General features: G+C 41.7%; 2 protein-coding genes, 1 long non-coding RNA gene and 1 other non-coding gene across 10 annotated transcripts in view; 1 reads left to right on the top strand and 3 right to left on the bottom strand.

The window, feature by feature from the left end:
- Nucleotides 1-34,782: 34,782 nt before the first annotated feature.
- sc5d (sterol-C5-desaturase) lies at nucleotides 34,783-44,083 on the bottom strand. 5 transcript variants are annotated; one of them, XM_035782000.2, is made up of 6 exons: nucleotides 43,971-43,989; nucleotides 43,191-43,283; nucleotides 39,380-39,597; nucleotides 37,238-37,388; nucleotides 37,045-37,145; nucleotides 34,783-36,571 (listed from the first exon to the last, which is right to left on the bottom strand). In XM_035782000.2, the coding sequence occupies exons 3-6, from the start codon at nucleotides 39,587-39,589 to the stop codon at nucleotides 36,104-36,106; spliced, it is 930 nt and encodes a 309-aa protein (XP_035637893.1). In that variant the 5' UTR covers nucleotides 39,590-39,597; nucleotides 43,191-43,283; nucleotides 43,971-43,989; the 3' UTR covers nucleotides 34,783-36,103. The 5 variants fall into 5 exon arrangements, with proteins under 5 accessions (XP_035637893.1, XP_035637889.1, XP_035637890.2 ...); XM_035781996.1 differs by lacking the exon at nucleotides 43,191-43,283 and having other exon boundaries at nucleotides 43,971-44,083; XM_035781997.2 differs by lacking the exon at nucleotides 43,191-43,283 and having other exon boundaries at nucleotides 37,238-37,370; nucleotides 43,971-43,998.
- LOC118391822 (small nucleolar RNA SNORA57) lies at nucleotides 36,678-36,815 on the bottom strand. The gene has a single exon (XR_004827218.1). It is a non-coding gene; the product is annotated as a small nucleolar RNA SNORA57 (small nucleolar RNA).
- A 15,839-nt stretch (nucleotides 44,084-59,922) lies between the features above and the next one.
- Nucleotides 59,923-71,921, bottom strand: LOC127906289 (uncharacterized). The gene is made up of 3 exons (XR_008060741.1): nucleotides 71,878-71,921; nucleotides 65,716-65,812; nucleotides 59,923-60,483 (listed from the first exon to the last, which is right to left on the bottom strand). It is a non-coding gene; the product is annotated as an uncharacterized LOC127906289 (long non-coding RNA).
- The window catches only part of anapc13 (anaphase promoting complex subunit 13), a 2,594-nt gene continuing 1,203 nt past the window's right edge, over nucleotides 70,699-72,089 (top strand). Inside the window, exons 1-2 of one of the 3 annotated variants that reach the window (XM_035781994.2) lie at nucleotides 70,699-70,828; nucleotides 70,981-71,105. In XM_035781994.2, coding sequence (XP_035637887.2) covers nucleotides 70,759-70,828; nucleotides 70,981-71,105 — 195 coding nt within the window. In that variant the 5' untranslated portion in view covers nucleotides 70,699-70,758. The other 2 variants (XM_035781995.2, XM_052457766.1) reach the window with 2 other exon arrangements.

Genomic DNA, 72,089 nt, shown 5'->3' with positions numbered 1-72,089 from the left:
TCAGACCACAAATCTCCCATCCTTAAGGATACACTTCACCGATAGCACCAAGCTCATGACAATAGCAATAGTCATAATAAAAGGCAGATTATTTACATTTTAGCCACAGAATCCGTCTAAACATAGCAATGTATCTAGTGGGATGGCTGCAAATATTGGGCTACTCACTAAGGCAGTAGATTAATCAAAGGTTTTTAGATGAAGTGCATGTTATGAAATGTAAATGTTGCCATCACAAGAATCCAAGTCCTTTGTATCTTTAATGCAAGCAGAAATAAAAGCAACTAGGTTAGAATGTGACGATGCAATCTAAAGGCTCTCTTTTTGAAGGTACAAAATCAATGATACGATGAATATTTGTTCACGGTAAAAGTGTTTTGCCACATTTACATTGAACTGTTATACGTGTCTGAGTGTCTGTGCGTACAAGACGGCAATGTGTATGGTAAATATGTGTTTGAAGATAGTAGACGCAGTTGAAAAGAAAAGTAGATCATCTTATTCACAGTCACCTAATTGCTATTCATCCTAGCTGCCAGTCAGTATGACAAAGCAATTGGAGAGAGAAAAAATATCTGGCTTTTTTTTTGTAGATGGCTGAACAGAATTATTTTGAACTGACAACTTCAAAAGAGATCAAAGTGTATTCATTTTGGAGAGGCTTGAAAACAGAGGCAACTTCCCGGTTGAAGCACATGATAATTGGAACAGTCACAAAAGATAGATGGGACTAATGTATAATAATGTATGTTTTTAATTTATTGATTTGTGTTTTATTATAGAAACATTTATTGTTGTCACAGTATTGTGATTAATGTTTCATGAATTCCTGTTTCAAAGAGTGGCAATCTAAAGTAATTAAGAGATTAATAGATTGCAATGATTGGAGGAATAGATGCATACGACAACGCCGAGTGACTTAGCAGGTGTGCTACAACTGTCTACGCCTACTGCTAAGTAAAATGTAACATATTTTGTATTAGTGATGATAAGATGCTTTTCACAACAACCTCAACTGAGTTGTACGTTTTGAAATGGGCATATACACTTACTATTATCATAACAAGTAGGCTAAGTAAAGAATCACCAGTCCCCACTGCTCTCCATTTTCAGATGACATATGAAAAGCATCTTATGTTCACGTTTTGAAATTAGGATACTTACTGTTACCATAAGAGAATGGTAAGGAATGAAAGCTCTGGCCTCTTTCCAGAAACTGAATATTGATCTTCAAAAACCTGAACATGAAAACGCAGAATATTCTGTTGCTGGGGTAGGCTGTTTTTTTAATCCATCCATTTATGAAATGCATTCGGAACATATTGGCAATACTGGCAACATTTCCGCCACATCAAAGGACATCTCTTTTTGGGGACCAAATTACAGTGGGGCCCCACTTTTGTCTCGACTCCGCATTTGGAGGAGGGACTGTGATCATTCGGATAAACGCATTCGGAGAAAGAGAGAAAGAAGAAGTAAAAAGAGAAAGAAACAACGCTCACAAAGGAGCTATTAACATCACTGCAGATTTCCTCAGAAAAGATGTAAGCTAGACCACTACTTGTTTAATGTCAAGTGAAGGAGAGCCAGGTACATGGATGATTGAATTCCTGCTATTACCACGTTGTCATGCTTGATTTCAAATAACGTCAGCAGGTGCCTCAATAACAGGCAAAATATATATGCCGTTTTCCTACTGTCAGTGGAATGAGGCGGAAACAGGGATGGGGGCTAAATAAAGGGGGGGCTGTCAAGACACCAAGCACTCCTCGGATGGACCACTTACACATGACAGGCCCCAATTGTGGTGGGATAAGGAAAACAACTTGTAGTATTTGGGAGAATGACATTACTTGGCACTGGAATAGACTGATGCTTGTTTTTGTTTTTGTTTCGGAAAGAGAACATTTGACTTTAATCAGTTAGTGTGTGTTGATAGCAAACACTGCAGGTTTAAACACCATCATTATGTTCTGGAAATGAAAATAGAAGGATTCTCTCTATTGAATTCAATCAATGAAGTTGTGGAGTACTGAAACAATACCTTCTACTGAACATCTACACCAGCATTACACTACACTACTGTCTACACTATCGTTTTTAGACACTAGGGGCATTTTGGTCATGTAGTTTGTTTTCAAGTAATACCGTGTCCCTAATCATCCACTCTTTGTACTTTATCATCCTAAATTCATTATTTAGCAAAAATCTCTTTTTTTTATTACTATGTCCAGAAAGTTGCTGCCACACTCATCAACTCATTCACCGTTTCACAAACTTAGTGAGGAAAGATGTACATAAAAATAATGTTTCATCAATGTCTCTTGGAAGTCAAATCAGTTAATTGGTGGTTTTCATGAATCATCTAATCTTTTAATGATGAAAGCAAGGTGTGCAGTACCGCTGAGCATCACCCCGGAGAGGTTCGATGTGGCCAGCTAAGAGGACAGCTGTCTTCTGGACATGGCAACATTCATTTGATATTTCAGAGAGCTGACCTCCGTTTCCATGAAAGTAAACTTCAGGTCTTCCCCGCTTGGCTAGCTCGGGGAAAGTCAGCCACACTAAGCCTTTTGATAGATGAAAGGAAGATCGTTTTCTTAGCTTGTTAGCTAGAGTTGAGGTGTGCACCACTTTTCTCAGTAACTTTCTGTAGAGTTATTGGAGAGCAACATATCAGGGACAACTAGTCATATGAAATAGGTCAAGTAGTTTAGACCACACACTACAGTTCACTTCCACATTCCATTCCCCCTAGGGGCAGCAGCAACCATGTCCAGATATGCTGAGCCTGGTTGATAAGAAGACAGGTGCTGCCAATTAAGTGATCGCCAATCAGTTTGTCAGCTTGCAATCCCTGAGGCCGATTGTGTTGTTTGGTGGCCATGAGGCCTTTTGTTTGTTTTTTTGAGTCTTTAGTTTGGGCATGCCTTTGGTACACATTTATCTGAACAAATAATAATGCGCTTAGACTGACTGACCAAAAGAGTTGGCCCTGGGCCAAGGTAAGGTCGCTGTCTCCCTGGGCATATGCACATTCAACATCTAAGACCTCTAGACATCACGAGTGCAAAACAAAATCAGCAGGCTAGGTATTGATTTCGTAACACAAGAAAGAGGTGTCCCTGTCTTTTCAGAGGATTCTACTGAGACTATGATGGTGCAACATAGAGAAAGCACAACACAATGGTCTAGAAATACCATTCTAACATCAGAGCCAGGTCACACTTAACATATGAACTGCGTTGAGGCAGGTTTTTCACCTGCTATACAGGACAACATTTTGCAAGCATGAGTGTGAGAGACTTTATCCTGTTCTCAAGTGTGAACTGCGTGTCAAAATCCTGAAACGGCCAGTATGTTGCCTGTATAAGGCTAACAGGGTTGTGGAGTAACTGATTACGCATAATCAATTACATGTAATCTGATTACAAAAAACAAACTAATCAATTACCTTACCAGCTAAAATATTGTAATCAGATTACAGATACTTTGAAAAACTAGACACTTACTTCTCGGATTACTTTTAAATTCAGAAAGAATGTTTGCGGGAAAAAAGTACACTATGACACCTTTTCTTTTTTCTCAATGACATTGAAAAAAGGTGCAAGTTTAAGTTTGTTCCACCTGAGCTAATCTGACCACAAGTCACAGACCACTATGATGACACACCAAATGCATTTGATGAACTCTTTCAGTCGTCTTCTAATGCCGCTTAATTAAGGGGAAAGTCATCCAAAACTAACCAAAAGTAATCAGATTACATTACTTTGGGTAATCCAAAAGTTATTTTACTGATTACATTTTTGCACAGGTAACTATACTGTAAATGTACCAGATTACATTTAGAAAGTAACCTACCCAACCCTTACGCTACATCATGAAATACTCCTATTCCAGACAATCTTCAGCTAACACCTTTTTAGTGACTGATACATTCATATTTTGTGGAGAAATCGAACAGTGATTCTAGGACCTAAATAGCCCTGCTTTCAATAGTATACATTTTAGGATACTGGAGGGGCAATATTCAAACATGACAATAGAATCACATAAAGGTTCATTTGAGATTGAGGACTACTGAAATAATTCATTCAGAAATTAAATGCATTCAGATGGGAATTAAAGATCCTCAAAAATACGTCCCATTTCACTTTCACATTGTGCGACTATGCCATGTGGGACAGTTTTGATCTTGGAGCGCTATCTAAATGCACCACCTGTGGTTGGGTGAAAAGACACAGCCGTCTTAGAGCCAATTAAGGAGGTGCAGGGTATTCTAAGAGAAGTCGAGACTCCCAGTCTAGTGTAGCCTCAGTTCGCTGCCGTTGAGACACCCTGTGTAACACACTCTTTCACCACTTCGGCCAGTCCTCCGACCCCTCCTGGCTGTCTGTATTTCATGTCTGGTAATCTGGCTGTCTGCAGCGTGGCCCGTTTGAAGAGACTGAGTGACGGCCTTCTTTCCTCCTCGAGGACTGACAGAGTGGTGGCGTCTTGAAAGCTTTTCAGCAGGATAAATGCAAATCTAGCCGGATGCCTGCCTGCCTGTTTGTCTGCCTGTCTGTCTGCCATTGGAATTTTCACAATTTTTCTGGGGAGAAGTGGTTGCCTGGTTCCCTGGTTGTATCAAGTATAAATAGCGACTGAGATCATCTTTGTCTATTCATTCTGACACAAAGGAAGAGCTTGCACCAATTTGGATTATTTGAGTCCTTGTTCATTTAGCTCTACCTGGATACCCATTATGGGATTTGAATGTTTGAAGTCTTCGGTTTGTTTATAAGCCGCAACCAAAATAGTGTATAATTTACATCGCCGAAATAACAAGTTAGACAAGCGCTTGGAAGCTGTTAATAATAGGATGTCTTGTTAATATAGAAATGTTATTATTTCTCCTCAAAATAGCAAACTCGTTAGATAGGTATGAACACTAAGGCCCAAGAGAACCAAGTGTGACAGGAGTTGGTGCTGGTATTGCATCATCAAAACACTGCCAATGTCACTGTCAGAGAAGCAGATGGCTTTAACTCTCTACAAAATCAAAACACTTGACATAATGTTTTTTCCCCCTAAGACAGCTCTTGCATGTCCCCCATAGCTACTGCACTTTTTGAAAATAATATACGTAGGGCCATTTCCTGACATCTCCTTGTTCCTAATCCAACAAGGCATATCTTCCCTGTCAGAGAAGCACGGCAGGGCAATTGAAGCAAGGATTCCCAGGAGTACGAGCCAAACAAAAAAAAAGGTTGAATCAGTGAGAAGGCTCTTTGGAATTCTGAGTTCCCCGTTTGGAATTCTGAGTTCCCCGTTTGGAATTCTGAGTTCCCCGTTTGGAATTCTGAGTTCTCTGTCATGGTTTGGTTTAAGCAGCTGCAATTTCCCAGCCATCAATTATGTGTCTCATCCCTCAAAGCACCTGGAACTTGAATCCTTTTACTTTAAATGCACTAAATATCCCTCCTCACCTTCTCATGCTGTGTTGAACCCCCAAAGCTTCTTCTGAAACAGCCTAGGACATATACCTGTAATAGTGTTCTGGTTGAGTAGCATCTATTCTAAAATGTCGCAAGGCAACAAATAGCAACGCTCTCAAATCCCTCTCCACAGTATTACCAAGTCTACTAGGGGGGCTGTGCTTTCCAAAGCAGACTTCTTCCCTTTTCATGTTGTCTATAAAAAAAAGGATTTCTATTTAAGGGAAGCGATCCGCAGTCGGTACCTTGCTTTTGAATACATGTTGCTGTGCACTGTCCCAGGGCTAGGCCTTGCATCTGCACTGCTGCTGCTGAATCATTACTGCGCACGGGTCGCTGAGCTTTCAGATGTGCAGGATGAAATTCTCTTGCCTGAATCACCTTCTCTTGCCTTGTCAGTAGCTGTTAATTTGAGATGATAGTCTTCTCTTGCATATTCAATTCTGTGAGGATGATCTCCAAATGAGTATGTATGCGGGGCATCTGCAATCGGCGTTAAATACTGGTACCATCAAAACTGTGTTGCTCACAAAACTGCTGCACACTGTACAGATTGTTTTCAACAGATACACTACAGATTAAGGAGAGTGATCTCTAGTTGAGAAAGACTGCGCATTATAATCTAAATGTATTATTATTGTATTATTAAGACTGAGCGAGATGACAACCCATGCAGTTGGTTTGAAGTGGAAATGTGGAAAGCATTTGTCTTGTTAATGTGTCTCTGACGTAATGCTCGTACTGTCCTGCATATCCCTGTTGGCACCAACAACTACACCATGAATAACCTCTAGATCTATCTACTGTACTACCTGGCACAGCCAGTCATTTGGTCATCTCATTATATAAATCTGCTAACTCCGGAGAAGGCGACAGGAAAACTTAAACACAAAACAGAATTCAACATATTCAAGCTTTATATTTTAAAGCCTGTTAAATGGGAATATAAAGTCATACGTACAAATGCCATCATCAAAACAATTGTATGGTAGTAAATTGTATTCAGTCGATTCACAAAAAAGATAACATATTGGAAATGTGCTGTTTCTTCCAAAGAACAGTTATGTCATCTATTTTAAACCAATATGCAGAAACAGTTTGGGATAAATTGAAAACACAAAACATAAAATGTGCTATAGACACAAACATCTACCACAATAATCATATTACTTGTATTTTTTTTCAACAAGCACCTTGTAAACTGCACAAGCACCAAAACGCTGTTGTTTTGACAAGTAGCAATAAATCACTGATATAGATTAGGGGGGGGGGGTAGTACAGTAGATAGATCTAGAGGTTATTCATTGTGAAGTTTTTGGTACCAACAGGGATATGCCCTATGAGTCATCATCTTCCATAATTTTCAGCTGATCACTATCATTGTACTGCAGTACCCCAGTCGGTAGCCAGCTATATAAGTAGTTAATGTACAGAGTAAATTGTGACTCCTATACTTGTGGAATGACTACAAGAATGGGATTTCAATAGCTTGATGTATTCAGTTGTGCGGCGAGTGGTGCTTGCATATCATCGGGAACATCCTGCCTTGTAGACCTACTTTCTATGTTCGCATGCCATAGTCATGTTGTTTATTACGTCTTAGGTGGTAATCAATAAATCATCCACTGTACAGTCTGCACACAAAGATAAACCATCCTTATCCCATTTACTATTGTTTTTCGCGGTCTGCACAGGCTCAGTTTCACATCAAATCAAATGTTATTAGTCACATGTGCGCGAATACGACAGTTCACCTTACAGTGAAATGCTTACCTACAAGCCCCTAACCAACAATGCAGTTTAACAACAACAAAAATAGATAAAAATACGAATAAGAAATAAAAGTACCAGTAATTAAAGAGCAGCAGTAAAATAACAATAGCGAGACTAAATGCAGGGGGGTTACCGGTATAGAGTCAATGTGCGGCGGCACCGGCTAGTCGAGGTAATTGAGTTAATATGTACATGTAAGTAGAGTTATTAAAGTGACTATGCATAGATGATAACAACAGAGTGACAGCGGTGTGGCGGGGGTGTAACGCAAATAGTCTGGGGAGCCATTTGATTAGATGTTCAGGAGTCTTATGGCTTTGGAGTAGAAGCTATTAAGGAGCCTCTTGAACCTCAACTTGGCGCTCCAGTACCACGCTCCGGTACCACTTGCCGGAGTCTATGACTAGGGTCTAGTCTATGACTTCCTCGGCCTGGTATAGAGGTTCTGGATGGCAGGAAGCTTTGCCCCATTGATGTACTGGGCCGTACGCTCTACCCTCTGTACTGCCAAGCGGTCGGAGGCCAAGCAGAACCTTTTGAGGATCTGAGGACCCATGCCAAATCTTTTCATTCTCCTGAGGGGGAATAGGTTTAGGTATGTCCTGCCCTCTTCACGACTGTCTTGGTGTGCTTGGACCATGTTAGTTTGTTGGTGATGTGGACACCAAGGAACTTGAAGCGCTCAATCTGCTCCACCATAGCCCCGTCGATGAGAATGGGGCTGTGGTGAAACAATCATCTCCTTTGTCTTGATCACGTTGAGGGAGAGGTTGTTGTCCTGGCACCACATGGCCAGGTTTCTGACTTCCTCCCTATAGGCTGTCTTGTCATTGTCGGTGATCAGGCCTACCACAGTTGTGTCATCGACAAATTTGATGATGGTGTTGGAGTCGTGCCTTGCCGTGCAGTCATGAGTGAACAGGGATTACAGGAGGGGACTGAGCACGCACCCCTGAGGGGCCCATGTGTTGAGGATCATACGTGGCGGATGTGTTGTTACCTACCCTTACCACCTGGGGGCGGCCCGTCAGGAAGTCCAGGATCCAGTTGCAGAGGGAGGTGTTTAGTCCCAGGGTCCTTAGCTTAGTGATGAGCTTTGAGGGCACTATGGTGTTGAACAATGAGCTGTAGTCAATGAATAGCATTCTCACGTAAGTGTTAGATAGATATTGCATCATCTGTGAATCTGTTTGAGTGGTATGCAAATTGGAGTGGGTCTAGGGTTTCTGAGATAATGGGGTTGATGTGAGCCATGACCTTGGTGTTCTTGGGCACAGGGACTATGGTGGTTGGCTTGAAACATGTTGGTATTACAGATTCATACATGGAGAGGTTGAATATGTCAGTGAAGACACTTGCCAGTTGGTCAGCACATGCTCGTGGTACACGTCCTGGTAATCCGTCTAGCCCTGCGGCCTTGTGAATGTTGACCTGTTTAAAGGTCTTACTCACATCTGCTGTGGAGAACGTGATCACACACGTTCTCACACACGTGATCTTCCGGAACAGCTTTTGCGCTCAAGCATGTGTCAGTGTTATTTGCCTCTAAGAGAGCATAGAAGTAGTTTAGCTCATCTGGTAGGCTCGTGTCACTGGGCAGCTGTCTGCTGTGCTTCCTTTTGTAGTCTGTAATGGTTTGCAAGCCCTGCTTTCTTATAAGCTTCCGGGTTAGAGTCCTGCTCCTTGAAAGCGGCAGCTCTAGCCTTTTTAGCTCAGTGTGGATTTTACCTGTAATCCATGGCTTCTGATTGGGGTATGTACATACGGTCACTGTGGGGGTGACGTCATCGATACACTTATTGAGGAAGCCAAAGACCAATGTGGTGTACTCCTCAATGCCATTGGAGGAATCCTGGAATATATTCCAGTCTGTGCTGGCAAAACAGTCCTGTAGCTTAGCATCTGATTCTCATCTGCATCTGACCACTTTTTTATTGATCGAGTCACTGGTGCTTCCTGCTTTCATTTTTGCTTATAAGCAGGAATCAGGAGCATAGAATTATGGTCATATTTGCCAAATGGAGGGCGAGGGAGAGCTTTGTATGCGTCTCTGTGTGTGGAGTAAAAGGTGGTCTAGAATGTTTTCCCCTCTGGTTGCACATTTAACATGCTGATAAAAATTTGGTGAGACTGATTTAAGTTTCCCTGCATTAAAGTCCCCAGCCACAAGGAGCGCCGCCTCTGGTTGAGCGTTTTCCTGTTTGCTTCTGGCGGAATAGAGCTCATTGAGTGTGGTCTTGGTGCTATCCTCAGTCTGTGGTGGTATGTAGACAGCTATGGAAAAATACAGCTGAAAACTCTCTAGGTAGATAGTGTGGTCTACAGCTTATCATGAGACTCTACCTCAGTTGAGCAAAACCTCGAGACTTCCTTAGATATCGTGCACCAGCTGTTATTTACAAATATACATAGACCGCCACCCCTTGTCTTACCAGACGCCGCTGTTTTATCCTGCCGATACCAGCCAGCTGTATGTTGATAATGGCGTCGTTCAGCCACAATTCCGTGAAGCATAAGATATTACAGTTTTGAATGTCCTTTTGGCATTTTAATCTTCCGCATTGGTCATCAAGTTTATTTTCCAAAGATTTCACGTTTGCTAGCAGAATGGAAGGCAGTGGGTGTTTATTCGATCGCCTACGAAGTCTCAGCAGGAAGCCCGCCCTCTGGCCCCTTTTTCTCCGCCTTCTCGTCACAAAATGACGGGGATCTGGGCCTGTTCCCGGGAAAGCAGTATGTCATTCACATCAGACTCGTTAAAGGAAAAATAAGATTCTGCCAAAACGTGGTGAGTAATCGCAGGTCTGATGTCCAGAAGTTATTTTTGTTCATAAGAGACAGTAGCAGCAACAGTATGTACAAAACAAGTTTGAAAAATACGTTACAAACAACGCAAAGAAACAAACAAAAAAACACAATTGGATAGGAACACGTAAAACGTCAGCAACATAGTATCACATTTGAAGTTCAGATGGGAAGCAGAAATGATAGAGAACTTTACAGATGTCAATTATTGTTGATTATGCATTAATTCTATTGATTTATTACATTCTGGTGGGTAAGGCTTTACTTTGTAGTCTAAAGCATTAAGTAATGACAGAAGAGAAGCTGCATGTATCTAATTATAGACAAGATGCCTAACATATAGCCTACCTAATGTCAGAAATTATAAGCAGAATAATATTTAAATGAGGCTTAACTTTTTATTTTCGCAAGTTCCTGCCCCAAAAAATATTCCACCGTCCCTGGGTAAGCTAGGAATATTCTGTTTATTCATGGATACAGGGATACTCGTGAGTGGGATATCAAAGTTGCATGTAAACAGTTTATCCTGAGTAAGACCTTAACCGGAATATGAGCTATTATCCTGAATACTGTGCATGTATAAACGTGGTCAATAAGACCCTCCTATAAACTCTGGGCTTCATTAGTGCACGGCTCATAGCAAGGCTGAAGGGCGATAAACAAGCCAAAGGAGACATGTTCTGTAGCGGTCACTCACACAAACACAAACAACAGAGAAAGAAACAAGGGAATGGAGAGATGGGTGCAGACAAAGTGGAATTGAGAAAGAAACAAAAATCACAAAAGGAAAGAAACCGTGTGGGAGAGAGGGGGTGGTGTAGAAAGAGAGCAGTCTAGTGCAGTAGATTCTAGGTGAATCTTAGTAGGCACAACATGCTCAGTGAGATACTGTATGTATCCTATTTTGTCTCTCTTTCTCTCTCCCTTCCACTCCCTCACTGTATATCACTGACACGCTCCCATAGGTGACAGCAGCACTACAGAGCAAGCCTGGGTACACTTGTGCTAACAAAGGCAGACTTCTACTCTTGATCACAACTTAATGCAATACCAAAACAAGACATTCTGGTTATCATTATAGTGAATATAACAGCAGTGAGTCAAAGTTTTTATAGGCAGCAGGTGATGGTTTGGAGCCTGGTGCAACAGGGCATCTAAACCAAAACTAGCCTGTGTAGGAGGGATGGAGAGCAGGCGTAAAATCTGTTGCATGGAAAAGAGGGAGAAGTCTGGCTGAGAGGTTCCAGGGAGGATGGATATGCTTGAAGGGGCCAGATAGAAAAATATCAAATGAGGCATCAGAGGAATTGTGGCCAACATATTCTGATTCCAGTGTGTGTGTGTGTGTGTGTGTGTGATGGCCTGCCAACTCTTGGCAAACCTCATCATCTGCAGGGAGAAGAGGATTCCAGGCAACACATTTACTGAAATCATCTTGGCCATCGAGCAAAGGGGGCTTTGATGGGAGGAAGACACTGGTGAAAGCATGACATGGCTCCTAGTGGTACCATAGGCCAGGTCAGGGGCCGAGCAAGCACAATGGCCTCAGGGCCAATGGACAATGTCACCCACATGTCTCAGAGTGGATGTGTGACTACATTAGTTTCTAAGGTAACTATACATATTGTAAGTATAATAGATTAAACAGCCAAAACAATTATTCCACTTAACAATGCATAGGTCTTCAGAAAGCATCACTGATTAGTTATCGTTTCCTTCTTTCTTCCTGAATAAAAACGCCAAATACTCTTGTCATGTATTGTTAAGTAGCTGTCAGTGAAAAACTCATTATTGAAGAAATCTGAATTATACATTTACCACAGTATATTCATTTGTCCAATCTAACACAGAACATTTAATGATGAACAATTTAATTGGTTCACTCAAGTATATTGAAAGTTGCAAAACCGCAATCTGTGACCATGTTTCACTGTCAAAGGAACAGGTTCATCTGTTGGCTTTTTTAATGCAATCAATCATTCATTGAAGCAACAGAGAATCAGTTATACTGATAGCTTCAGCCACTCACGACTGCCACCATGATACTAAACACAAGCCCTCAAAGGCAGCAATTTCTACTAGTTTTCCCTTTTTTGCCATAAGTTTTGAGCTGTGAGAGTCAATGATTTTATGGTCAGGCCAATCAATGGCTAAATGATCAATGAAGTGTTACAGAAAAGACAAAGCAGCCACCATTTCTGCCCTCAAGGACGAGATTAGTGCACCACTGATCTTTATGTATGGCACATAGGATTATGGGTTTCGCTTTAAATTACATTCGGCTCATAAAGGCTTCATAAAGGCTTCATAATGCCTTCATAAGAACTACATACATGTGTTACAAAGCATCTCTAACCGTATTTCCTGCTTTATAAAGGGTTCATAAATGTGGCATAACTGTGTGACATAATCACCAAGGTCAAATGTGACATAACCCACTATGTCAAGTATGATGTAAACATGTGCTTTATGAAGATAGACATGTAGTGCTGAATGATGACATAAGCTCTAAAGTGATGTCATGTCAGTCACTTTACACCTAATCTTGTTCCTAGACACTTCCGCCCAAATGCAAGGAAGGTATGGTGGATCAATGCATCAAACTTAGCCTTCATTAGTTAGGGTTAGGTTTAAAATAAAGTTTTATGAAGTTAAATTGTGGTAATGGGCAGGGTTTAGCAATAATTATGACTTTTGACTGTGTTAAGTAGTGACGATGACCAATACATTACCTATAGAATTGTATTATCACTCCCACTAAGGCCAACTTTGGAATGGTTGATAGCACATACAAGCCTGGGATGTGTGCAATAGCCTAGGGACGACGTTACACCAAGATGAAAGCACCAACCTAAAGAAATGTAAAGCGTCTTTCTTCTTGAACCAAGTTACATGATCCTCAGTACACAAACATGCACATAACAAAAATAAGCCATACTGTGTGGTCTTTGACACACTCACCCACTCTCTCGCTGAAAAATCTGCCACAAAATGGTTAGCCCCATTGTAGCAGGTTATAATCAAGCCCTGGCCTGCAGCATGGGAACAGAAGAGGAATACCTGGTGCGGTAGTCTCAGGTTGGACTACTCCAAATCATCTTGGTTCTGACACACACACACAAACGCAAGCTTTGCAGGTCCATCAACCAATTTAAATACCTCACACACCCTACAGTAAACTGTGGATCATGAGAGAGCATTGTTTAATCATCTTAAGTTAAACAGCAGTTACCTTGCCAGCTACATCACACAACTAAAGAGTAACCAGTTTCTGTTCCTTTTGCAACTCAGTGAAAGAGCGCAACACGTACACTGAACTATGCTCAACTCTCCCTTGCTGGTCCAGCCAGCCTTCCAGAATATTTGCCTTCACACAGCCTGTCAGCCCACTCTGTGGTGTCCACGTGGTCCTAAATCCAGTCGGTTAAATACTCCAAACAGTCTACACAACAGCTTGGAGGCCTCCGCATGGTCCTAAAGCACACCGTTGCCTTGTTTTGTGTCACCTTCCAATGCTAAAACTGCGGGGGACAAAAACGCAATTTCAGAATGTGGGGGGGACACATGTCCATCCCCAGTGAAAGTTGCACAGGTTTTATTGAACAATTACCATAATGTAGTATAACATGTACTGGCTACAGCATTATGTTCTAGCACAGTGGTCGATGGGTAGGCATAGGGAACTCAGTCCGGCTTTAAACTTATTCTTGAAAGTTGTAATAGTAGACTGTACAAGATTCAAATTGGTTAATGGTCCTGACAAGATGTGCCATTCATGCAGTGACACTTCTTGAAAGTGGAGGATGCATATTACCCTGAAGGAACTTAGAAATCTATATATACACTGAACAAAAAATGTAATGTGTTGGTCCCATGTTTCATGAGCTGAAATAAAAGATCACAGAAATTCTCTCTACTCTTATTTCTCAAATTTTGCACAAATTTGTTAACATCTCTGTTAGTGAGTATTTCTCCTTTGCCAAAATAATCCATTCACCTGACAGGTGTGGCATATCAAGAAGCTAATTAAACAGAATGATAATTACACAGGTGTACCTTGTGCTGGGCACAATAAAAGGCCACTTTTAAATGTGCCGTTTTGTCACATAACACAATACCACAGATATCTCCATTTTGAGGGAGCATGCAATTGGCATTCTGACTGCAGGAATGTCCATCAGCGCTGTTTCCAGAGAATTGAACATTAATTTCTCTACCAGAAGCCACCTCAGCGTCATTTAGAGAATTTGGCAGTATGTCCAACCGGCCTCACAACCGCAGACCACGTGTAACCACGCCAGCCCAGTATCTCAACATCTGGCTTCTTCACCTGCGGGATCATCTGAGACCAGCCACCTGGACAGCTGATGAATAAGAAGTATTTATGTCTGTAATAAAGTCCTTTTGGGGGGAGAAACTCATTTGGATAGGGCCTAATGAATGTATTTCAATTGACTGATATTCTTATATGAACTGTAACTCAGTACAATTGTTGAAATTGTTGCATGTTGAGCTTATATTTTTGTTCAGTATATATTCAGAAAGAAGTCAGCTTTATGATGAAATTGTGTCATAAAGTCCCTTGACATTCAGCTTTTCTTCTGCTAGGACAATACATGACTAGCTCTGTGGAGACGGCTTTTGATGTTTGAAGTGCAAGGACGGGAATGGAGTTAGGCAGAGCAATCAAGCAAAGCACCAATTAAATTAGACAATTGTTCAAAACGAGAACACAGGTCACCAAGGCAACACTCCTTTGAATCAAACTGCTCCTGCGGCAAGTAACTGATCAAGCAATCATCTATCAGTAGGTTTGTACAGTGGGGTAAATGTATTTCTATTTTTCTCACTGGTCGTGTGTTTAAAGACTTCTCCTTGACCCTAAAGTCGATCTGCTTAGAGTCATCGCCGCCTCACACAGTGATTGACCTAGCCCCACTTGCTATTAACATACCGCTGTGCTACATTGGTTAAAATAATTTATTAAACCCGGCTGGGAAGACACTTTTTGCTATGGCAATCATTTTCTCTCAAAGTCTTTCGAAAAACATACATGGCTCCGGGCGAAAGGGCTACTGATGTGACCACAGTACACAGATGTCCCTTTATCATTTTCCTACTGCGCTGCAACCAAGTCTGTTTCCTAACAGCGACTTATCTGGGCCCCCAAGAGAGCTACATCTACCGCTTCAGGCTTTTAAGGCTACAGGGAGGAGATTGGGCAGATAGTTTAACCTTGTTCCAAACAACCACTGTTGAAGCTTATAACAAGGGTTCTAAAATGGTTATTCTACAGGAACAAGGGTTCTACATGGTTCTAAGAGGGTTCTCTGGTGGGTGAAAGGTTCTACAGGGAACCGAAAAGAGGTACACGGGCAACGCAAAGAACGGTCTCTTAATGATTCTTGGAAGAATCGCTTTAAATTGTTTATAGTGGTTTTACTGCAAGGTCCACATGCACAATGATTAGCACATTATCCTTGGCTATAGACACATAACCATCACCCAACGGAGGACAAATGTATGCCCAATCATCTTGGGTGAACCTGTAGAACATACACAAGAACAATAGCAGTCGCTGCAAATCTGTTTGCAATTGGGTCATAATGAAGACACTCGTCTCTCGTAGTGCAAACACTGCTGACATTTCCTTCTCGTTGTAAATACCATGACATTTTACCAGCCTGTAAGAAAGACACCAATGAGAAGTAACAATTAGCTATCATCACATACTAAACATGTGTTCCTATTCACAAGCCATATGTATACACTGGTTTGTATGGCTATCTATTATTCATAAAATTATAGCACCCAGAGATAGCACTCTAAAGTATGTATACTACATGACAAAAAGTATGTGGACACCTGCTCGTCGAAAATCTAATTCCAAAATCATGGGCATTAATATGGAGTTGGTCCCCCCTATAATAGCCTCCACTCTTCTGGGAAGGCTTTCCACTAGATGTTGGAACGTTGCTGCGGGGACTTGCTTCCATTCAGCCACAAGAGCATTAGTGAGGTCGGGCACTGATGTAGGGTGATTAGGCCTGGCTCGAAGTCAGCGTTCCAATTCATTCCAAAGGTATTCGATGGGGTTGAAGTCAGGGCTCTGTGCAGGCCAGTCAAGTTCTTCTACACCGATCTCTACAAACCATTTCTGTATGGATCTCGCTTTGTGCACGGGGGCATTGTCATGCTGAAACAGGAAAGGGCCTTCCCTAAACTATTGCCAGAAAGTTGGAAGCACAGAATAGTCTTGAACATCATTGTATGCTGTAGCATTAAGATTTCCCTTCACTGGAACTAAGGGGCCAGATGGTGAAGCGTGATTCATCACTCCAGAGAACGCGTTTCCACTGCTCCAAAGTCCAAAGGCAGCCAGCTTTACACCACTCCAGCCGACACTTGGTATTGCGCATGGTGATCTTAGGCTTGTGTGCGGCTGCTCTGGCATGGAGGCATATTTCATGAAGCTCCCAACAAACAGTTCTTGTGCTGACGTTGCTTTCAAAGGCAGTTTGGAACTCGGGAGTGAGTGTTGCAACCGAGGAAAGACGATTTTTACACGCTTCAGCACTCGACGGTCCCGTTCTGTGATCTTATGTGGCCTACCACTTCGCGTCTGAGACATTGTTGCTACTAGAGGTTTCCACTTAACACAATAGTAGCACTTACAAATGACCAGGGCAGCTCTAGCAGGGCAGAAATTTGACAAACTGACTTGTTGGAAATGTGGCAGCCTATGATGGTGCCACGTTGAGTCACTGAGCTCTTCAGTAAGGCCATTCTCCTGCCAATGTTTGTCTATGGAGATTGCATTGCTGTGTGCTTGATTTTGTACACCTGTCAGCAATGGGTGTGGCTGAAATAGCCAGATACACTCATTTGAACGGGTGTCCACATACTTTTGTATACATAGTGTATGTATCAAGGTGACATCTAGATGGTTATCAATATGAGTTATTTATTGTGTAGGCTGTTATCTAACTTAGCCACATTAGCTACCGCCAGCAACACGACCATTAACCTGCTGCCTAGTAGGAAGCACCTCAGGTCAGCAGGCAACACCGGTGTACTGGTCGCAGGTTATCAACAGCCCAATCAGCCAACCAAAACGGTCGAGTGGCAACAAATCTGCCCAATTCGCTTATTCGCTTTCCATACACCCACTCATTTCAACACACCCACTCGCCCATACTCCTGTCAACCATATTAGGCTGCAGCTACCCATACTTAGAGCTACAGCGGTGTTTGTCAGACCAGGAAAAATAAATGGAAGTGAATAGGCATTTCTATGTCAAGGTTTTTTTTTAACCTTTATTTGTACTAGTCATTCCACAGTAAACATTAACAATTTTTTTGCTTTCTTACATATAGGAGAGATACTTCAAAACATTTTTTGTTTTACCACGTATGGGGCGGCAGGGTAGCAAGTACAAATCCTCGAGCTGACAAGGTACAAATCTGTCGTTCTGCCCCTGAACAGGAAGTTAACCCACTGTTCCTAGGCCGTCATTGAAAATACGAATTTGTTCTTAACTGACTTGTCTAGTTAAATAAAGGTTACATTTTTTAAATTAATGTGTTCTTTTCAATGTGTTGCTTTAGGTTAATAGCAGTAAGGCCAAATTCAATGGTTCATCAAATCAATGTATTTATTTATATACCTACAGAGGTCCTAAAACTGTATATCCAACAGCTAAATGATCCATGGTACAGTTTGACCATCTTAAAACAATTCCATATGTTAGTTTTGTACAGCACCTCCTTTTCCCTGCAAAGGATTAGACTCGAGGCGGGGGACAGTGTAGCTATGGCTCCCATTGAAACAAAAAAAAAAAAGACTCCATGACTGGGAAAGACCTAAAGGAAAAAGTGTCTGAGACCAAGCATCTCTGCCTGCCGTGGGTTGCAGACAGACAGGGATAGTAAGGAACTATTTGATGTGTGCAGGGGCAAAAAAGAGTAACACTGAACAAGCTGCAATGTAACTTAGCAGCATGAAACTTTTTAAAATTTTTAAATAGCCTCTCTGGTACAAGCATTATTCAAAGCGTACAGACATTCATTTTTCTTATTACAGGGCATTCCAAAGCCATAGTGCCACAGTGCTGGTGTAGCAGTGATTCGTAATCTTGTGTAGGGACGCTACTTTCCCAGACCTGTCACGAAGTGGAATTGTGACACGTTCTTAGGATCTGGGTTGAGCAGGCAGACTACAAATGACCAGTTTCAAACATTTATATAAGGCATGGTTTTTCCACAGCTGAACTCAAGACCATTCTTCATTCATATTTTCGAATTATTCCTGAGGGGTATACTACAATTGACGCTAGATATACTCAGAGTTTTCTAAAGTTAGACAGCTTCAGCTAGCTTCACATTCCAGCTCGTATTCATCCGTACCACAATGGTGGATATTGTTTGTCCACCTGCCCCTAACTCTTGCAGGATTGTAACTGCGCGTGTATGTCGTACGTGGTTAGTTGAACGCCGAACTCTTCAGGCTTGTTAAAGTACCATCTTATTTTATTGCTTATTGTTAATGCCGTATTTGGTGTGCTTTAATGTACTTATCAATGCACTAGCACCTATTTCCCCACTCCTATCATAAAATAATTTGTGTTAAGGCATACACAAATTGTACTGTGCGTGAAGTTTAAAGTTTAAAATGCATTCTGTTATTACTAAATGTGTAATGTGATAGGTATTTTAACAAAAAAAATTAACACAAAATATTTGATTAACAATATTTAAAGGTCCAATGCAGCCGTTTTATCTCAATATCAAATCATTCCTGGGTAAACAATAGAGTAATACCTTACTGCGAGAACAATCAAATAAAATGGTCAACAACAAAAAATAAATAAATAGGTTCTTAGCAAAGAGCCATTTCTCAAGCAATAATTTTGCTTGGACTGTCTGGGAGTGATATGATTAGGGAGGGAATAACTAAAAACTAGCTATCATTGGCAGAGAGGTTTGGAACTATCTTTCTTGTTGGTCTATTAACAAATGTATCACCTGGCGATTTCACCAGGCAGGCCAAAACTCCATCCCACCAGAACAAGCTGAAATTTCAGGTGGTGTATTCCAACAGTTTTTACACTAAAGGGGCATTATCATAATTTTCACAGTATTATTTCAACTTTGACTGCACTGGGCCTTTAGTCAGTCTTCCTCAAATAAAGGAGATGATGATGCAAGAAGAGGAAGGGAATTGGATTTAATTGGTCCTCAACTCACGGCACAGACATTTCATTTAGGACATGGAGTTAGTTAGCCTGCACAGGAGCAGGTTAGTTCTAAAGGATTTTTTGCCATAGATATTTACCTGGCTGAAAGGTGAGGCACTTTCGTGGTACCGGTTATCCTGAGTTGAACTCTGAGTTGACCAAAGTTACCTGACTATTGTAACTCCTCAAACCACCTACGTAGTATAGGGCTCAGGAGGCAGGCGTCCATAAAAAAAAAAAAACAGTCCATCTCACAACCTTTAGTAGCCATGTGCTCTCATCAAACGCTTGCCACACGCTCTCTGCAACAGGGCTCCACCATGCCTCTGGACTGCATCACTTCCTGTGGGCTTCGCACCTCAAACAGAAAGATATACAAGTCATGTGAACATACAATTACTAAATGAACCAATGAAATGTCTGGAGAGTTAATGAGGCAATCAATCACATATGGGAAAGACCCACAAAGTGAGCTGTCACCCATTTGGGTGGCTAGGTAGGCAATAAAGTTTAGTTGTTAGAACTGCTGATCTAATCAAGGATCAAGTTGAAACACATTACAAAAGGGTATTTATTTTTCATACACAGTGCCAGCATTCAACAACACTGAGAGTTATGAATGCACACACATTCCGAATTCACCTAACATGAACGTTTCATTACATTCACCTTTATATAAGCATCTTGGAGTGTCAGGCATAGTTTGAGTATGGTAAATGAACCAGAGAAGATGCTCAACATTAAGTTATTGGTATAACATTTAACAACAAAAAACGTGACCTCACTCCAAGTCATGTTCTCCAACGTGCAGTAATGACCAGAGTCTCTTGTTCTCTTCTCAGATCACATGTTTCTGACTGGGTAGAATTCCAGATTCCCTTCAGAAAACGAATTTGTCTCTTTTATGTCAAAGTACAAATTGTCAAAATAACATATTCTCTTTTGCTGCAACAAAAAATAAATAAATTAGCTTCACATCTATACTTTACACGAGCTGTTCTGAAAGAATTGCTCAATTAAATAGCATTTTTAATTACTCCACAGATCATCAAAGCTAGATGGCATCTCTCTCTGTCATCAGCAATCTGCATTTTAGATACATTCAAGCGAAACAGTTTCTCATGCGTCCTAAGTTGTGGTGGCGAGGCAAACTGTAAATGCACACTATGCACACTACTTTATGTATTTGCCTGTTACACGTTTCAAATGGTTAATAAAGATAGGAGGACACAAGGTGTTTTTGAGAGAAACTAATAACCACTATAAAACATGATTCAATATCGCCAAAGTAACCGTCAGTAAAGGTCTTTTATCGCTTCTCATAAGACAAAACAAATGCAAAGACAGTTGGATTTCCATGTTAAGGATCTAGAATAGAACTCAATAGACAAACTTTATTGTTCATCCCTTGTTCTTTGGCGTCACCTTCCATTAAAAGGATCACATACGCATACATACATTCTCACATCATACACATTTATACCAGTCAGTTCATTATGTTGCATACACTAAAAACATGTATACATTCAATCACAATCGACCGCTGTCCCAACTGCACTGCGTAGAGAATTACATACAGTATACTGATACAATTTACTTTGCATTTAGTAGTTCAACAGCACAAGGAACTAATGAATGTTTGATCACGTTCTACTTGGCCATGGGCATTCTGAGGCGCCGGCTAGAGGGAAGCCTCTAGAGGGTGGGAGGGGTCGCCAACGACAGCCAGTGCCTTCTGTTTGGTTACCTTGTGGAACAGACTGCTCAAATGTGCCTGTGGTCGACATATTACTTTACTATTCTGGACAGTTTACTTTTGCTCCTCACGCTCAGATTACCATACCAGACTGTCATATTGAACGTCAGGATGCTCTCCACCAAGCTGCTGTACACCCTCTCCGGAACATCCTGGCTGACCCCAAACTCCTTCATTTTCCTGATTAAAAACAGGCGCTGACTTGCTTTAAAAAAAATACAGTCTGTATTCTCTGTAAAACTCAGCTTGTTATCAATTTACCAATTGAAATCATGAGAAATCTATACCGTAAGCTGTACATAATCAATAACCTATTTCGTCCATATATCCCTGTGGACATTCACTGTCATTTAGACAAAGGTAAGGTCAGAATGTTTATAATTTAATAGACTACTGGCTCAATGGAGCAAGGCCAATCCATTGGGGTTTCTAATATCACATTTGTAATAGTGAATTGTGCATGTCCAGCCCAGTAACCCATGGCAAGGAGAGGTTGCGCTATGACAATTATTCACTCCTACACATGGCACAGGCTGGGTTCATATGCATCCAATTATGCAGTCTGAATGCAATCCATCAATTATCGACAATGAATGGCTGGGGACAAGCATTTTATGCTCAACAAAAGCAAAGCCCATCCCTCCCTTGCTCTTATACACATACCTCCCCTTCCCCATTCATTTGTAAAATAATGAATTTTAATTATATAGTAGCATCCCATCTCCTGTGAAGCACACACACACACACACACACACACACACACACACACACACACACACACACACACACACACACACACACACACACACACACACACACACACACACACACACACACACACAGTCCGAGTACTGACCATGCAGAAGCTGAGCTTCAGCAGAAAGCCAGCACAGGCATGCAGGGAGATTGACTGACTGCTAAAACCTTCCCTGCGGTAGAATACCCAAATTCTGACCTTGGGTTAAGGTGATTTATTCTCTGCACCCAAATGCTGCTCTGAGGGTAAAAATGAACCAAAATTCGGAATAATGTATCGTGGGCCTATCGTGGGCCTATCTAAAAGCTTTGAGGATGTCATAACATACTACATAAATGCCGACCCATCCAGAATGCTCTAATAGATAGGATCAAACAGTAGATTGCCGCTCCTGGGGGAGCCATAATAAATTGACAGGATACATTCATCCACTGTCGCCAGGCAAGGTAATTGTTTTTGCTCGCCTGCTAAGCCAGCCGTAAATGGATGAAATAAAGGGACTCTAAATCCATCAGAAGCATCTTTAGGCAAAACAGCCATAAGTAACACTTCTCTAGTAGGAGAGGAGAGATTGGAGGAGAAATTACAGCTGGCAACCCACATGAGCAAAACTAACACTCAACCTAACAGGACAAACACATATTCATGCCATTTCGGTGTTAGCAAAATCAGTCTTCAAAGTGCTTTTTCAGTCAGCGAAAGCACTTAGTTCGGAGACTGGTATTTCTTGCCTGAGTGCATTTTGTTGTGATCCCTTTATTTACTTATGGAGTGCAAATGATTGTGTAGAAACTGCGTGTCTCTCTCCTGACTTGCCTGATTCAAATCAGTGGCTGATTCAAAAGTCCAGCTGCCAACCTTCCCGTCTTGGGTTCAAATCAAGGGTTGGGACCGGTTCAGAGAACAGAACTGAAAACCAGAAAATAACAAAATTATTTGAGGAAGAGAACCCGAACCGAAAACGAATGTGATCTATACTGTTCCGGAACAGAACCGCTATGTTAAAAGAATGGGAACCTTTTAATAATGTTTTACATTCTGGGCATTTTGTCTTCTTCAGTCCCACAAAGATGTCAACAAAGCGCCTATGCAAAGCAATCACTATTTGCCAGTAGGTGTGCATGTATGTGTAGACTACCTGCCCCTCCATTCTGAAGCATAGGTTACTGTAGCCTACTGACTACGTTACAAGCGTAATCCAGAAATTAGGGAGAGATGTTTAATTAAAGAAGAATGGATATACTTTTTCAATGCTAGTTAAGGATACTAAATGTATCACGTTCCACATTGGATTAATTAACAACAAAAAGTTAAGAGATTTTTTTTTATTCTAGCGCTGTTCTGCACGCACAAGTTTGTTAACTAGTTAACCCACGTTAGCTAAACCACCCAAGTTTTTCAAGGCAAGCATGTTCCATCCTCACTCGCTCTCTATTCACCCTCAAAATGTAATTGCGTCTCGATCCCTACACTGTGACTGGCAGCACAGTGTGTGTGTTTGTCTTTCATTGTGATTAAACCATGGTGTTACTGCAAAATACAATGTTCTTTTAATGACTTTCCAATACAGATTAAATCGCTTATTAGCCACAACAACCTGCTCTATCCGCACTGATTGGTGAAGTAATTTAATGTTTAAAAAAGTATGCCTATATTTCAAAGGTTTAAAAAGGAACAGAAAGGAGCGATATAAACCAGTGATTTTGGGGGGTTCAAACCGGTCCAGAACTTTATTTTGCTGGTCAGAAACAGTGGAACGGAACAATTTTTTTGCGGGTTCTGTTCAGAACTAAACAATTGGAAAATTATTTTGGTTCCAACACCTGGTTAAAATACTATTTCAAATCTTTCATATACTTTTAGATTACTTTAGCCTGCCTAGAGTGCCAGATAGGCAGGGATTGCACTTTTGCAATTATTCAATTTGTTCCATTGTGCCAGTCAAACTCAATCAAACCCAGCTTTGAGTATTTTAAATTAGTTGACATAGTATTTAAACCCAGGTCTGCAACCTTGAGACACTGTTGGGAAGCGTTGCCTCTTTGCCACCACTGCCACAGTGCAGGGGGAAAACAGCTGTTAGATGCATAATGAGATCATTTAGACGGCACACTGTGACATTTTGTCTCAATCACGAACACTGGGTCAGGGCATGGATGTCTTCCAAGAGGAAATATAGTCCCAAACAGACATTCAATCTCCCCTTGTGCCAAACGTGGCATCCTATCGTCCCATTTCATTAATCAACGCAGATCTAAACACTGGGCCAAGTGAGATCTAGATTCTTGAGGAAATATTTGGTATGGAGGGTAAAACTCCAGTCTCCTATGAAGATATATAACCAATAAGCAGTCTGTGCTCTCTTGAGTATGATAGAAAATACATACAAATGAGGCTACACAAAGTCTGACCTGTAGAGTTCCCCTTTACGCAAGGATTATGATGGCACTACGGTAGGCAGATACATGCTGACAGATTGGTCCACTACCGTGGACCATTATCAGTTCTCTTTAAGGTGTCCTCATGGCGATGATCATAATGGGGGAGGGAAGTGCTGTAGCATGGCTGTCCACAATGTGGCCATCACCTCTGCACGGCATCTCCCAGAGTATTTCTAACCCAGTAAGTGAACTTTTAAATGATGTGTTCCTTCACCTTCACGAGTTGCCAGGATACAAATGAGTCACACAGCATCCCACACGCTCATGCGGTATAATAAACGGTATAATAAACCCATTTCACCCAGCAGGAAATAAAATATCATTTTCAAGTTCAGTGATTGGGTTCATGAACACTCTCTCTCTCTCTCTCTCTCTCTGGGTTTCAAACAAACACACAGACACACACTTGAATTTAAAATGGATTCAATTGACATTTTGTGTCATTGGCCTACACACAATATCCCATAACGTCAAAGTGGAATGATGTTTTTAGAAATGTTTACAAATTAATTAAAAATCAAAAGCTGAAATGCCTTAAGTCAATGAGTATTCAACCCCTTTGTTATGGCAAGCCTAAATAAGTTCAGGAGTACACATTAGCTTAAGTCATATAATAAGTTGCATGGAGTCTGTGTGCAATAATAGTGTTTAACGTGTTTTTTTTAATGACTACCTCATCTTTGTACCCCACACATACTATCTGTAAGGTCACTCAGTCGAGCAGTGAATTTTAAACACCTATTTAACCATAAAGTCCAGGGAGGTTTTCTAATGTCTGGCAAAGAATGCACCAATTGGTAAAAAAGCAGACATTTAATATCCCTTTGAGCATGGTGAAGTTATTAATTACACTTTGGATGGTGTATCAATACACCCAGTCACTACAAAGATACAGGCACCCTTCCTAACGCAGTTGCCTGAGAGGAAGGAAACCGCTCAGGGATGTCACTATGAGGTCAATGGTAACTTTAACACAGTTTATTGGCCATGATAGGAGAACACTGAGGATGGCTCACCGACATTGTTGTAACTCCACAATACAAACCTAAATGAAAGAGTGAAAAGAAGGAAGCTTGTACAGAATAAAAATATTCCAAAATATGCATCCTGTTTGCAACAAGGCACGAGAGTAAAACTGTAAAAATTGTGGTAAAGAAATGAACTTTATATCCTGAATACAAAATGTTATGTTTGGGGCAAATCCAACACAACACATCACTAAGTACCACTCAAGGACGGTGGTAGTGGCATCATGTTATGGGTATGCTTGTCATCGGCAAGGAATATGGAGTTTTTTAGGATAAAAATAAACGGAATACAGTTAAGCACAGGCAAAATCCTAGAGAAAACCTTGGTTCAGTCTGCTTTCCAACAGACACTGGAAGACAAATTCAATTTTCAGCAGGACAATAAACTAAAGCACAAGCCCAAATATACAATGGAGTTGCTTACCAAGACGACATTGAATGTTCCTGAGTGGCCTAGTTACAGGTTTGACTTAAATCAGCTGGAAAATCTATTGCAAGACTTGAACATGGCTGTCTAGCAATAATCAACAACCAATTTGACAGAGCTTGAATAACTTTTAAAATAATAATGTGCAAATATTCTACAACCAAGTGCACAAAGCTCTTAAAGACTTACCCAGAAAGACTCACAGCTGTAATCACTGTCAAAGGTGATTCTAACATGTGAGAATCAAGGTGATTCTAACTCAGTGGTGTGACTACTTATGCAAATGAGACATTTCTGTATTTATTTTCAATTAATGTGCAGAAATGTCAAAAAACATATTTTCACTTTGTCATTATGGGTATTGTGTTCAGATGAGAGGGTAAAAAAAATATTTAATCCATTTTGAATTCAGGATGTAACACAACAAAATGTGGAATAAGTCAAGGGGTAAGAATACTTTCAGAAGGCACTGTATATACAGTGCATTTGGAAAGAATTCAGACCTCTTGACTTTTTGAAAATGTTGTTACGTTACAGCCTTATTCAAAAGTTGATTAAATTAAAACAAATTCTCATCAATTTACACACAATACCGCATAAAAACGAGGCAAAAACAGGATTTAATATTTTTTTTGCAAATGTATTAAAAATTAAAAATAAACAGAAATACCTTATTTACATAAGTATTTAGACCCTTTGCTATGAAACTTGAAATTGAGCTCAGGTGCATCCTGTTTTCATTGACCATCCTTGAGATTCTACAACTTCATTGGAGTCACCTGTGGTAAATGTAATTGTTTGGACATGAAAAAGGCACACACCTATCAATATAAGGTCCCACAGTTGACAGTGCATGTCAGAGCAAAAATCCAGCCATGAGGTCAAAGGAATTGTCCGTAAAGCTCAGAGACAGGACGAGGCACAGATCTGGGGAAGGGTACCAAAAAATGTTCTCGAAGAACACAGTGGCCTCCATCATTCTTAAATGGAAGAGTTTGGAACCACCAAGACTCTCCCTTGTGCTGACCACCCGGCCAAACTGAGCAATCGAGGGAGAAGGGCCTTGCTCAGGGAGGTGACCAAGAACCTGATGGTCCTCCTGACAGAGCTCCAGAGTTCCTCTGTGGAGATGGGAGAACCTTCCAGAAGGACAACCATCTCTGCAGCACTCCACCAATCAGGCCTTTATCGTGGAGTGGCCAGAAGGAGGCCACTCCTCTGTAAAATGCACATGACAGCCCACTTGGAGATTTCCAAAAAGGCACCTAAAGGACTCTCAGACCATGAGAAACAAGATACGGTGGTATGATGAAACCAAGATTGAAGTCTTTGGCCTGAATGCTAAGTGTCACATCTGGAGAAAACCTGGCACCATCCCTATGGTGAAGCATGGTGGTGGCAGCATCATGCTGTTGGGATATTTTTCAGTGGCAGGGACTGGGAAACTTGTCAGGATCGAGGGAAAGATGAACGGAGCAAAGTACAAATCAAATCAAATTCTATTGGTCACATACAGTTGAAATCGGAAGTTTACATACACTTAGGTTAGAGTCATTAAAACTAGTTTTTCAACCACTCCACACATTTCTTGTTGACAAACTATAGTTTTGGCAAGTCGGTTAGGACATCTACTTGCATGACACTATTGTTTACAGACTTACAGACAGATTATTTCACTTATATTTCACTGTATCACAATTCCAGTGGGTCAGAAGTTTACATACACTAAGTTGACTGTGCCTTTAAACAGCATTCCAGAAAATTATGTCATGGATTTAGAGACTTTGATAGGCTAATTGACATCATTTGAGTCAATTAGAGGTGTACTTGTGGATGTATTCCAAGTCTTACCTTCAAACTCAGTGCCTCTTTGCTTGACATCATGGGAAAATCAAAAGAAATCAGCCAAGACATCAGAAAACAAATGTAGACTGGTTCATCCTTGGGAGCAATTTCCAAATGCCTGAAGGTACCACGTTCATCTGTACAAACAATAGTACGCAAGTATAAACACCATGGGACCACGCAGCCGTCATACTGCTCAGGAAGGAGACGCGTTCAGTCTCCTAGAGATGAACGTACTTTGGTGCGAAAAGTGCAAATCAATCCCAGAACAACAGCAAAGGACCTTGTGAAGATGCTGGAGGAAACGGGTACAAAAATATTGATATCCACAGTAAAATGAGTCCTATATAACCTGAAGGGTCACTCAGCAAGGAAGAATCCACTGCTCTAAAACCACCATAAAAAAAGCCAGACTACGGTTTGCAACTGCACATGGCGACAAAGATCGTATTTTGTGGAAAAATGTCCTCTAGTCTAATGAAACAAAAATAGAACTGTTTGGCCATAATGACCATCGTTATGTTTGAAGGGAAAATGGGGAGGCTTGCAAGCCGAAGAACACCATCCCAACTGTGAAGCACGGGGGCGGCAGCATCATGTTGTGTGGGTGCTTTGCAGGAGGCACTGGTGCACTTCACAAAATAGATGGCATCATGAGGCAGGACAATTATGTGGATATATTGAAGCAACATCTCAAGACATCAGTCAGGAAGTTAAAGTTAAGGCTTGGTCGCAAATGGGTCTTCCAAATGGACAATGACCCCAAGCATACTTCCAAAGTTGTGGCAAAATGGCTTAAGGATAACAACGACAAGGTATTGGATTGGCCATCACAAAGCCCTGATCTCAATCCTATAGAACATTTGTGGGCAGAACTGAAAAAACATGTGCGAACAAGGAGGCCTACAAACCTGACTCAGTTACACCAGCTCTGTCAGGAGGAATGGGCCAAAATTCACCCAACTTATTGTGGGAATCTTGTGGAAGGCTACCTGGGAATGTGATGAAAGAAATAAAAGCTGAAATAAATCATTCTCTCTACTAATTATTCTGACATTTCACATTCTTAAAAGAAAGTGGTGATCCTAACTGACCTAAAACAGGGAATTTTACGAGGATTAAATGTCAGGAATTGTGAAAAACTGAGTTTAAATGTATTTGGCTAAGGTGTATGTAAACTTCCAACTTCAACTGTACATAAGGTTAGCAGATGTTATTACGAGTGTACCGAAATTATTGTGCTTCTAGTTCCGAGATCCGCAAGTAATCTAACAATTCTACAACAACTACCTAATACACACAAATCTAAGTAAACGGATGGAATAAGAATATGTGCTGTACATATAAATATATGGATGAGCAATGATTGAGCGACATAGGCAAGATGCAATAGATAGTATAAAATACAGTATATACATATGGATGAGTAATGCAGGATATGTAAACATCATTATTAAAGTGGCATTAATAAAGTGACTAGTGATCCATTTGTTAGAGTAGCCAATGATTTTAAGTCTTTATGTAGGCAGCAGCCTCTTGTGTTAGTGATGGCTGTTTAACAGTGTAATGGCCTTGAGATAGAAGCTATTTTTCAGTCTCTTGGTCCCAGCTTTGATGCCGCTGTACTGACCACGCCATCTGGATAGTAGAGGGGTGAACAGGCAGTGGCTCGGGTGGTTGTTGTCCTTGATGATTTTTTTGGCCTTCCTGTGACATCGAGTACTGTAGGTGTCCTGCAGGACAGGTCGTTTGCCTCCAGTGATGCGTTGTGCAGACAGCACCACCCTCTGGAGAGTCCTGCAGTTGTGGGCGGTGCAGTTGCCGTACCAGGCGGTGATACAGCCCGACAGGATGCTCTCAATTGTGCATCTGTAAAAGTTTGTGAGGGTTTTAGTTGACAAGCCAAATTTCTATAGCCGACTGAGGTTGAAGAGGCGCTGTTACAGAGAGATCCTTGATGAAAACCTGCTCCAGAGCACTCAGACTGGGCGAAGGTTCACAGTCCATCAGGACAACGACCCTAAGCACACAACCAAGACAACGCAGGAGTGGCTCCAGGAGGAGTCTCTGAATGTCCTTAAGTGGCCCAGACAGAGCCCGGCCTGGAACACAATCAAACATCTCTGGAGAGACCTGGAAATTGCTGTGCAGCAACGCTCCCCATCCAACCTGACAGAGCTTGAGAGGATCTGCAGAGAAGAATGAGAGAACCTCCCCAAATACAGGTGTGCCAAGCTTGTAGCGTCATACCCAAGAAGACTCAATGCTGTAATCACTGCCAAAGGTTCTTCAACAAAGTACTGAGTAAAGGCTCTGAATACTTACGTAAATGTGATATTTCAGTTGATTTAACATTTTACATTTGCAAACATTTCTAAAATCTTGTTTTTGCTTTGTCTTTATGGCGTAGTGTGTGTTGATTGATGAGGGGGGAAAACAATTTATTCCATTTTGGAATAAGCCTGTAAAGTAACAAAATGTGGGAAAAAGTAAAGGGGTTTGTATACTTTCCAAATGCACTGTACTGCACTTAATATGTAGAGCCAGTTTCCAGACACAGATAAATCCTAGTCCTGGGGCCTCATTTATTAAAATGTTCTTAGATTTACACTTGAACTTAGTCGTAAGATCATTTCCGATGGTGTGCTTACGTTCGATTCATAAAAGATACTGAACATAAAAACCTTGCTTACGCAGGTTCTAAGAAACCCATTTGTAACTTACGCACCTGTGATCTATAAATCTCAAATTAACTTAAAATTGACGCCACCTGAACGTACCTTACAATCAGCGATTTCCCCTTATAGAATGCTTGCACAAATGAGGGTTTAGTCAGGAATAGCCATGGAACAAAAGAGAAAAGCAAACTTTTTGGAAGATGAGATCACGGCGATGGTAGAGGAGATTGAAGACAGGCAACACGTATTATTTGGTGGACTAAATAGTGAGTTGACAAACAAAGCCAAACAGGTAGCTTGGGAGTGTGTCGCTGCTGCAGTGAACGAGGTGGGGCAGCAAGACAGAACTTTGGCTGAAGTGAAAAAGACATGGACCGACCTTAAACTGCAAGGGGAAAAAAAGAATAGCCATACATAACCAGCAGGTAAATCACTTATGTCGAGTCTAGACTTTGCGTAGCAATAAGACAATTTCCACATCAAAGTAAGGTTTAATAAATAACTACTTATATGTGGTTTTCTACGTAAGTCATACTTAAGATCAAAATTGATCCTAAGTCTGTTTTATAAATGAGGCCCCAGGACTAGGCTTCATCGGGGTCGGGGGAAAAGGCTGTAATGTTTAAGTATTTGGTACAATGCACTGCACAAGGTGGCTTTGAAACTGATCATGCTAGAAATCTAAAAGGTCTGGAACTGAAAGGCTCAGCACTGGCAAAACTAGGGACTGGAGAGATAAATTCCACTTGAACCCGAATCGCTCCCATCCATCAGTGTATGATCTTCAAGAATCTTCCCAGTCTGTCATTTGTCCAAGCTCAAAAGGCAAGACTGATCAAGGACTGAGGACAATAAAGTTGAAGCACTGACTGCCGTCTCAACACGAAGGGCACTCGAGTAACAAAGATGTTTTATCTCCAGCGCCGGGCATGAAATGGAAGAGCGCAGGATGAAAGGAAAGAGTGAAGGAGGAGACCTCTATGGCCATGTGTCAAAAGCAAATACTGTATGGAGACATCCACTTTTAAATCCTTTCAAAGGTGTTTTTTTTTACAGAAAGATAAAGAAGGAGCAAGACATAGTTAGGTCCATAATTATTGGCACCCTTGATAAAGATGAGCAAAAAATAATGTATAAAATACATAATACAAATACTGAGCTATATTGTATGCTACATTAAAATTTTTGTAAAAACATTTTTGGTATTTTACCCCCTTTTTCAATCTTGTCTCATCGCTGAAACTCCCCAACGGGATCGCGAGGTGGAGGTCAAGTCACATGTCCTCCGAAACATGACCTGTCAAACCGTTCTTCTTAACACCCGCCCACTTATCCCAGAAGCCAGCCGCACCAATGTGTTGGAGGAAACACAGTTCAACTGACGACCATTGTCAGCCTGCAGGCACCTGGCCCACCACAAGGAGTCACTAGAGCAGGATGAGCCAAGTAAAGACCCACAGGCCAAATACTCCCCTAACCCGGACGGTGCTGTGCCAATTGTGCGCTGCCCTATAGGACTCCCGATCATGACCAGTTGTAACACAGCCTGGGAACGAACCGTGCCTCAAGTGACACCTCTACCACTGTGATGCTGTGGCTTAGACCGCTGCACCACCCAGGAGGCCCCCTGCTACATTTTTTTAACATTATTATATTTTATACTAATACAATTGCTCAGAGAAAGAGATTTTGTTTAACAAGTAATACAAAAAAACACAAGAAGGTAGTTTTCAATACTTTAGCACCTTCCCCTTGCAAGAGTAACAACACTGAACCTTTTTCTAAATTGTTTTATAAGATTGGAGAACACGTTAGGAGGGATCTTAGACCATTCCTCCATACAGAATCTTTCCAGATCTTTCAGATCATTTGTCTGCTCTTACCACAGATTTTCAATGGGGTTCATGTCTGGAGACTGAGATGGCCATTGCAAAATGTTGATTTTGTGGTCAATTACCATTTTTGGGGGGATTTTGACAAGTGCTTAGGGTTATTGTCTTGCTGGAAGATCCACTTGCAGCCAAGTGTCAACCTCCTTGCAAAGGCAACCAGGTTTTTTGCTAAAATGGTACTTGGTAAAGTTCATGATACCGTTGACCTTAACAGGGGCCACGGGACCATGGAAGCATAATAGCCCCATAGCTTAAAATATCACCATATTTGACTGTAGGTATGAGTTACTTTTCTGCCTATGCTTCTGTAGTTTTTATTACACCAAACCCACCACTGGTGTGTGGCCAAAGAGCTCTATTTTCATGTCATCTGACCATCTGACCAGCACTTTTATATACCATTTTTAAAATCAAGGGTGCTAATAATTATGGACATAACTGTATATAGTACAATTAAGCCATTTACAGTATTTACGACCTAGCCAAAGAAGCAGTACAACCAAGTGATTGAAGCAAGACAAATTATTAGGGGCACTTGAGTGGCACAGTGGTCTAAGGCACTATATCTCAGTGCTAGAGTTGTCACTATAGACCCTGGTTCAATTCCAGGCTGTATCACAACCAGCTGTGATTGGGAGTCCCATAGGGTGATGCACAATTGGCCCAGTGTCATCCGGGTTAGCATTTGGCTGGAGAAGGCTTTCATTGTATTTAAGAATTTATTCTTAACTGACTTGCCTATTTAAATAAAACATTTACAATTTCATGCCAATAATTAAGTTTATTTGCTGAATGATTTTGATGGTAGATCAAGAGTGTTTGTAAAATGAGGACATTTTTATTCCCCAAAACACTCTTCCAGCCAAGACAGCAATGTTCATCTCCTATTCTTTTATATTGCTCACTTGGTTTGTTTGGTTCATAACTCAATTAAACTGTTGATGAACTGTGAGAGTACACTACAATTTCAAATTGATTTAATGCCAGAGACTCTCACAGTAGAAGGTGAGATTGATAAATCTTTTTTTTTTAAATGGGTGCCTGCAACATCACTTCCTGGAGTAGCTCAAGATGTGCATATTATGGTTGAGCTCCTCTTGCTCAGACTTTGCATGCATCAACCAATGGTTGCGTGCCACGTCAACGATTGTGTCATTGACTGACAGATTTTAGCTGATACTTAAAATGCTTATCCAGGAGTTACAATATCTGGCAGGCGTCAGCAACACCTGGGCAGAGGAACGCGCCCATCGTCTTCATGAGACGCCATCTTAATCGACTTAATTTGGCTTCAATGCGCTTTTGAGTCTTCACATAGGAATGAAGGGTGTCACGTGATCGATGGCTTTGTCCATTAATTTATACAGTCATTGAATTATGTTAATGTAAATACAGCCAATTGTGTTTGTCTCCTCGCATCTCAGCTCAAGAGGTTTCCAGTTCTATTTGTTATATATCTGTACAGAGCTTATTATTGAGGTTATTGTCCACACAGGCTATTAATTTAGGAATTTTTGGGCTACATGTTTTGAGTCTTTGTTGTACCAATTGATTTTATAGAAAGGGATCCTAATGAAAACACAATAAAGTGTTATTTTGCTGTGTGTTCACCTGATGTTTTTATTCATAAGTTGAAAATATAAGACACTGAAAATAACCTTGTCATCTACATACTTTGGGTAATGCAATAGCTCCCTCTGCTGTACTTTGTCTGAAATAACACTTCAAGAGTGCTGAGTCATGCAAGCAAACGTCTTAGGAACATTCCATCCGTATTGCTAAGTATCGGTGGGTCCCCTGCGGGACGGTTGAGCTAACGTAGGCTAATGCGATTAGCATGAGGTTGTAAGTAACAAGATCATTTCCCAGGACATAGATATATCTGATATTGGCAGAAAGCTTAAATTCTTGTTAATCTAACTGCACTGTCCAATTTACAGTAGCTATTAGTGAAAGAATACCATGCTATTGTTTGAGAGTGCACAATTTTGAACTTGAAAAGTTATTAACAAATTAGGCACATTTGGGCAGTCTTGATACAACATTGTGAACAGAAATGCAATGGTTCATTGGATCAATCTAAAACGTTGCACATACACTGCCACCATCTAGTGGCCGAAATCTAAATTGCACCTGGGCTGGAATAATACATTATGGCCTTTCTCTTACATTTCAAAGATGATGGCACATCATTCTCTGTATTATCTTTTACCAGATCTATTGTGTTATATTCTCCTACATTTCTTTCACATTTCCACAAACCTCAAAGTGTTTCCCTTCAAATGGTACCAAGAATATGCATATCCTTGCTTCAGGGCCTGAGCTACAGGCAGTTAGATTTGGGCATGTCATTTTATGCGAAAATTGGGGAAAAATGGGTCAGATCCTTAAGAGGTTTGAGACAACACAAAGAATAATTTATGAAATCAAACTGTTTGGATTAACAGATATCGCTTCTCAGATATTGTGATATAATTGTGGCCTTTCTAGCAATTTCAAATGGGAGATTCCACAGCACTTTGATAAGATTTCAAGTTCTAAATTCAAACTCTGCTTACGTCACTGGAGATTCAAAAGACGAGTTTAAAGGTGGCCTTTGTCAGACACTGATAGAACTACTCGTTTTTCTGCCACCTGCAGACTCTAAATAAAAGGACAGAGACGTTTTCATATTAGTTTACATGTTTATTGAGAAAATAGGATAGAACCAAGTCACACTACTGTTATATTGAAAACAACCAATATATTTTCCCGGGTATCCATGGTGGCAGGTAGCTTAGTGCTTAAGAGCATTGGGCCAATCCCTGAGCAGACTAGGTGAAAAAAATCGGTCTGCGCCCCTTGAGCAAGGCACTCAACTTGAGTTGCTCTGGATATGAGCATCTGCTAAATGACTAAATTGTAAAATATCCATGAAAACTTTTCCCTTCCATTTATAGACAAATTATTTACAACTAGATTGTGACTATGTGCATTACTGTACACATTGCCTCATTCCATCTGTGAGTGTTGTAGCCAACTTCTATCATACATGGTAATGCAATAAAAATAAAAAAGAGTTGGCTGCAGCACATACAGTAAGTAGCCGATGGGATAAGGTTAGTGTACATGGACATGTGTCCACATACAATAAGATTCACTTTGCTCAACTTCCAAATGGCCACATTTTTTGTATTTTATTTCATTCCCCAGATATGTCTGCTTTAAAATGCAAAACATTCAGGTAAACACACTTCCATTCGTCATAGACGTTTTACTTTTATCTTGTTGGAGAAAAGTCCCAGAGGGTTAACTACTGGATATGAGCATGACCAAATCTGACGAGTCACGGTGTGTAGAATCCCAGTTCCTGCCATTAACCACTACAACCTTAATATCTTATAGTACATAGGGGTTGTAGGAAGTCATGCATTTTCATTTTCTTGCATTAATCAGCACTCGACATCCTATTTCATTGTCACCTCCCCTCAGATACCCCCAAAAAATCCATACAACACATAACACCTCCAAACAGGCACAATCAATCAGCATGCACTCAATGAACTTCATTAAAATAAGCAATTATTTCTCAAGTCAATGATGACAATCCAAGAAATGGCCTGCTAGGTTTCTATAGCTTTTGACTATGAGAATAGCTTGGTGCTTTTGTCTAAATTCTCATTAAGTATTTGTGTGGCAAATGCAGAAACTGAAATTAAGTTCCAAACAATTATATCACCCACATGTTCAGTATATCAGTGCTTTTCAGCAAAATGTCAAGACATTATTGCCTCCTCCATTTCCCTAGCATTGAAACAATGAGGAAAATTAATAAAGGGACAGTTTAAGAAAGATAAGCAACTGTAGCTTGATTATTTATAATGGGATAATGAATGAAAACAATCCATGTGTGAAGCAGTATGTGAGCTATTCCTTATCAATGACACCTAGCTTAGCTTTATCAAATAAGAACTCATTCATCATGACACTATACCACATGTACCAACTACTCCTCCTTACTCTTTGTACCGCTTACGTTAGCATGCCCATTCGTGTGCCCATTGGCATTAGCCCCATTAGCGCTCATCTTCCCCTCGGCAGTCAGTCTACGAATGCAGTCGAGGGGGCCCTTCCCTTCGAGTACTGAGGGGTTGCGGTAAGACCCACCAATGCGGTCCCACAGGGTGAAGTACTGGCCATAGTTGACGTCGAAGAAGAGGTGGTGGTCCGTGTGGTGGGCCGCCCCGTTGACCACTTCCTGCAGTGGTCCGGGCACGCGGTAGTCGCCGTCATGAATAGACACAGTCCAGATATTGACGAAGATGTAGAGGGCCAGGTAGAGCACCTTGTGCAGAGGGAAGAGGAAGGGGTAGATGTGGTAGGGCAGACCCTGCAGGAAGCCATCCAGCGGGTGGAAGGCGTGGCTGGCAAACGGGGTGGGGATCTTCCACACATGGTGTGGCTTGTGGAAGTGCTGAGGGGAGGGAACATGCCACCATATTGAAAAGGAACTGTATGTAGAACATATTTGCTGAGGAACAGATAGCATATGAAACATATGGCCCCGTTGGATCACTTTCAAGTGTGCCAGCGATTGAAGATAGGACCAGCAGACGATAACACACACTGGTACTGAAGACATAGCACTGGCTTTGTTCTAGCTCTGTACATTACATACACAAGTTCTTAGCAAATACATGTATGCCAAAAAATAGAGGGGAAAAACTGCACATTTGTTAATCAACATTATGACAATGTCAACTACCGTAATCTCATTAAGAAAAATGAGCAGAATGATATGACTTAATGTACAGGATTTGTCTGTCATTGTGGACTGATCTGTAACTGTAGATCACATCTAGAGTAACAATCCAAATTCAATTGACAGTGAAGGGACCTACCCAGTAGCACACTTCCCCATTGGTAACAAGACTTTGTAATGCTCACCTTGTAAATACTCTTGTGGTGAAGAAACCGATGAATCCAATAAATGCACCCGTCCGTGAATAACAAGAAGGAAATCATGCTGAGAAGCACAAACGGCCAGCCTGAAAAAACAAACCACAAAGTTGCATAACAAAATGAACAGTATAAACATTACATTACAGTCCCAGCGTCGGTGAACGCAGCATTATCTTACCCATGGGAGACTCTTCGACGTGGTCATAGAGCTTGCTGTATCCTCTGACCTCGAAGAAAAATAACGCCACAGTGGGTATACTGATTATGGGTAGCGAGGTCATGGCGTATTTGATCTCCCGCCGCACCTGGTTCTGAGGAGCAACAATGATCTGAGATCAGGGATCAATTCCAATAAATAAATAAATAAAACACATACAATATATATATTATATAGATATATATATATATTGATATTGATATATATATATATTTAAAAATATATATATATAAAAAATATATATAAATACATTTTTTATATATATATAAATACATTATATATATATATATATATATATATAAAAAATATATATAAATACATTTTTTATATATATATAAATACATTATATATAAATACATTATATATATATATATATATATATACTGCTCAAAAAAATTAAGGGAACACTAAAATAACACATCCTAGATCTGAATGAATGAAATATTCTTATTAAATATATATATTTTTTACATAGTTGAATGTGCTGACAACAAAATCACGCAGAAATTATCAATGGAAATCAAATTTATCAACCCATGGAGGTCTGGATTTGGAGTCACACTCAAAATTAAAGTGGAAAACCACACTACAGGCTGATCCAACTTTGATGTAATGTCCTTAAAACAAGTCAAAATGAGGCTCAGTCGTGTGTGTGGCCTGCAACTGCCTGTATGACCTCCCTACAATGCCTGGGCATGCTCCTGATGAGGTGGCGGATGGTCTCCTGAGGGATCTCCTCCCAGACCTGGACTAAAGCATCCGCCAACTCCTGGACAGTCTGTGGTGCAACGTGGCGTTGGTGGATGGAGCGAGACATGATGTCCCAGATGTGCTCAATTGGATTCAGGTCTGGGGAACGGGCGGGCCAGTCCATAGCATCAATGCCTTCCTCTTGAAGGAACTGCTAACACACTCCAGCCACATGAGGTCTAGCATTGTCTTGCATTAGGAGGAGCCCAGGGCCAACCGCACCAGCATATGGTCTCACAAGGGGTCTGAGGATCTCATCTCGGTACCTAATGGCAGTCAGGCTACCTCTGGCGAGCACATGGAGGGCTGTGCAGCCCCCCCAAAGAAATGCCACCCCACACCATGACTGACCCACCGCCAAACCGGTCATGCTGGATGTTGCAGGCACTAGAACGGTCCAGACTCTGTCACGTCCGTCATATGTGCTCAGTGTGAACATGCTTTCATCTGTGAAGAGCACAGGGCACCAGTGGCGAATTTGCCAAACTTGGTATTCTCTGGCAAATGCCAAACGTCCTGCACGGTGTTGGGCTGTAAGCACAACCCCCACCTGTGGACGTCGGGCCCTCATACCACCCTCATGGAGTCTGTTTCTGACCGTTTGAGCAGACACATGCACATTTGTGGCCTGCTGGAGGTCATTTTGCAGGGCTCTGGCAGTGCTCCTCCTGCTCCTCCTTGCACAAAGGCGAAAGGTAGCGGTCCTGCTGCTGGGTTGTTGCCCTCCTACGGCCTCCTCCACGTCTCCTGATGTACTGGCCTGTCTCCTGGTAGCGCCTCCATGCTCTGGACACTACGCTGACAGACACAGCAAACCTTCTTGCCACAGCTCGCATTGACGTACCATCCTAGATGAGCTGCACTACCTGAGCCACTTGTGTGGATTGTAGACTCCGTCTCATGCTACCACTAGAGTGAAAGCACCGCCAGCATTCAAAAGCGACCAAAACATCAGCCAGGAAGCATAGGAACTGAGAAGTGGTCTGTGGTCACCACCTGCAGAACCACTCCTTTATTGGGGGTGTCTTGCTAATTGCCTATAATTTCCACCTGTTGTCTATTCCATTTGCACAACAGCATGTGAAATGTATTGTCAATCAGTGTTGCTTCCTAAGTGGACAGTTTGATTTCACAGAAGTGTGATTGACTTGGAGTTACATTGTGTTGTTTAAGTGTTCCCTTTATTTTTTTTGAGCAGTGTATATAGTTTGTCGCAGTTCAACTGCATACAACTATATTGTGGCCTGGTCCCAGATCTTTTTGTGTTCTCTTGTCAAGTCCTACAGGCGTTGTGACGTTTAACAAGATCTGGGACCAGGCTACAAGTATTGAGTAATATAAAGAAGGACATACCTTTAAAAACTGTGGATGTTTCATGAGGTTGTGGTCAAAGATGAAGTGGTAGCTCAGCCACCCCAGGCCCAGGTAGAGGACTGCGGCTCCCAGGTTGGTGACTACCAACAGGCTGATGATCTGGCGCAGCGCCCCGTCTTCAGGCCACGACGACGGGTACACGTAGGGGGTGAGGACATAGTGGTCGGCGACATTCAGCACAAGATCCATGTCTGAATCTGCCAAGTTGATAAGTAATGGCTTTGAGCATAACCTTGTAGACTCCTCCTCTCAAGTAGCCTATCCTACCCACATATCACAAGTGACAAATAATTTCTCACTTCTCAAAACCACAGAAAAGGCTCAGGCACAGAGAAGGCTCAGACACAGAGAAGGCTTAGACACAGAGTCGGCTCAGACACAGAGTAGGCTCAGACACAGAGTAGGCTCAGACACAGACACAGGCTCAGACACAGTAGTCCCACCCCGTCACTCAAGGAGCGCATTTGTTGTTGCTTGACCACGAGACACTTTCGTTCAGTCTGCATAGTCAATGCAGCACATGCAACAATGTTGATGACAACAATGTTTCCAATTTGATCTTAATATATATCCACTAGCGTTCTATAATTACAATATTACATCTGTAAACAGCTAGTTTGTATTTTCTTAGCTAGTTAAGCTAAATCGTCTTAACCAATAATACTAATCACTAGTTAGCTGGCTAGCTAATAAAAGTACAGAGTCAGAGCAAACGTAGCTAGCTGGTGGAGGCCTTAATCAGCATGTCGTTTGTGCAACTATATCTTCTAAATCAGAGGAATAGGCGAAGCATGAATATGTAGGCTATATGAATAAAGATTTACACGGAACATCACTTTGGTTCCTACCCCGTCACAATAACTCATCCATGGAATTTTCATTAGTTGTCACGTCAAACAACGATAATGATAATAAATTATAATAAACATTCTATTTCCATGATTCCAAAAGTTCACCCAAGTGGTTTGATCTAAATTGCAATTGCAAAATTTGGTTAAAAATATGGGCTAGTATTTTTGCCCATAACGTTGCAGTGTGGAAAGGATCTCAAATGAGTGCAGGAAATGCAGATTGAAGTTGAATTGAACAGTATTTTATTTTACCTTCATTTAACTAGGCAAGTCAGTTAAGAACAAATTCTTATTCACAGTGACGGCCTACCGGGGAACAATGGGTTAACTGCCTTGTTCAGGGGCAGAACGACAGATTTTTACCTTGTCAGTTCAGGGATTCGATCGAGCAACTTTTCGGTTACAGGCCCAATGCAGTGGGTTAACCACTAGGCTACCTGCCACCCCAAGTATAAAACAATCCGAATGGAATAATTTAGAATATATGTGTTGCCACCCTAGGGTCATGCACTACTCATAAAGAAAATTTGGAACTTTCATTAATCAAAAACATAAAATACTATCAAATATGTCACACCGTCAAAAATGTGAAAAATACCAAACATGATATGATATTTTGGCCATATCGCCCAGCCCTATGTGTTACTAGAACTCAGATAACGTACAGTAAATAACAGTATGATAAATGGGAGGCGGGCCTAGTACTGTAGGTGTATTTGGGGGAATGCTACTGATAGTGCTTTTTAAAGCAGTGACATTTGAGAATACCTTGGGGTAAACTACTGTAGTGTTTCACTAGGCAATCTTTTCAGTGTCCCGGCACTACCAAAGGTTTTACAGGAATGGGAATTCTTATTTGGGTACAAGCTAGTCATTTTTTATTTTTTATTTCACCATTATTTAACCAGGTAGGCCAGTTGAGAACAAGTTCTCATTTACAAATGCGACCTGGCCAAGAAAAAGCAAAGCATTGCAACACAAGCAACAACACAGAGTTACACATGGAACAACAAACATACAGTCAATAATACAACAGAAAAAAATATATATACAGTGTGTGCAAATGAAGTAAGATTAGGGAGGTAGGGCAAAAAATAGGCCGTAGTGGCGAAATAATTACAATTTAGCAAATAAACACTGGAGTGATAGATGTGCAGAAGATGAATGTGCAAGTAAAGATACTGGGGTGCAAAGGAGCAAACAAATAAATAAATAATATGGGGATCAGGTAGTTGGATGGGCTATTTACAGATGGGCTATGTACAGGTGCAATGATTTGTACGCTGCTCTGGTAGCTGATGCTTAAAGTTAGTGAGGGAGATATGAGTCTCCAGCTTCAGTGATTTTTGCAATTCGTTCCAGTCATTGGCAGCAGAGAACTGGAAGGAAAGGGGGCCAAAGGAGGAATTGACTTTGGGGATGACCAGTGAAATATACCTGCTGGAGCGTGTGCTACGGGTGGGTGCTGCTATGGTGACCAGTGAGCTGAGATAAGGCGAGACTTTACCTAGCAAAGACTTGTAGATGACCTGGAGCCAGTGGTTTTAGCGACAAATATGAAGCGAGGGCCAGCCAACGAGAGCATACAGGTCGCAGTTCCATTAGTATATGGGGCTTTGGTAAAGAAACGAATGGCACTGCGATAGACTGCATCCAATTTGCTGAGTAGAGTGTTGGAGGCTATTTTGTAAATTACATCTCCGAAGTCAAGGATCGGTAGGATAGTCAGTTTTACGAGGGTATGTTTGGCAGCATAAGTGAAGGATGCTTTGTTGCGATATAGGAAGCTGATTCTAGATTGAATTTTGGAGTCTGGAAGGAGAGTTTACTATATAACCAGACACCTAGGTATTTGTAGTTGTCCACATATTCTAAGTCAGGATCGTCCAGAACAGTGATGCTAGGCTGGCGGGCAGGTGTGGGCAGCGATCGGTTAAAGAGCATGCATTTAGTTTCACTTGCATTTAAGAGCAGTTAGAGGCCACGGAAGGAGAGTTGTATGGAATTGAAGCTCGTCTGGAGGTTAGTTAACACAGTGTCCAAAGAAGGGCCAAAAGTATACAGAATGGTGTTGTCATTGTTGATCATTGGTATTTAAGAAAGATGATAGCATGCATATCCCATATGTTGGGTCAGAAGATACATGCCATCACCTTGCATTTTTTGGAGTACCAAGGATCTAATTTGGTTCAAACAGGTGCCATTAATACAGGTAACGAGTGGAGGACAGAGGAGCCTCTTAAGAAGAAGTTACAGGTCTGTGAGAGCCAGAAATCATGCTTGTTTGTAGGTGACCAAATACTTATTTTCCACCATAATTTGCAAATAAATTCATTAAAAATCCTACAATGTGATCGAATTTTGTCTGTCATAGTTGAAGTGTACCTATGATGAAAATTACAGGCCTCTCTCATCCTTTTAAGTGGGAGAACTTGCACAGTTGGTGGCTGACTAAATATGTTTTTGCCCCACTGTATGTGGAAGCCAGGATATGCTAAATGTGTTTATGTTAATTAACGCTCAATTACCGTGCGACCAGCAGTTATTTGCTTGACAATCACCGTTTGACAAAATGTCATGACCACCACAGCCCTACTCAAGACCGCTCATGCTGTAAACACAGTCCATTTAAAAGTGAATGGCACAGATTCATATATCGCAATTTGCATATAGGCCTACTGCAGCTCTGATTGGTTATGCCGCACCAGTCTGTGTAGAGTATGGGCTGAGTCGTGCATTTCAGTGCAATAGAATCCTACTCGAATGGGTTCTGCCTACAACAAAATCTCTTGCACAGTTCATTTTGTTTTTCAGTATGTTGCATTGAAAGTGGCTATTATGATGTTGATTTTATCACAATTCCCACAGTAAAGGGAAATGTTGATAGTGTTAACTAAGAAGGCAAACTCTAGTAAGTTGAGTAAAGTTCAATTACATGCCTCTCTGTGTGGGCTGATATTTCTTCTGCGGCAGTCCTGGGGGAGTCTGTTGTCACTGAAAATTACTGTCGGCTGCATCTGTGATAAAGCCGGCTAAAACAGTGTACAGTAAGTGTATATTTTGCATTTGTGAAAGTATTTTGATGTGGTATGAAAGTAAAGGGCTTTATGTTCCTAAAAATGTATTCCAATTGAGAATCGATTCACGTTTTGATGGAATATTAGGCTGTGTTGGCTGCCAGAGCCAGTCTACCACTGAAAATAACAAAAGGTCCTTGGACCTTTAAGGAGTAACAGTAGGCTCTTTAAGAGTACATATTGGGCTATGTAGGATCTAGGAAACCTACTACAAATTACAAATACATTTCCAAGTAGGTTTGACATCTCAATCCAATAGAATGCATTAGTGTTAATTAATTACTCTACCTAATTTTACAAGTGTATCAAATAAAGGCCCCATGTACCCATTTTGCACAATACCATATTTGGCCTAAAAAAAAAAGAAAAGCGAATTACATTGTGTGCATTACTTTATAGATAGACAATCAATTCAAAACATATCACCTCATAATACGTGAACATGTTTCAGATAAATTAGATTCGTGTAATATGTGCTCACACATTTGAAGCTATATCTACCAAAAAATAAATAATGACTTAACTGCCATTAATCCCCATTCTACATCATGCATGTGCGCCCATGGCATATCCCAATGTAATGTCCCACAACGTATATAAACGCACAACTATATCGCTGATTTGTAAATGTTCGTTACATACCTGACGCAGTTGTCCACTTTACCAAGCCACTTGATAAGGCGAACAATGTCATCAAACTATAGGTATTCGGGTAACCAATCTGCAACTCCCTGTTTAAAGAAACAATTACGTAATTGCACACATATCCAATGGAAAGATACTTCCTCGTCACGAAAGGGCTGCATCTTTCGTTTGATTGGACAACTGCCTGATGTGATCATGGCGCGACAAATTTTTAGAGGTGAATTTAAAGAGACATGACTATATACACAGTTATGAAACATCGGCATTACTAAATGAATTAACGTCGGCGCCAAACTATCAAAACAGCTGTTTCATATAGCGTGGCATAAAGTATGCATAAAGTAATAAAGTAATAGTATGCATAAAGTAATAGTCCACATATTACTCTCACCCTCTGAGACAAGCTAAGAAAGACGCAATATGCAACATTTGGGTGTATTCCCTCTACAAAATTCCTATATGATTATTAGTGATTCGTTTTTCCCAATAGGATAAGTTTTTTCCTATTGGATTTTTTTATTTAAGTAATCATACTGGATCCTATGGGGTTCTCGAAGTTCTATAGGTCGGCGCACAATTGGCCCAGCATTGACCGGGTTTGGCCGGTGTAGGTCATCATTGTAAATGATGGGGCGGCAGGTAGCCTAGTGGTTCGAGCGTTGGGCCAGTAACCGTAAAAGGTTGCTAGATAGAATCCCCGAGGTGACAAAGTAAAAATATGTAGTTCTGCCGCTGAACAAGGCAGTTAACCCATTGCTCCCTGGTAGGCCGTCATTGTAAATAAGAATTTCTTCTTAATTAACTGACTTGAATAGTTAAATAAAGGTTAAAATAAAACATTTAAATATTTTTTTCTTCTTTCTTTTTTCTTATATATATATATATAGGCTTTTGTGTAACCTGTATCAGAATTCTATTGGACAACTTTTTTCCTATTGGGAATCAAAAGTTATCCTATTGGACTCTATATGATTCTCGCAATCCAACAGGATTTTGTATCACCACATTCAGAATCCTAAAAGTAATCCGATTGGATCCTATAGATTTTTGATAAATACTGTAGGATTTTGTCACCCCAATCTTGAACCCATTAAATTATAGTTTGTTGTCATTAGTTACAGCACAATACAACAACATGAATTACAACATTTTCAACAACAGTTCTATACTGAAAAAAATATATAAATGCAACATGTAAAGTGTTTCATGAGCTGTTTAGAAAAAATCCCAGGAATGTTTCATACGCACAAAAGCTTATTTCTCTCAAATTTTGTGCACAAATTTGTTTACATCACTGTTAGTGAGAATTTCTCCTTTGCCAAGATAACCCATCCACCTGTTTAAACAACTGATTAAACAGCATGATCGTTACACAGGTGCACCTTGTGCCGGGGACAATAAAAGACCACTCTAAAATGCAACCGGTCTCACAACTGCAGATCTGTGTAACCACGCCAGCCCAGGACCTCCTTCTTCACCTGCGGGATCGTCTGAGACCAGCCACCCAGACAGCTGATGAAACTAACTGAGTCTGTAATAAAGCCCTTTTGTGAGGAAAAACTCATTCTGATTGGCTGGGCCTGACTCCTCAGTGGGTGGGCATATACTCGCCCAGGCCCACCAATGGCTGCGCCCCTGCCCCGTCATGTGAAATACATAGATTAGGGCCTAATTAATTTATTTCAGTTGACATATTTCCTTATACGAACTGTAACTCAGTTGCATGTTGCGTTTTTATTTTTGTTCAGTATATATTAATTTCTGTTTTATTCACCTGTAAGAAAGCCTTTCCCTTTAAGAGTGACTGATGACTTCACATCTAGCATGAGCTGGCAGTATTTATTAGCCTAACCAGAGAGGAAGGCGAAGAGAGAGGCACAACTCAGTGGAAAATCTGTCTCCCTCCAGCAGGTGGCGTGTTTTAACGTTTTTCTGCCCACCAAGCAAGCCATTTTTGAATGGAGGTCAATGAGTGTTGAATTTGTTCAACAAAACAGTAAATGGTTTATTTGGTGAGGTTTATTTGATTGAATCAAAGTGTTGTAATGCTTAGGTTGCTACGAGTGTACTGATATAAGTAGGACATGTGACATCACCGCAACTTTGAGAAATCAAACTATATTGGAGTTGTCTCGAGATGGCTATGCATATTCATGGAATGAGGCGAGTAGCATAGTGTCTCTCTCCATTGAATACAGGCCATTGATGTCAACGACCCTAATTGAATATTCAAAAAAGTATTAAAATAATGAGATGTATCCACCAATCCAAAGCAAGGATAGGCGGGTGCTAGACAGCCTGCCATGCCGCTTTGTGGACAATGACTCCCATTGTTAGGGCGAAGAGAAAAGTATCTTGTCGGTTATATCCATAATCTTCGGCCTAATGCCCAAGTTCATTAGTAGTGGAAAGACATAGGAAGAAGAGAGATCATGATACTGAAAGCAGTTGAGTCTAGTAAAGAAAGCATAAAGAGGGCCAAGGTAGGAAGAAAGAGTAATAATGTGTCCGAGTGGAAAGGGGTGATGGTGATTGATGAGACCTCATTTACACCCTATCCAGACTAACCAATGCTGTAGAGAAAGAGATAGGTGAAGTCAAACAAGCCTGGTATGTTGGAAAATGTAGATTGCTGGTAGACAGGATCAGCAAGGGAAGATTCTGCAAATGGAAAAGCTTAAATGGGAATAAGATTAAAAGCCATGACCCTGGTGGTTATGCTAGGTTGAGGGGAGTTATCACTGGGGACCCAATATCTTTATCCATAGATTATATATATTTTTTAATGTGAAGGGAGGCGGAGTTATTGAGGCCAAAAGATTGATCAGTAGAAAAGAGGGTCAAAGGAGTGAAAGCTATCAGTGCTGCTGAGGTTTGAGAAGGTTTTGCTTGGAAAAGTACAGATAGGGTTCCTTAGTTTCAATGTCAGAAAAATGTGTCCCCTCCCCATTATGTTTTGAAGGTCAAATAATGGGACATGTAGCTGATCAGTGTAAAGGACAGAAAACATGTGCCAAGTGTGGAGGGGGAACATGATTCTGGTGAATGTGGGAGCAATGTGAAGGTTAGGTATTGTAATTGTGGGGGGAAACATTTGGTGGATGCCAGGTGCAGAGAGAAACGAGAGAAGCTCAGAAATATAGAATCAGTCATGATGTATCATATGCAGAGGCTGCTCCTTCTCCCCCCCCCAAAAAAAATATTTAGATGCAAGTGGCTGTTCCACTGGATGTCATAAGGTGTATGCACCAATTTGTAAGTCGCTCTGGATAAGAGCGTCTGCTAAATGACTTAAATGTAAATGTAAAACAGATTGGTGGAACTAGAGTGCGGACTGATGGAGCTACCATGGCTGTTCTTGTTCAAAGTGGATCTACTGTCAGGGCTGGTGCATCTGTTGGTCCTGGCATGGTTTTGAGACCTGTTCAGAAATGTTGCGATCATGAATGTGCTGTGTCAAAGGACACATCTGTTGGTTTGATAGTGAATGAGGTTAACTTCATAGCATTCATTGGTAATGTTATCAACACGACTCGGGTTGTGGAAAGCAGAAATGCCAGATTGAAGGTTATAGTGGATAAGGCAAAATAGTTATTGGTGGCAACAGATGTTACTGTCGAAATGGTTGTTGACATGCTGAATAATCCTAAAGGTGGATTGTTTCAGCATGGTATTGATAACGTTTAATGGATTGCACTTTAAAAATGTGTTTGTGGACCACCATGATATCATAAAATAACTCCTAAATTCAGCTCACCACATGTGGCTGTGCTGAGAATCTCACTTTTTCGAATATTATTAAACTATTTTATCCCTCACTGTGCATGAATGCAATAACTGTGAGTACAGTATTTGTTTCCTTGTGTTTCCTGATGAAGTTGTCAATGTTTTTGTCATATTTTTCATCATTGTACAGCATTTTATGCACTTGGTTTTATGTTAACTGAGCAAATACTGTCAGCCACATTTTGCCTGTTAGCTGACTAGCTAGCTTATGTACCAGTTTATTCACTTACATGTCAATATCTGACTGGGGTTAAAATAACAATAATAACATTGATAAAAACATGACAACATACAGTATGTGCAAGTACCTGCAACAATGATCAAAGGACAGCACATAAGATGTGCATAGCTCAATGATGTTGATGTCTGTTGATTCTATCATGGAAACTGTGCATTAGCAGGGAGCTAATGCTACCATTACATTTAGAACATGCTGGCTAACTTGCTCATACAGCAATAAGATACAGTGCCTTCAGAAAGTATTCATACCCTTTGACTTATTCCACATTTTGTTGTGTTACAACCTGAATTCAAAATTGATTAAATTCCTTTTTCTTCTCTCTTCCATCTACACACAATACCCCATGACGACAAAGCGAAAACATGTTTTTATAGAAGTGTTAACCGTAATAATTACGGCTGTGAGTCTTTCTGGGTAAAGGTGTCAGCATGCTACGTTTTGGCTGGCGCCAAGCCGAACTCAGCTAGCCAAATGGAATGAGTGTGCTCACACACACCCTTAAAAGACCTGCGCTTGAAAAACAATAAAAAAAAGTGCCAATAGTACTGTTTGTCCATTTTGAGACACCATAGCCAGTATACACTTCCTCAAAATAGTCAGAATGAATCTAAGCTAACTCAAGAAATCTGTCATTATTACTTTTTTTCCGAAGAGCTCTTAGTCACGCAATTTTATATCGAAGATGTTTGGTGCAGTATATTTCAATTAAAAAATGTGTATGAAAATGAGTCAGCCGTCCCTCATTGATTGACAACAAAAACCTTATTGAAGAATCCCTACTGTTGACCAATCATCAACAAAGGGGCGTAGACTTTGGCTCCGAACTTCGGCTTGCCTCCAGAAAAAATGTAATGTGCCTGAACAGACATAAAAAGTTACCGAAGTCCAAAACGATCAAGAACATCACAAAATGCCATCATAATATACTGTACAGTATGCACAAACTCTACCGTACTGTATCAGCTGGGAAGCATGCGGACGACTTAAGTCTCAAAGACCTTAACACACCTGGATTGTGCAGCATTTGCCCATTACTCTTTTCAAAATTCTTCATGCTCTGTCAAATTGGTTGTTGATCATTGCTAAAACACAATTTTCAGGTCTTGCCATATATTTTCAAGTAGATTTAAGTCTAAACTGTAACTCTGTCATTCACTGTCTTCTTGGTAAGCAACTCCAGTGTAGATTTGGCCTTGTGTTTTAGGTTATTCTCCGACTGAAAGGTGAATTCAACTCCCAGTGTCTGGTGAAAAGCAGACTGAACCAGGTCTTCCTCTAGGATTTTGCCTGTTCTTAGCTCCATTCCAATTATTTTGTATCCTGAAAAACTCTCCAGTCCGTAATGATTACAAGCATACACATAACATGATGGAGCCACCACTATGCTTGAAAATATGGAGAGTGGTGTTCAGTTTGTCATGCGGTAGTAGAGAGAACAGTCTATGACTGTGGTGGCTGGGGTCTTTGACAATATTTAGGGCCTTCCTCTGACACCGCCTGGTGTAGAGTTCCTGGATGGCAGGCAGCTTTGCCCCAGTGATGTACTGGGCTGTACGCACTACCCTCTGAAGTGCCTTGCGGTCGGAGGCCGAGCAATTACCGTACCAGGCAGTGATGCAACCGGTCAGGATGCTCTCGATGTTGCAGCTGTAGAACCTTTTGAGGATCTCAGGACCCATGCCAAATCTTTTTAGTTTTCTGAAGGGGAATAGGCTTTGTCGTGCCCTATTCACAACTGTCTTGGTATGTTTGGACCAATCTAATTTCTTTTTTGATGTGGACACCAAGGAATTTGAAGCTCTCAACCTGCTCCACTACAGCCCCATCAATGAGAATGGGGGTGTGCTCGGGGCTCCTGTTCTAGTAGTCCACAATCATCTCCTTCGTCTTGGTTACATTGAGGGATAGGTTGTTATTCTGGCACCACCCTGGCCAGGTCTCTGACCTCCTCCCTATAGACTGTCTCGCCGTTGTCGGTGATCAGGCCTATCACTGTTGTGTCGTCAGCAAACTTAATGATGGTGTTGGAGTCGTGCCTGGCCATGCAGTCGTGGGTGAACAGGGAGTAGAGGAGGGGACTGAGCACGCACCCCTGGGGAGCTCCAGTGTTGAGGATCAGCGTGGCAGATGTGTTGCTACCTACCCTCACCACTTGGGGGGAGCCTGACATGAAGTCCAGGATCCAGTTTCAGAGGGAGGTGTTTAGTCCCAGGATCCTTAGCTTGGTGCTGAGCTTTGAGGGTACTATGGTGTTGAACGCTGAGCTCTAGTCAATGAACAGCATTCTCACATAGGTGTTCCTTTTGTCCAGGTGGGAAAGGGCAGTGTGGAGTGCAATAGAGATTGCATCATCTGTGGATCTGTTTGGGCGGTATGCAATTGAAGTGGGTCTAGGGTTTCTGGGATAATGGTGTTGATGTGAGCCATTACCAGCCTTTCAAAGCACTTCATGGCTACAGGCGTGAGTGCTACGGGTCTGTAGTCATTTAGGCAGGTTGCCTTTGTGTTCTTGGGCACAGGGACTATGGTGGTCTGCTTGAAGCATGTTGGTATTACAGACTCAATCAGGGACATGTTGAACATGTCAGTGAAGACACCTGCCAGTTGGTCAGCACAGCACATGTCCTGGTAATCTGTCTGGCCCCGCAGCCTTGTGTATGTTGACCTGTTTAAAGGTCTTTCTCACGTCGGCTACGGAGAGCGTGATCACACAGTCGTCCGGAACAGCTGATGTTCTCATGCATGCCTCAATGTTTCTTGCCTCGAAGCGAGCATAGAAGTGATTTAGCTTGTCTGGTAGGTTCGTGTCACTGGGCATCTCGCAGTTGTGCTTCCCTTTGTAGTCTGTAATAGTTTGCAAGCCTTGCCATGTCTTCTGGTTGGGGTATGTACGTACAGTCACTGTGGGGATGACGTCCTCAATGCAGTTCAGCCACTAGGAGCGCTGCCTCTGGGTGAGTGGTTTCCTGTTTGCTTATTTCCTTATACAGCTGACAGAGTGCGGTCTTAGTGCCAGCATCTGTCTGTGGTGGTAAATAAACAGCCACGAAAAGTATAGCTGGTGATCAATATAGGCCGATAGTTTCTTACATTTTCTGGGTCAAGGTTTGGCTTTTTCAAGAGATGCTATATTACTGCCACTTTTAGTGAGTTTGGTACCCATCTGGTGGATAGGGAGCAGTTTATTACATTCAACATAGGAAGGCCAAGCACAGGAAGCAGCTCCTTCAGTAGTTTGCAGCTTGAAGGTGTAGAGGTCATGACTATTTCCATGAATGGGTCAAAAAATAGAGTATTCAAAAACTCCATTGATACAAGGTCCTGGCAGTGTTGTTCACACTCAGGGCAACTGAGCTTTGGAGAAATTTGCAGATTCAAACAGGAGTCCGTAATTTGCTTTCTAATGATCCTGATCTTTCGTTTAAGAAGATTAGGAATTCATCACTGCTGAAGTGAAAGCCATCCTATCTTGGGAAATTCTGCTTTTTGGTTAGTTTAGCAACAGTATCAAAAAATAAATGTTGGATTATTCTTAATTTCCTCAATTAGGTCTAAAAATAGGATATTCGATATAGCAGGTACTCTCTTTCCAAGCTAGTCGGAAGACTTCTAGTTTGTTGGAACGCCATTTCCGTTCCAATTTTCTGGAAGCTTGCTTAAGAGCTCGGGTATTTTCTGTATACCAGGGTGCTAGTTTCTTGTGACAAATATTTTTTGTTTTTAGGGGTGTGAATAGGGCTGTGGAGGTCACGAAATTTCATCAGCCAGTGATTGTCAAATAAATAACTGTGGGTCTCAAGGTAATTGACTGTTAATTAACATAAACACATGTAGCATCTCCTGTCTTCCACATATAGCCTACGAGCCACTGATGCAGACCTTTGGAACATCTACATTTTATAAAGTCTAATAAATACATGTAATATAGCCTACAACTTCACAATAAATACATGTAATATAGCATACAGCTTCACAATAAATCCATTATTTATTTTAGACAGGTCTAATGAAGAAAATGTTGTCTATTTTAGAAGAAAAGAATAGCATACTCTGAGTTGTCCTTATGTTAGGTCCCGATGTGGCTATGCCAAATGGATGTGGGCTACACTCGTTCATTTAGCAGTCGAAATTTGCTAGTATGAAGAATACAATTGAACAAAATATAAATATTTTCTCCAAATGATTTGAGGCAGTGCGAACATGCGGCTATTCTGTGTTGAGCGGTTAATGAAGAAATAGGTACTCCTATATGCTTAATTTAGAGGTATTCATATAATTGTTTTACAAACGTAAGGCTATACGTTTTGATTTTTAATACATTGTAAGGCTGCATGATGCAACTCTAATGATGATTTGGAGAAAAGTTGCTTGAAAAGGCATGAGCTCTGCTTTTTGTTTTTTTGTGCATGCTGTACACCAGGGGTGTCAAACTCAAATACCCAGTGGGCCAAAATGTAAAACCTGAACAAAGTCACGGGCCAACATTGAACAAATTAACCTTTTAATATGGACCCAAACAAGTTTTGCTTTAACATTGAATATGGAACAAGCATCGCTTATTACCATACAATATATAATTTAATAGTGGAGACATGCAAAATCGAATTTCAAATGAAAAAACACATCAATGGCATTCATTTATTAAATAAATCAAATTTAAATAAAAATTGTATGCCTCTTTTCTATTTGCAGCCTTCTGATTTAAATACCAAAATCAACTTTTTCCACTGGCTAATAATTTTACAAATAAAATTATAATAAATCAATCAACCATTCAAGCCCATGCCTTGTAGCAAGAAAAAGGGAATAAAGAAAACGTTAATTAATTATATTAATTATCATCTCTTCTTGGATGCTAGTTCATCAATGTCTGGGCTCAAGCTCTGAGCTGAAGAAATCCTCAGTATCGAGCGAAGATGTTCATCAGTCAGACGTCTCCTGTGAGTTGATTTGGTCATCTTCATCGAGGAGAAAAGTTGCTCGCATAGATAAGTGCTGCCGAACATGGAGAGCATCTGAGCAGCTTGGGTGCGGAGCTGAGGCATTGTGTCAGGGATGAACCGTGGAAACTGTGCGGCGCCCACAGCATCATACTTTGACTTCAGCGTGTCGTTGCACTGGAGTTCAATCAGCTCCATTTGGATGTTGGTTGGTGCATTTTCCACATCAACTGCGAAGGGATTACTAAGCAGTTCAAACTTGCATTTCTGGGCATCGAAGTCGGCAAATCGCCAGCTAAACTCAGCGGCGAGAACACTGAGTTTTTCAGCAAACTGTGCGCATGGGAACACGGCGGTAGAGATCTGCGCTTTTATGGATTGGCAGCAGGGAAAATGGCAAGGGTTTCCTTGCAGCATCTGATTCTCCCACAGGCACAGTTTAGTTTTGAAGGCCCTCACTGCAGCGTACATGTCTGTGATGATGCGCCCCGCCCCTGAAGCTGCAGGTTCAGCGCATCGAGATGGCTCGAGATGTCACAGAGAAAGGCCAGCTCACACAGGAACTTTTGCTCCCGGAGCTCTGCTGTATCCTTCCCTTTGGTTTCCAGGAATTGACATATTTCCTCACGCAGCTCGAAACATCTGTTCAGTACTTTTCCTCTGCTTAGCCATCTCACCTCTGTGTGATACGGCACGTCTGCGTATTCCGAACCACACTCCTCCAGAAAAGATTTAAACTGGCGGTGATTTAGACCTTTGGCTCTTATAAAGTTAACTACCTGTGTTACTGTGGTCATAACATGTTCCATCTTTAGGGCTTTGGCACACAGTGCTTCCTGATGTATGATGCAGTGGTAAACAGTTAGCTCACCTGCACAGTTCTCTTCCCGCATCTTCTCCCGAACCATGCCCACCAATCCACTCTTTTTACCGCACATCGCTGGCGCACCATCTGTCGTTAATCCAACGAGTTTATCCCACGGCAGCTTTATTTCAGTTACACATTTGGAAACCTCGTCAAAGATTTCCTTTCCTGTGGTTGTGCCATGCATTGATTTGAATCCTAATAGCTCCTCCGTAACACACCGATTTGAGTCCACTCCACGGATGAAGACTGACAGCTGAGCAGTATCAGATGCGTCGCAGCTCTCATCCACAGCGAGGGAGAACGCAACAAAATCTTTTCCCTTTTCCATCAGCTGGTCATACAGATTGGTGGCAAGATCACATGTGCGATCAGCTACTGTGTTCCTGCTCAGGCTCACGTTTGAAAATGCTTGTTTTTTCTCTGGGCATACGAGGTCACAAACCTTCATCATGCACTTTTTCATGAACTCTCCCTCATTAAAGGGCCGGGCTGATTTTGCGATCTCTGCTGCCACTATATAACTAGCCTTTACAGCAGCCTCGCTTTGTGATGTGGCTTTTTTAAACATATTCTGTTGTGAAACCAAACTTCTTTTCATCTCCTCTACTTTCTGGCTCCTTTGAGTCATGTCCAGGTCCTTGTATTTGTCATGGTGTTTCGTTTCATAGTGTCGTCTAATGTTGTACTCCTTACTTACAGCCACGTTGACTCCACAAACAAGACAAACAGGTTTGTCTTTTACATATGTAAACAGATATTCTGCCTCCCACTTGTCCAGAAAGCTCCTGTTTTCTGCCTTTCTTTCGCCATTTTTGGGAAGGGTTAGCTCGCTGACAGTTGTAGCGTCTATGTTGCTATGACTACTGTCACAGAGGAGAGAGCGTTTCTGGGTCCTGTCCTGATTGGCGCGCGAAAACAGCAGAGCATTATGGGATTCGTAGTATTAGTGGTGAATGCGCTGTATAATACCGGCGGGCCAGCTCTAGTAGTAATTTGGTATTGTCTCTCGGGCCAAATATAATTACCCCGCGGGCCAAATTTGGCCCACGGGCCAGAGTTTGACACCCATGCTGTACACACTCCAGTAGTCTCTTATTCACAAATGACAAGCACTTGATAATGTCTCGAATTTCACTGCAGCATCCTCTTTGTGGCCGAAATGCATACGAAGAAAAGCCATGGCTTTTGCTGTGTTGTGCCCTTCTCGCTTAGTGTGCTGCACAACATAAAGCATCTCACAAGAGATCTCCTTCACATGATCGGGTCTTTCTCACAGGCTACAAGTTAAGACAGACACATTGGGGACACAACTGAGCACGTCCTTATCTAATTCCGAGGTGCATATTGAAGAAACTATTCACTTTTCGTCAGCCAACAAGATGAGTAGGCCTAACGAACCGCTAGCATAAAACATTTTTTTGCACTGACGCAACAAATCATAACGTTTAGCTTAAAATGTTGATAAACTATTAGGCTATTTCATCACATTATAAGCGCAGCAATGTGCACATGGTAGTAGGCTATACGTGCAAATGTTCCATTAGCTGAAAACACCATTATCAAAAAAGTGACCCCCAAATGCAATTATGCATGTAATGCATTGTTATGGTGAAAATGTACCCTCAAATTTTAAACTCACGCGCTGATTATATATGCCAGATAATCTGCTTTACAAGGGGTGTAGAGCCTAATGTTTTTCTTATTTTATTTAACCTTTATTTAACTATGCAAGTCAGTTAAGAACAAATTCTTATTTACAATGACACGGCCTACCAAAAGGCAAAAGGCCTCCTGTGGGGACGCGGGTTGGGGTTAAAAATAAAAAATAAAATATAATATAATAATAATAATATAATAATATATGCCATTTAGCAGACGCTTTTATCCAAAGCGACTTACAGTCATGTGTGCATACATTCAACGTATGGGTGGTCCCGGGAATCGAACCCACTACCCTGGCGTTACAAGCGCCATGCTCTACCAACTGTGCTACAGAAGGACCACTAAATATAGGACAAAAACACTACACAAAGAGAGACATAAGACAACAACAACATAGCAAGGCAGCAACACATGACAGCATAGAATGGTAGCAACACAACATAACAACATGGTAGCAACACAACATAGTAGCAGCACAAAACATGGTACAAACATTATTGGGCACAGACAACAGCATGACGGGCGAGAAGGTAGAGACAACAATACATCACACAACTGTCAGTCTTTGAAGAGATTGAGATAAAACTGTGCTTAATTTTAATAAGTTATTTGGCCACTTTGGTTACTAAAACCTAAAACATATTGGCCTATGGGCTAGGCTACATAAGGTGTGCAACTAGGATTCGAACAGTCGCAAAAAAAGGCATTGTTTCTTATGCTGGGCTTCATTCACAAGTGATAATATATAATTCACAAGTGATAGGCTAATATTGTCACCCATCAGACTATTCTTGATTTAATCTGGTCTTTATATATACACTTTATAATATATGTGTGACATTTGTTATGATTTAGCATGGATCCTTATCATGCACCTGTATCAAAACAGGGGCAGCGCGAAAAGATATATACACGTCATCTATGCACTTCAATAGCGAATGGAGGATGCTTTTCCCCGTGGTTTATTCTCATACCAGCCAGGTAGGCTATACTCCTGTTGTAAATATCATTACATTTACATTTACATTTAAGTCATTTAGCAGACGCTCTTATCCAGAGCGACTTACAAATTGGTGCATTCACCTTATGACATCCAGTAGAACAGTCACTTTACAATAGTGCATCTAAATCTTAAAGGGGGGTGAGAAGGATTACTTATCCTATCCTAGGTATTCCTTAAAGAGGTGGGGTTTCAGGTGTCTCCGGAAGGTGGTGATTGACTCCGCTGTCCTGGCGTCGTGGGGAGTTTGTTCCACCATTGGGGGGCCAGAGCAGCGAACAGTTTTGACTGGGCTGAGCGGGAACTGTACTTCCTCAGTGGTAGGGAGGCGAGCAGGCCAGAGGTGGATGAACGCAGTGCCCTTGTTTGGGTGTAGGGCCTGATCAGAGCCTGGAGGTACTGAGGTGCCGTTCCCCTCACAGCTCCGTAGGCAAGAACCATTGTCTTGTAGCGGATGCGAGCTTCAACTGGAAGCCAGTGGAGAGAGCAGAGGAGCGGGGTGACGTGAGAGAACTTGGGAAGGTTGAACACCAGACGGGCTGCGGCGTTCTGGATGAGTTGTAGGGGTTTAATGGCACAGGCAGGGAGCCCAGCCAACAGCGAGTTGCAGTAATCCAGACGGGAGATGACAAGTGCCTGGATTAGGACCTGCGCCGCTTCCTGTGTGAGGCAGGGTCGAACTCTGCGGATGTTGTAGAGCATGAACCTACAGGAACGGGCCACCGCCTTGATGTTAGTTGAGAACGACAGGGTGCTGTCCAGGATCACGCCAAGGTTCTTAGCGCTCTGGGAGGAGGACACAATGGAGTTGTCAACCGTGATGGCGAGATCATGGAACGGGCAGTCCTTCCCCGGGAGGAAGAGCAGCTCCGTCTTGCCGAGGTTCAGCTTGAGGTGGTGATCCGTCATCCACACTGATATGTCTGCCAGACATGCAGAGATGCGATTCGCCACCTGGTCATCAGAAGGGGGAAAGGAGAAGATTAATTGTGTGTTGTCTGCATAGCAATGATAGGAGAGACCATGTGAGGTTATGACAGAGCCAAGTGACTTGGTGTATAGCGAGAATAGGAGAGGGCCTAGAACAGAGCCCTGGGGGACACCAGTGGTGAGAGCGCGTGGTGAGGAGACAGATTCTCGCCACGCCACCTGGTAGGAGCGACCTGTCAGGTAGGACGCAATCCAAGCGTGGGCCGCGCCGGAGATGCCCAACTCGGAGAGGGTGGAGAGGAGGATCTGATGGTTCACAGTATCGAAGGCAGCCGATAGGTCTAGAAGGATGAGAGCAGAGGAGAGAGAGTTAGCTTTAGCGGTGCGGAGCGCCTCCGTGATACAGAGAAGAGCAGTCTCAGTTGAATGACTAGTCTTGAAACCTGACTGATTTGGATCGAGAAGGTCATTCAGAGAGAGATAGCGGGAGAGCTGGCCAAGGACGGCACGTTCAAGAGTTTTGGAGAGAAAAGAAAGAAGGGATACTGGTCTGTAGTTGTTGACATCGGAGGGATCGAGTGTAGGTTTTTCAGAAGGGGTGCAACTCTCGCTCTCTTGAAGACGGAAGGGACGTAGCCAGCGGTCAGGGATGAGTTGATGAGCGAGGTGAGGTAAGGGAGAAGGTCTCCGGAAATGGTCTGGAGAAGAGAGGAGGGGATAGGGTCAAGCGGGCAGGTTGTTGGGCGGCCGGCCGTCACAAGACGCGAGATTTCATCTGGAGAGAGAGGGGAGAAAGAGGTCAGAGCACAGGGTAGGGCAGTGTGAGCAGAACCAGCGGTGCCGTTTGACTTAGCAAACGAGGATCGGATGTCGTCGACCTTCTTTTCAAAGTGGTTGACGAAGTCATCTGCAGAGAGGGAGGAGGGGGGGGGGAGGAGGATTCAGGAGGGAGGAGAAGGTGGCAAAGAGCTTCCTAGGGTTAGAGGCAGATGCTTGGAATTTAGAGTGGTAGAAAATGGCTTTAGCAGCAGAGACAGAGGAGGAAAATGTAGAGAGGAGGGAGTGAAAGGATGCCAGGTCCGCAGGGAGGCGAGTTTTCCTCCATTTCCGCTCGGCTGCCCGGAGCCCTGTGCTTGATATTAGGAAAGTTGAGAAATAAATATAGTAGGCCTAGCCTTTAGAAAGCTCCTCTTTTTGTTAGCAGCCATCACTCTTGTTTTCTCCCACAATTGCATAGCCTATAGAAATGTTGCCCAAAATGAGCTCGTGGGCACTCAGTGTTTCATTAGATTTTCAAAGACATTTGCATTGATGTCAAAGTGATTAGAGGGACAATAAAGTGCTGTGAGTACCAGTCAGTTAGCACCTTGGAGATGCCTAATTACCGTGGAATTTGACTTCTTTCATGACTATGGTCACCGTAACAGCCCTAAGTGTGACTGCATCTAGGGTATTACGCAAGGTTAAATGTAGTTCCTCAGTTAGGTGGTCAACAGAATTTTGTACTCCAACGTCCTTGGGTAGGTAGAGGGAGTCTGGAAGGGCATCTAGGAATCTTTGGGTTGTCCAATAATTTATAGAATGCTTTTAATGATCCTTGGTTGGGGTCTAAGCAGATTATTTGTTGCGATTGCAAACATAATAAAATGGTGGTTCGATAGCTCAGGATTATGAGGAAAAACGTTTAGATCCACAATATTTATTCCATGGGACAAAACTAGGTCCAGGGTATGACTGTGGCAGTGAATAGGTCCGGAGACATGTTGGACAAAACCCACTGAGTCGATGATGGCTCCGAAAGCCTTTTGGAGTGGGTCTGTGGACTGAATATTGAAGTCACCAAAAATTTTAATATTATCTGCCATGACTACAAGGTCCGATAGGAAATTAGGGAACTCAGTGAGGAACGCTGTATACGACCCAGGAGGCCTGTAAACAGTAGCTATAAAAAGTGATTGAGTAGACTGCATAGATTTCATGAGTAGAAGCTCAAAAGACAAAAAACAAGTCAGATTTGTTTTTGTAAATTAAATTTGCTATTTTAAATGTTAGCAACACCTCTGCGGGATGCGTGGGGGATATGGTAACTAGTGTAACCAGGAGAGGCCTCATTTAACCCAGTAAATTCATTAGGCTTAAGCCATGGTTAATTTTTTAAAAATGTATTTAACTAGGCAAGTCAGTTAAGAACAAATTCTTATTTACAATGACATCCTAGGAACAGTGGGTTAACTGCCTTGTTCAGGGGCAGAACGACATATTATTTCCTTGTCAGCTTGGTGATTCAATCTAGCAACCTTTTGGTTACTGGTCCAATGTTCTAACCACTAGGCTACCTACCACCCCAGTTAGGCCAAGCACATCAATAATGATCAGTGATTAGTTCATTGACTAAAACTCCCTTGGAAGAGAGGGATCTAACATTAAGTAGCCCTATTTTGAGATGTGAGATTTCACAATCTATTTCAATAATGACGGGAATGGAGGAGATTGCGAACAACGCCATGTTTAGTTTTGCCCAACCTAGATTGAGGCACAGACAGTCTCAATGGGAATAGCTGAGCTGACTGTTGTCGTGTCTTTAGCTAAGCCCAGATAAAATAATTCAATTTTCACTCTTTTCACTAATGGCCAATGATTGCATCTTATTATATTTAGCTACCCGTTTATTACATTTTTATCATCATAGATTCCCAATTTGCACAAGGACAAGGCTACTACTAGGCTACTTTTGCCTTCTTACCAAGCAATACTTCAACCACTAGAAACTGCAAACACATGGTCTAAAGTTTGCGGGAGGAGAAGCACATTCTCAGGTCAAGTTCAGTTTTTATAAAAGCTAACTTTTGCATGAACTGGCGCACGCACATTTTGGGGCATATTTTATGCGTATACAACAATAAGAAATGAGGCCCCTGACAACTTTAGGACAGACTGGATGATGGAATGATCTTTCCAATGGGTTGCTCCAGTGACCTTGCTTCAGGATGTCGCACTGCTGGTCTTTGGGGCCTTGCTTCAGGATGTCACACGGTTGGTCCTGGGGTCTTGTTTCGTCGCTTGGCTGGTCATGGGGGATGGGCCTATGGAGTAGAATACATAGTACAGGATACATAAAATGTATTTTTTTGGAACCTTGTATGACAGCTCACTCAAAATTTGTGTACTCCAGCCTTTTATGATTAAAATGCATACAACATGAGTTGGCATTCCATGCCTGCTACAGCCTACTTGGACATCTCCTGGAAACATGCTCTGTGTGGCTTCCAAGGGACAGTCTCTGCATTCTGGTGGATTATGGCAGAAAGGCTCCCTATGACATCCCCTCAGATGGATGTGACAACTACTGTATACAAACAGACCTTTACTGTGATGGCAATTGATGAAGTTTAATCTGAAAACCAGTAGACAAAAAATACATTTTTAGGGCTTCAAACGGTCTTGAGCGAGTGTATAACATGTGACCTTGGTGAATTTGTAGTCTACAGTCAGCGATTACAGGGAACATTGTTCACGGCACTAATAGGGAAAGGAGCAAATGCAAAATTGTACCTTCTGACATTGACAACATCTCAGCACACAACACTCCAGAGCTACAAGGCAGCACACTGGCAGATACGCCAAAGGCAGTTCCAAGTAAAAGCAAAACACACTAAATCTATTCAGAGATAAGAGCAGACAACTGCCATAGTAAAGGGCTGGCCCTTTCCAGAAAAGACAAGCCCCTACCTAAGGTGGACAATATGGGTTAAGCATTAGGATCGTAGTCATTCCAAGAAACCATGCAAAGTTGCAGCACAGGTTTGCTGCAGACAATAATTAAAATCAACAAAATCAAACTCCACAGACAGACAAGGGGACCCAACAGGCAAATGTACATAGCAGTAGAGCAAAAACCACAGTGACAAACCACACAGCCAAGCATCAAGCAGTGGCAGAAAATCAATGAACAGCACCAAACAATCCTATAGCCAAAGGCACTTCCAAGATGAAAGAAATCTAACACTGCCTGGAGGAACACATTGGCATCCATGCTTGATTTTGATTTAGGGAGGTGAAGTAGCATCGAAAATTTGGATTTAATACTTGTGCTGCTCTGTAATGTAAATGTGTTTTTTTAGGAACTGTCTACCAATTTCGGACATACCTTCCGAAGTGGTGAAAAAAAGAGGTGACACTTTAATACCCTGAGACGGAATGTTACTTTAAATCAACTGTACTTATAAGTTATTAACTGTAAACATGACTATGAACCCTGCTAATATTCAAGCAAACCTTCAATGCAGGAAAGTATATTGTAGCGATCCTTGCTAATGAGCCACTTTGCACTTAACCCTATTGCCGCGATGCGAAGAGTGGTTGCCTTTTGCGGCCCTGCCACTGCCCAGTCATGTGAAATCATTAGATTAGGGCCTCATTTATTTATGTCAATTAACTGATTTCCTTATATGAACTGTAACTCAGTAAAATCTTTGAAATTGTTGCATGTTTTTTTAATTTAAATTTTGTTCATTTTATATTCATTTCAGTTTTTCCCCCTGTAAGAAAGCCTTTCTCTTTAACTTCTTTGGGATTGGTTTCCCTTCCACGGGACGGTTGAGCTAACATAGGCTAACGAGGAGAGTGCACAATTTTGAGCATGAAAAGTTATTAATAAAAACAAATTAAGCACATTCCTACAGTCTTGACACAACATTTTGAACATAAATGCAATGGTTCATTGGATCAGTCTAAAACTTTGCACATACACTGCTGCCATCTAGCATGTAGAGTGTAAAAAATGTCTGTCCTCGGTTGCAACACTCAAAACCGAGTTCCAAACTGCCTCCGGAAGCAATGTCAGCACAAGAACTGTTCGTTGGGAGTTTCATGAAATGGGTTTCCATAGCCAAGCAGCCTCACACAAGCCTAAGGTCACCATGCACAATGCCAAGTGTCGGCTGGAGTGGTATAAAGCTCGCCGCCATTGGACTCTGAAACAGTGGAAAGGTGTTCTCTGGAGTGATGAATCACGCTTCACCATCTGGCAATCCAACGGACCAATCTGGGTTTGGCAGATGCCAGGAGAACGCTACCTGCCCCAATACATAGTGCCAACTGTAAAGTTTGGTGGAGGGTTGTTTTTCATGGTTTGGGCTATGCCCCTTAGTTCCAGTGAAGGGAAATCCTAATGGTACAGCATAGAATCATCTAGAATGTCATTGTATGCTTCCAACTTTGTGGCAACAGTTTTGGGGAAGGTCCTTTCCTGATGCAGTGTGACAAATCCCCTGTGCACAAGCAAGGTCCATACAGAAATGGTTTGTCGAGATCGGTGTGGAAGAACTTGACTGGCCTGCACAGAGCCATGACCTCAACCCCATCAAACACCTTTGGGATGAATTGGAACGCCGACTGCGAGCTAGGCCTAATCGTCCAACATCAGTGCCCGACCTCACTAATGCTCGTGGCTGAATGGAAGCAAGTCCCCACAGCAAATGTTCCAACATCTAGTGGAAAGCCTTCCCAGAAGACTGCAGGCTATTATTGCAGCAAAGGGGGACCAACTCCATATTAATGTCCATGATTTTGGAATGAGACGTTCAATGAGCAGGTGTCCACATACACTACATGGCCAAAATGATCTCTCCAGTCGGAAACAAAATGGAATTTAACTTTGAGGATAAAGTTCAGAATGACACAATTTCATGTGTACAACATATAAAAGAACTGCTTCACTATACTGAGAGCATTGTCATTTTTAAAAGGACGTGTTTGGGTGTTTTTGGAGCCTTTTGTTAAAGTTTTTTCAGGGCTCCCATACTACACAATGAGGATGAGAAGGAGATTTGCTGTTTGGGGTAAATTTCTCAAAAACATGTGAAATCACAAAAAGGGTGTCTGTACCCTTTACCCTAAAATTTCATTTACATAAATAAATGAGATTTGATTGTAAAGAAAAAGAACCCTCAAAATATTTTGGACAAATCCTTTATTATTTTACATACAAATGTGCCTTGTTGCAACTCATAAAATAAATTAACTTAGTTCCTACTGTACATTCATTTCCTCTCTTCCTTTATAAATGTAACGCATGGTAAAGATCATGTGTAAGAACATTCAGGTAACCTTAGCAAAATTTCTTTTACTGAGTACTTTTTAAATTTGCTACATTTTACTTGAGCAGTTCTTACACCAGTAGTTGTACTGGAGTAAAATGTCATTAAAGTAACAGTACTTCTACTTGAATAAGATATTTTAGTACTCTTTCCACTCCTGGATTTTGGTAATATTACTGAAGTATTTTATACCAAAATGACATGATACATGTTTTGCTCATGGATTCATTACCAAAATTAGAACATTTGCTTGTTTACAAATTTGAAATATAACCACTGGGCCATGAAGCTCATTTAAATGACCAACTAACAACAATCAAGGTAATGAAAGACTAAAGGATGTCAGTTTTCTCCGGGAAAAAGCAGGCGGGGGCAACATGTGCAATCTAGCTCGTTAACACATGGTGTAGCTTCCAGCCTCCTGCCTGCAGTACTAGCGGGTCGTCCGGTAGACAGTGTCCTTGTTCCCCTGCTGGTCAGGCACAGTTTTCTCGAGTACACAGCAGGCGGGAGCGACATCATGTGCAAGATATTTTTTTAATTTGACCTTTATTTATACAGGTTTTTTCTCATTGAGATAACTGTCACGTCCTGAACATAGAGAGTCCTTATTTTCTATGGTGGAGTAGGTCAGGGCGTGACTGGGGGGGTTAGTCTAGTTTATATTTTCTATGTGGGGTTCTAGTTTTGTTTTCTATGTTGGTGTTTGGTATGATTCCCAATTAGAGGCAGCTGGCTATCGTTGTCTCTAATTGGGGATCATATTTAAGTAGCATTTTCCCACCTGTGTTTTGTGGATATTGTTTATGGGTAGTTATATGTCAGCACACCATTGTCGTCACGTTTGGTTCTTTCTTTATTGTTTTGCTTAAGTTTCACTTAGAAATAAAGATGTGGAACTCAACCTCCGCTGTGCCTTGGTCCGATAATTATTATTTTGACGAACTTGACAGAATATCCCACCACAACAGGACCAAGCAGCGTGCCCAGGAGGAGAGGGTAACATGGACTTGGGAGGAGATTCTGGATGGGAAGGTTTCCTGGACTTGGGAGGAAATCCTGGCAGGACAGGATCGCCTTCCTTGGCGGGAGACGCAAGGAGAGAAGGGAGGACAGCGACAACGCCGGTGTTTGCGGCCACAGAAAAATCCCCAAAGTTTTTTTTGTTGGGGGGTGGTCGGCGGAACCGGGGAGGGAGCCAGAGCCTGTGTGGGAGTCGATAGAAAAAGGTAATGAGAGATACCGGAGAAAGGTTGTGGAAAGAAGTATGCTGCAGCGCAGGCACGTTGAAAAGCGCCTTCTCAGCCCGGCACCATCTGTGCCAGCTCTACGCACGTAGTCTCCAGTACGCCTTCACAGCCCAGTACGTCCTGTGCCAACTCCACGCACCAGGCCTCCAGTGCGCCTCCCCAGTCCGTTACGTCCTGTGCCTGCTCCACGCACTCGCCCTGAAGTCCATGTCACCTGTTCCGGCTCCACGCATCAGACCTCCAGTGCGCCTCCCCAGTCCGGTACGTCCTGTGCCTGCTCCACGCACTCGCCCTGAAGTCCATGTCACCTGTTCCGGCTCCACGCACTAGGCCTCCAGTGTGCCTCTCCAGTCCAGAGCTTCCAGCGACGGTCCACGGTCTGGAACCTTCAGCTCCAGGGCAGGAACCTTCCTCTGTGCTGACAGTCAGAGTACAGCGTCCAGTCCAGCTCCAGGCACAGGAGCCCTCCTCTGCGCAGATGCTCAGTCCAGACACGGCGTCCAGTCCAGCTCCATGGCAGGAGTCTTCCTCTGCACCGATATCCAGTCCAGCACCATGGCAGGAGTCATCCTCTGCACCGATGTCCAGTCCAGCTCCATGGCAGGAGTCTTCCTCTGCACCGATGTCCAGTCCAGCTCCATGGCAGGAGCCTTTCTAGGTCCAGTCCAGGCACAGTGTTCATGTCTGGATCCGAGGGATGAGCGGGTTCTTCGGCCCGCACCAGAGCCACCACCAAAACGCCATTAGTCTAGTTTATTATTTCTAATTGGGGTTCTAGTGTTGTTTTTCTATGTTGGTGATTTTATATGATTCCCAAATAGAAGTAGCTGGTAATCGATGTCTCTAATTGGGGATCATATTTAAGTAGCATTTTTTCCCACCTGTGTTTGTGGGATATTGCATGTTAGCACTCCATTGTCGTCACGTTTCGTTTATTCTTTATTGTTTTGTTGTGTGGTTCACTTACTTTAAATAAAAAAGATGTGGAACCCAGATCACACTGCACGTTGGTCCGAGTATGCTTCCAACGATCGTGACAATAACATCTCTTTTCCAAAAAAGACCTGGTCCAATAGCAGCAGAGGGAACAAAGTTTCAGACAAAACATCTTACATACACTAACACAACATTAAAACAAAACTATAAACACACGACATTAAAAACACAAACGTCTTGACTAAAAACAGCTGGCCTAAAAACAATTACACTCTTCTATGATATATAATCGATCAAGTGTTTAAACTCCCAACGAAACTAGATCATCACATTTTAAAATGATCAGGAGAGAATTCCAGTACCACGGAGCGAAGTCACAAACTATTTCTACCATGACCTGTTCTAATTTTTGGTATGTTAGAAGCAAATCAGAATGAGACCATAATTGATATTTATTTACTGACCTGACTAAAAGAGAACAGAGATAAAATGGCATTTTACCCAATATGGCCTTATAAATCAGTGTATACCAGTGTTTAAGCCTACGCAAGGTCAATGATGACCAGTCAACAGCGCTGTAGAGATCACAATGATGTGTTCGGTTCATTACAAATCAGAAATGTCTGAGGGCTGCCTGATACACTGAATCAAGTGCTCTCAGGGTAGTGGCTGAGGCCTGCATATATATAACATCTCTAAAACCGACAGTAATGTACACCGTACTAGCTCCTTCCTGGCCTCAAAAGAAAAACAAGCCTTATGCCGGTAATAAAATTATATTTTCAGCTTGAGCTTTCTTATCAAGTTCTCTACATGCACAGTGAAGCTCAGCTTATCAACCCACACACCCAAATATTTGTACACTTTAACTTGCTCTATAGTATGTCCAGCCAATGTAGCAATGACATGATTTGTAACATGCCTGGCATTTGAAAATACCATGCATTTTGTTTTAGCCGAATTTAGAACCAGCTTTAAAATCATACAGATTGTTGTATGATGTTAAATGTTCTTTGGGCATTTTCAAAAGCTAAAGATAAACTACTACCACTTGAATAAAGAACAGTATCATCTGCATAAAAATGAACATCCTCTGTTTCAATAAGATCCCCAATGTTGTTGATATACAAAATGAACAACACTGGGTCCAAAATAGAACCTTGCGGAACACCTGAGCACACCTCTATGGAGGTACACATTGTGTACGATTTGATAGGTAATTTATAAACCAACCTAGAGCATGACCAGTAATTCCACAACATTTTAACCTTTGCACTAACACAGCATGGTCCACGGTGTCAAAAGCCTTCGACAAATCAATAAAAACAGACACACAATGTAACTTCTAATAAAGTGCACAGTAGATGTAATTTAAAACCTTCAAAATTGCTGAAACAGTGCTGTGGCCAGACCTAAAACCTGATTGCATTCCATTTAAGATGTTGTTTTCTTGGAAGTAGGCCTTTAGCTGCTGACTAACTAAGGACTCCAGTACCTTTGACAGTACAGACAATTTTGATATGGGTCAATAGTTGTCAAGTAGCGAAGGATCTCCATCTTTCAGGAGAGGTAGTATAAAAGCAGATTTCCATAACTTGGGGAATTCCTTAACATCAAGCATGAGGTTAAAAATACATGTTAAGGGGGGAGCAATGATGTCTGCAGCTAGGTGAAGGAGGCGGGGGTCTAGTTCATCAGGGCCAGGGGATTTTTTAAAATCAATTTCTTTCAGGGCTTTACACACTTCTGAAACAGAGAAGGATGAATAGGATAACCTTTTCACCTGGTGAAGGAGTGCACAGGGGTGTCAGGTAAATTCACAGGGGGCTCAATTATTTTGAGCCCCCTGTGACCTTTTCAAATAAACTGCCTGCATCTAAAAATGCTGATTCAAGGCTTTCAGAATGGTTCTCTCAATCTGTGTGTCTACCAACAATTGTTTGGGAAGCTGTGTATCTTTTTTGCACTCCAAACCTTTCACTACTTGCCAAGATTTGGATGGATTATTTAAATTATGTGAAGTAAATTTCACGTAGTGGTCTGCTTTCAATTTACGGATCATAGCCACACCCATATTTCGAAGACGTTTAAAAGCCATCCAATCATCTGCCGAACCAGTCCCCCTTGCTTTAGCCCACATAACATTTATTTTCCTGATGATTTTAGTAAGTTCCTTAGTAAACCAAGGGTTCTCTCTGCCCTTAATCCTGCATTTTTTTTAAAGGGTCATGCCTATTGCATACATCCTGGAATGCGTTGTGGAAGTAAGAAAAGGCTAGTTCAACATCAGAGATTAATTCCATTCTATTCCATTCAATGCTATACATCATGTAAAAAACCTTGAATATCAAACTGCTTCCAGTTTCTTTTCGTAATAACACGTGGATATTTCTTAGGAATTTTACCATCTCTCACACAGGCAATAGCACAGTGATCACTTATGTCATTTGCAAAAATACCAGAAGCATTAAAACGACGAGGAGTATCAAGTCAAATCAATCAAAGAGGATTTCAGAGTTAGTTAGTTAGCACACGGTGTCTCTCCCGCCTGCATTGCTAGAGGGGGCGACCGTTAGACAGTGTCCTCCGCCAGTTGGGCACTCTTTTCCCGCAGTTCTGTTAAAGATGGTGATGGCAGGTGATCAGCCGGCGGGAGCAAAGGACACTGTCTACCGGTCGCCCCCGCTAGTACTGCAGGCGGGAGGCTGGAGCGACACCGTAATACTCAGATAATACTTTTTCCCCCTTTTGACCCACATTCAAAAGTGTCACACAAACATGAAGATGTCGTACTCTAGGAGGGCGTTCATGCAGGAACCAATGAGGTGCTCGGGGGGTCGTTCATGCAGGAACAAATGGGATGCTCGAAGGGGGGCGTTCCTGCAGATGTATTAATGCCCACATGTAGGACATAACCCATGTAGCAGATATAGGATATGGTAAAAAGAGTATGTGGCCTTTTCTGTAGCCTACAGGCTGGATGTATGACAATGAGATGGACACTTTTTACATCATGCAGGTTTCTCCGATCAAATAGCCTAACCTAAACTGCGCTCAATCAAATAAAATAATTAGCTGTCATGTTAACAAACAACATATCCTAAAAACAGGACATGTCAAAGTAAAATGGACAATATGGAATGGGCAATCAACTATTGTCCAGCAGTTTCCCCCCATTGTCATGATAGGTGGTTTCAAGTTTGTATCCAATTTCTGACAAGCTGATAATAACGAAAAATAAAAAAACTTCTGCATTTCTCGCTGTGTAAACACATTGGACATCACGATAACTCCTGATAAAGTTGGGCTGCTGTTATTCAGAGCTTAAAATAGCCAAATTGATTAGTCACAGGAATTAGGACTAATCAAGCCAATTGCTATGGCCTGTTTTACAAACAAATTATTTTTGTTTCTGTGCCGAGTTGTTTTTTTGGAGTTTTATAAATGGTCGGCTTACCACTTGGTTAAGGATCATATCACCTCTAGCTTAACTGTCACCCTAGACCCACTTCAATTTGCTAACCGCCCCAATAGATCCACAGACGATGCAATCGCCATCACACTGCCCTATCCCATCTAGACAAGAGGAATACACATGTAAGAATGCTTTTCATTGACTATAGCTCAGCATTCAACAACATGGTACAATCCAAGCTCATCATTAAACTCGAGGCCCTGGGACTGAACCCTGCCCTGTGCAACTGAGTCCTGGAATTCCTGACGAGCCGCCCCAGGAGGTGAACGTAGGATACAAAACCTCCACACTGGGGCCCCACAAGGATGCATGCTCAGTCCCCTCTTGTACTTCCCATTCATCCATGACTGCGTGGCCAAGCAGACTTCTAACTCAATCATCAAGTTTGCAGATGACACAGCAGTAGTAGGCTTCATTACCAACAATTACAAGACAGCCTACAGGGAGGAGACTGAGTGCTCTGGGAGTGCAAGGAAAATAATCTCTCACTTAACATCAACAAAACAAAGGAGATGATTGTGGACTTCATGAAAGAGGGAGAACCCCCCTATCCACATCGACGGGACTGCAGTGGAGAAGGTGGAAAGCTTCAAGTTCCTCGGCGTACACATCACTGACAACCTGAAATGGTCCACTCACACAGACACTTTGGTGAAGAAAGCACAATAGCACCTCAGGAGGCTGAAGAAATTTGGCTTGTCACCTAAAATCCTCACAGCCTTTTACAGATGCACAATCAAGAGCATCCTGTCGGGCTGTATCAGCGCTTGGTTCCTTCAACTGCACCGCCCGCAAATGCAGGGCTCTCCAGAGGGTGGTGTGCTCTCCAGAAGGTGGTGCGGTCTGCTCAACACATCACCGGGGGTAAACTACACGCAATTGACAGTGAGAGGACGTTTTTTTTTTGTTGTTGCTGAGTTTACATATTTTCAACTTTCATTCAGAACCGAAAATGAACCTGATTTCAACATCCGCAAAATAGGTATTTTTCAACGTCCGGAAAATAAGCATTTTCAACGTCCAGACAATACCCTTTCACATTTAATTCAGAACCTAACTTCAATTAGTTTTTTTTTTTTTTTTTTGCTCCTTCCTTTGGCGGCAGAAGGCTCGGCACCGGTTCTGTGCTCTCCCCACTATTTATTGTTTCTGCAGTGAGGATTCACCATCTTCAGATAATGATTATGTAACTTATTTGCAGATAATCGTCTTTTGAATGTCTAAAACAGAGGTACAGTAAGCAAATCAGGAGTCAAATGAACGATTTTGTTTTTTACCGATGCGATTCGGTTCCTACCATTTAACATAAAGAGCCGTCCAAAAAGCGCAGTTCGTTCGCGAACGTCCTATCACTAGAAGGCATTTGCCGCATTTGATTCATGAACAGTTGCGACACAACCATTCAATAATTTGAATGTTGCTCAACTGTGTTCTAGTGTTAATCGGAACTTGGAAAGTCTTAATATGTTTGACTTGCTAACTGGTTGAATGCGGCACACATCAGCCCTAAAAGCAAACCTGTGAAGCTAATTTTGACTTTGTGGCTGTGTTATCTAGTGGAAACCCGTGAACTCTGCACTTATCCCCCTCCCGAAGAATATGACGTCAAAATACTGCGACTCATTTGAATCGCAGGTTTTAAGGATTTTTGCAAGGCTTTATTGTTTGGGTAAGGTATTGTGTTTACATTACATATTTTGGGAAGTAAATTAGCATCATAAGCCTATATTTAGACTTCTGACTTGCCACACCAGACTAATCTTCTATGGTTAAATCACCACGACAAACAAGGATACTGAATTGTGCCATCTTCACACCTAGCTAGCAGGCAACCAAAACATCCAGAGATGGACAGTGAAGTTCAAAGAGATGGCAGGGTTCTTGACCTTACAGATGATGCTTGGAGGGAAGACCGCTTACCTTATGAAGATGTCACTATCCCATTGGTATGTAAAACCCTTTAAACAATGTTTATGCTGTAGATGAGGATTAGCTAACTTGATAACTGCTACATGACGTTGGTAATTTAGCTTCTAAAACGGTTTCACTCAATTATGAGTTGATATATAATTCGGGAATATGAATGATGATGACAGCATCAAAAATGTATTCGCTATTTGATGGAAAATCAAAATCGCTGATGTCTGAAGCCCAAAGAACTTTTGGACAACACTAAACAAGTTTACGTTATATAGCTAGAAAGCACTGTTGTGCGGTTACACGCGCCTTAGCCCTTTTTAATCATTTGCACCCTCACATTTACATCTGCTCTGCCAAATATCCAGATCTAACTAGTAACATATCTTCAATACAGGATTCTAGTTTAGGATGGATTATAGATGGGGTAAACGTGTAACGGCACTGGCGATTTATAAACGTATGTTTCATGTTGCAGATGGAACTTCGACGAGGAAATACAGATATTAAAACCAGCTCACTGCCTGGCCTCAGACTAAATGTAACAGTAAATATCCGGGACATTCAAATTAGTGTGTTACGTTTGGTATGGTTACTTAAGGCAAAAACCAAAAGGAGGGTGGGTATATAACGAACGTCTAAAAAAGCTTGCGCTTTTGAATCAACATTTGCCACAACAAATTTGAATTCGTAACATACACATTACTAAGTGGAGTTTTAGATGTACGTACAGAATACTCTGAGACCAGGTAGAAATACGAGACATTCAGACTTGCCATCTAGTACCAGTCTCATACATACCTTTAATCTGCTCACTGTTGTAGTTTGCTGGTTCTCTTCTCTCCCTGGTGGAATCAAATAGAGGAAATGCCTTTGGCATGAGTCCTCTTTTATCTGGTTTCAGAAATATGTTTCTGAATAAAATGACTTATGCCTGATACTCATACTTCTGTATAAAACTGGACAACACTACCACAGGTAGTTGGTGGCGTGTTAATGGCTGGAGCGGAATA

Source organism: Oncorhynchus keta, chromosome 12 (genome assembly GCF_023373465.1).
Source record: "Oncorhynchus keta strain PuntledgeMale-10-30-2019 chromosome 12, Oket_V2, whole genome shotgun sequence".
In the NCBI taxonomy this organism is placed as follows: Eukaryota; Metazoa; Chordata; class Actinopteri; order Salmoniformes; family Salmonidae; genus Oncorhynchus; species Oncorhynchus keta.
The sequence above is the reverse complement of the archived record's forward strand: the minus strand, read 5'-3'. Positions and strand labels throughout refer to the sequence as shown.

Bases quoted from the DNA above. Each gene is read 5' to 3' on its own strand.
- sc5d (XM_035781996.1), bottom strand. From the start codon at position 44,022: ATGACATTGTTCGCCTTATCAAGTGGCTTGGTAAAGTGGACAACTGCG. The intron at 37,389-39,379 runs GTATGTCCTTCT...CCCTGATCTCAG, and splicing joins AACATCCACAGTTTTTAAAG to ATCATTGTTGCTCCTCAGAA. The intron at 36,572-37,044 runs GTGAGCATTACA...CCCTCCCCTCAG, and splicing joins ACCACAAGAGTATTTACAAG to CACTTCCACAAGCCACACCA.